Genomic DNA, 72,089 nt, shown 5'->3' on the forward strand with positions numbered 1-72,089 from the left:
CATGGTGGATCCGTCCAAAATTGAAGCTGTTCGGGATTGGCCAGCACCAAAATCACCTACAGAGGTTAGAAGTTTTCTGGGTTTGGCTGGTTATTATCGTCGGTTCATTGAGGGTTTTTCAAAGATTGTTGTACCCTTAACGGAGCTGACCCGAAAGATTCAGAAGTTTGTTTGGACTGATCGGTGTGAGAAAAGTTTTCTGTAGTTAAAGCAACGCTTGATTACTGCTCCTGTACTAACTCTTCCTTCAGATAAGGAAAAGTTTATGGTATATTGTGATGCCTCGAGACAGGGTCTCGGTTGTGTGCTTATGCAGGCTGGGAGGGTAATAGCTTATGCTTCTCGCCAATTAAAGGAGTATGAGCAGAGGTACCCTACTCACGATTTAGAACTCGCAGCAGTGATATTTGCGCTAAAGATTTGGCGGCATTACCTTTATGGCGAGAAATTTGAGATATACCCTGATCATAAAAGTCTGAAATATTTCTTCACCCAAAAAGACTTGAATATGAGATAGAGGCGTTGGCTAGAATTGGTGAAGGATTATGATTGTGAGATCCTTTATCATCCTGGTAAGGCCAATGTGGTTGCTGACGCTTTGAGTAGGAAAGGTCAGAGTCAGTTGAATTCTATGAAGCAAATCTCCCAACAGCTGGCAAATGAAATGACTCGAGCTCAGATAGAGTTGGTTGTGGGGCAATTGGCTAATATTACCCTGCAATCCACTCTTTTGGAGAGAATTAAAGAAGCACAAAAACAAGATTCGGAATTGATAAAAAACCCGAGCTAGGGTTTCGGCTGGGAAGGCTAGTGATTTCTCAGTGGATGAAATAGGAATGTTAAGATTTGGGAATCGAGTTTATGTGCCTATGGATGAGAACATAAAGAAAGAGATCATGGATGAGTCTTACACGACTCATTCAGTTCATCCAGGGTCGACAAAGATGTACCAAGACCTGAAAGCCATGTTTTGGTGGCCAGGCATGAAGAATGACATCGCTGAATATGTTGCAAAGTGTCTTACGTGTCAGCAAGTGAAAGCTGAGCACCAGCGACCTGCAGGGTTGCTGCAACCATTGAAGATACCAGAGTGGAAATGGGAAGATATAGCTATGGACTTCGTGGTAGGTATGCCTAGAACCACGGGACAATTTGACTCTGTGTGGGTCATAGTGGACAGGTTTACAAAGTCTGCTCACTTTTTACCTGTTCGGACGAATTTCTCCATTGATCAGTATGCTGAGTTGTATGTCAGAGAAATTGTTCGTCTGCATGGTGTCCAAAACTCCATTGTGTCGGATAGAGATCTGAAGTTTACATCAAGATTCTGGGAAAGTCTACATCGAGCTATGGGAACTCAGTTAAAGTTTAGCACAGCTTTTCATCCTCAGACGGATGGACAATCCAAGAGGACCATTCATATTTTAGAGGACATGCTTCGGGCATGTGTGCTTGACTTTTAAGGATCATGGGTAAAGTACCTTCCCCTGATCAAGTTTTCTTATAATAACAGCTACCAGGCAACAATCGGGATGGCTCCTTATGAACTTTTATATGGAAGAAAATGTAGATCGCCCATTCACTGGGATGAAGTGGGTGAAAGGAAGTTCTTGGGTCCCGAAGCTGTTCAGAAAATAAGTGAGGCAGTTGATAAGATTAGAGCGCGAATGCTCGCGGCTCAAAGTAGGCAGAACAGTTATGCCGATCCAAAGCGTCGAGATATTGATTTTTCAGGTCGGGGACATGGTATTTCTCCGAATATCTCCAATGAAAGGCATAAAACGCTTTGGGAAGAAAGGAAAGCTTAGACAAAGGTTCATTGGACCTTTTGAAATCCTTGAAAGGATAGGGCAACTAGCGTACATGTTGGCTATGCCCCCAACGCTAGCAGCTATACATAATGTGTTTCATGTTTCAATGCTTCGGAAGTATGTCTTAGACTCGTTACATGTTTGTTGGGTTTTATGCCCTAAATAAAACTCTATTTCAATGTAATCCATTTTATTCAACATCAATAAAGAAACAGAAGTATTTTTCATTCATTTGTGTATGTTTTGGTTAACCTTATAAATTGCTTGTCTATTTGATTTATAAATTCATCTGAAACCCTTTTCACATACTTGATCCTGTTTATTGTGTTGTCAACACTTTGGAAAGTAAACATGACTATGTGAATAAAGTTTCCTAGATTTATCAGACACAGGGTTTTACTGATATGATAATCTACAACAGAGTTTACTTGCATTTGGAGAAATGCTATGTTCTTTCCAGAACATTGGTTAAAGTAAAGCTCAGGTTGGGTGAATGGAGTATGCATCGGAAGGGACCGATATTGAACTTTGACTTATATTTATTAAACTTACCGTAATATCTATTCAAGTCAATATCGCCTAGTTGATCCTAGATCAAATGATCTCAATCCTGTTATGATTAGGCTCAATCTCAAGAGGCTATTCGTGTTCTTTGATTTGTTAGTTAAGCCTACTTTTGGGTCAGGGTGATACGTACATTTTGGGAACACGGTAGTGCAATTGAGTGGGAGTGCTAACATAAACATGGAATCTATAGCTTTTATCTGGCGAATAGTAAGTAAAGGATGATCTCCTTCGAGCTTGACCAAACGAAAATAAATGGTGGAGTACTCATTTCACATAAGCTGAAATATCATTTACACGGGGTTAAGTGTTTTAAGGATAAAATACATTGTAGGGTGTAACGGTAATCTAATCCCTTTACAGTGGAGATCATTCATATAGAGGATCATTGTGTTGGGCTTTATGCCCTAAATAAAACTCATTTCGATATAATCAGATTTACTTATTAATATAGATCAGAAATAACATTTAATGTTGCATGGTTCACATGGTTTATTTCATGATTATATGTACATAATGTATGAATTCGTCTGAAACCCTTTTTACATACTTGATCCTGTTTATTGTGCTATCAACACATTGGAAAGTAAACATGACTATGTGAATAAAGTTTTCTAGATTTATCAGACACAGGGTTTTACTGATATGATAATCTACAACAGAGTTTACTTGCATTTGGAGAAGTGCTATGTTCTTTCCAGAGCATTGGTTAAAGTAAAGCTCACGTTGGATGCATGGAGTATGCATCGGAAGGGACCGATATTGAACATTGACTTAGATTTATTAATCTTACCGTATTATCTATTCAAGTCAATATCGCCTAGTTGATCCTAGATCAAATGATCTTAATCCTGTTATGATTAGGCTCAATATCGAGAGGCTATTCATGTTCTTTGATTTGTTAGTTAAGCCTACTTTTAGGTCAGGGTGATACGTACATTTTGGGAGCACGGTAGTGCAATTGAGTGGGAGCGCTAACATAAACATGGAATCTATAGCTTCTATCTGGCGAATAGTAAGTAAAGGATGATCTCCTTCGAGCTTGACCAAACGAATATAAATGGTGGAGATCTCATTTCACATAAGCAGAAATATCATTTATACGGGGTTAAGTGTTTTAAGGATAAAATACATTGTAGGGTGTAACGGTAATCTAATCCCTTTAAAATGTAGATCATTCATATAGAGGATCATTGATCAAATTAGGATTATAACAATGGATAACTAATGATGTGTCTATATGGTGGAACATATAGAGCATTCTATATACTGAGAGTGCAATTCTAAGTTCTATGCGTGGGTTCAACAAAGAATTAATAAGTTAGTGAATTTTAATAATAAATTCTTGATCTGCTTATTGGAAGCTCAGTTATATAGACCCATGGTCCCCGCACTAGTTGAGATAATATTGCTTGTAAGACTCATATAATTGGTTTTGATTAATCAATTATAATTCTCAAATTAGACTATGTCTATTTGTGAATTTTTCACTAAGTAAGGGCGAAATTGTAAAGAAAGAGTTTATAGGGGCATATTTGTTAATTATGATACTTTGTATGGTTTAATTAATAAATATGATAAATGACAATATTATTTAATAATTATTTATAGTTATTAAATAGTTAGAATTGACATTTAAATGGTTAAATTTGAAAATTGGCGTTTTTGAGAAAATCAGATGCATAAAAGGTAAAACTGTAAAATTGCAAAAAGTGAGGCCCAAATCCACTAAGCATGGCTGGCCACTTTTGTAGGGAATTTAAACTGATATTTTCATTATTTTAATGCCAAATAATTCAGAACTAACCCTAGTGGAATACTATAAATAGATAGTGAAGGCTTCACGAAATTAACACACTTAAATTTTCTATTTTTCCTTCAGAGAAAAACCTGAGCCTTCTCTCTCCCTATCTGGACGACCACTCCCTCTCTCTTTCTTCCCTCTTGAATTTCGAAATTCTTAGTGTAAGAGTAGTGCCCACACACAGCAAGTGATACCTCAACCATAGTGAGGAAGATCGTGAAGAAAGACTTTCAGCAAGAAGGAGTTTCAGCACCAAAGAATCAGAGAAAGAGATCCAGGTTCAGATATTGATAATGCTCTGCTACAGAAAGGAATCAAGGGCTAGATATCTGAATGGAAGGAGTCATATTATTCTGTTGCACCCAATGTAAGGTTTCTCATACTTTATATGTGTTTATTTCATCGTTTTAGAAAGTTCATATTTAGGGTGTTAATCAACATACTTGTGAGTAGATCTAAGATCTTGGTAAAATAATTTCCAACACATTGATCAAATTAGGATTATAACAATGGATAACTAATGATGTGTCTATATGGTGGAACATATAGAGCATTCTATATACTGAGAGTGCAATTCTAAGTTCTATGCGTGGATTCAACGAAGAATTAATAAGACAGTGAATTTAGGTTATAAATTCTTGATCTGCTTATTGGAAGCTCTGTTATATAGACCCATGGTCCCCCCACTAGTTGAGATAATATTTCTTGTAAGACTCATATAATTGCTTTTGATTAATCAATTATAATTCTCAAATTAGACTATGTCTATTTGTGAATTTTTCACTAAGTAAGGGCGAAATTGTAAAGAAAGAGTTTTAGGGGCATATTTGTTAATTATGATACTTCGTATGGTTCAATTAATAAATATGATAAATGACAATATTATTTAATAATTATTTATAGTTATTAAATAGTTAGAATTTGCATTTAAATGGTTGAATTAGAAAATTGGCATTTTTGAGAAAATTAGATGCAAAAATGATAAAACTGCAAAATTGCAAAAAGTGAGGCCCAATTCCATATTGCCTAGGGCCGGCCACTTTTATAGCATTTATCATCTGATATTTTCATTATTTTAATGCCAAATAATTCAAACCTAACCCTAGTGGAATGCTATAAATAGATAGTGAAGGCTTCAGGAAAATTACACTTAACTTTCACACTTTTCATTCAGAGAAAAACCTGAGCCTTCTCTTTCTAAACCCTAGCCGCCCACTCTCTCTCTCTCGCTCTTCTTCCTTGAAATTTCGAAATACTTAGTGATTAGAGTAGTGCCCACACACAACAAGTGATACCTCAATCATAGTGAGGAAGATCGTGAAGAAAGACTTTCAGCAAGAAGGAGTTTCAACACTAAAGAAGGAGAGAAAGAGATCCAGGTTCAGATCTTGATAATACTCTGCGACAGAAAGGATACAAGGGTTAGAGATCTGAACGGAAGGAGTCATATTATTCCGCTGCACCCAATGTAAGGTTTCTAATATTTTATATGTGTTTATTTCATAATCGTTTTAGAATGTTCATATTTAGGGTGTTAAACAACATACTTGTGAGTAGATCTAAGATCCTGGTAAAATAATTTCCAACAACTGGCCTCAAAGCCATGGTAATTGATTTGCTTGCAAGAAATTTGGACTTAAAACGATTGTTTGATGTTTTGGATGGTATCATGTTGTTTGATGATTGATTGATGTTTGTGAATTTTCGTGAAAAATACTTGAATATCTGTTTCTGGAATTATTTTTAATGGATGGTATGGAAAAAATTAAGCAATTTTCTTTTGTACAGAACTCAATTTCGATTTAATTTGAATTAGTTATGATTTTTTGAAGTTTCAGAAAAAATCAGGGTCGTGCAACAGGGCTACGCGCGCGGACAGCACTCGTTCAGACAACTGCTTGACCGAGCGCCTGTCTGAACTGCGGTTTCTCGGCCAAGCACTCCCCTTGCGCGCGCGGACATGTATGCACAGCATATTGTCCGTACAACTCGCATTTTTTCGTCTTTCTTCGATTTTTCATGCTATTTCATGGATTTAACTTCTGATTTTTTGTGTAGTTTTGTATTTAGACATTTACTATTCCTATTTCAATTCTAAATATCATAATTAAATTAATTAATTTTTTTTTTAATTTAATTTATGATATTAGTGTAATTTGAATTTGAAAATAGTAAATATCTATCTTTTTTGCTTAATTATCTATCTTATTTTTAAATTTGATTATATCTTTTTTTAAAAAAAAATTTAAGGTCAGATATTATTTTTTTTTTAAATTAAATATTTTTTTAATTTGACCTTATTTAAATTTAAAAAAAGATAACTATAATCATGATATTTTAAATAGATGTAAGATATTTGGCTAACTTTTAAATTTTATTATTTTATTTATTTAAATTAAATCATAAAATCTGCAGAAAGATATTTATTTATCTTTTTTAATTTTTATTTAATTTTTATTTATAAAATAACATTAAATTTTTAAAAGTAGTTAGCAAATTTTGAAATGATATTTAGGTTAGTTGAAACTTAATTTTTCAAAATTTTAGGTTTAATTTTAAATATTATTTTTTAATTAATTTCGAAATATATATATTTTTTAAATTTTTCGAAATATTAAATATTTTTTTTATTATTTAATTATTTTTTCGAAATTTAATTATTTAAAATTAAATAAATCCTACATCCAACTATCCAGCTAACCTTGTTGCAGGAGTATGTGTTTTAGCTTGTTTGTAAGTTTTTAAAACCTATTATTGCTTGATTGCAAATAGCCATGGTTAACTTGTTGATAGATCCAATGATCTGATTTTAACTCATGGCTCCCTTGGTCAAGTAAATAATTTGTAACAGGTAATTTTCACAATCTTCTTTCATCTGTGTATGACCGAGCAACATGATAGGATCCATCCAAATTGTGTGCCTGTGTGAGCCCATTTAGTATGTGTTCAATTTTATTATAGATGCATATAGGTTGTTGTTGCTAAATTAAATATCATAGTTTTTGATAGATTTTATTTAGGCCCATTTAGTTTTGGGCCTATTCAATTAATAAGAGTTGTTCATTTTAAGGTTAAATTCCTCTCTTTTGGGCCTTGTGTGAGAGTTGGGAGCCATAGAAGTGGGTACGACATACTGAACCCAGCACCCCCTCACATGAACCACCCCAATTGTGAAGGCCCATTTGCTTGATTTGAATAACTATACAAGGTTAATTAAATCAGTTTAACCTAATAAAATTGATTAGCAACATAATTAATTTCATTTATTTTGAAATTAATTTAAGAAAACCATAGTTTAAAGAATTAAACTATATGTATTTTCTTGTATTTAATTAAATATAGAATTATAACCATCTAGATTCTTTCTGAAGCTTAATTTAATTTTTTCATTAAATATTCCTATTTAAGTTGATATTTAGTTATCTATAACTAATCAACTTATATCTGAATATCTTTTAGATTTAAAATTTCAAAAATTAAGTTGAGGAATTTTAGGAATTGGTTATTAAGATTCTTTAGATATTTTTTAAGTTGATATTAAGTGGTTATAACTTAATTTTAATTTAATTAAATCTAATTTGAAAGATATTTAAGTTGATTTTTTAGATTCTTCTAAAAACAACTTAAACAAGATATTTTCAAATTTGTTCCATTATTTTCGAATTTAAATAATAATTGAAATTTAATTAGAGTTGATTTTTTATTTAAACCAACTTTAATTTGTAATTTTTCAAGGAACAGATGATTAAATAAAATACATATTTTTTTAAAATAATGAGCTTTAATCAAAAGATATTCGATCTCCATTGTTGGTCTTACAATAGTTAAATTTTTTCAATATAACCTCGAGACGCTAGACTTCGTCCCCCTATGGATGGTTATTCGTTGAAAACTTTTAACACCGTAAGATTTCATTTGAAAAGTGTTTTGTGAGTTTTTGTCTCTATTAGACTCTCCCTTACGGTGACTACTTAGAGATAAACTCATAAAACATGAAACAATGGTGGAAGCTCATAAAATGAGAATAACCTTGACTCTCGCCTACCGGGACAACGTTGGATTCTCATTTTGATCGAAAAAAAGGTTGCTAAAATGTTTTATTTTAGATGAGCTGACTACTCTATTCAACTAGTGTTATCTTTGACTCTCGCCTACCGGGACACTGTATTTCATTATGTTTGAAACCTTAGAAAATATACTATGTTAGATTTAGTATTTTTATAACATATGTGATTATTTGTTATTTTTTGAACTTGTGTATGAATTTGAACCAAAACCTTACATCTGTTTTATTGATGTGTTGTAGTGCCAATAACCCTCATCCCATTCCACTCCTAGTTAATATCTTAGCAATTGAACTTGAAGTTATAAACTCCTTGTCAGAGTAATATTTCACATAGGCTCATGATGGACATTAAATTCTAGAAAGCAGGTAAGCTGGGAATTGTTCACTCTGAAGAGCAAATAGTTCATAACTCTATAAATCCTACTACTTCAAGCTTAGTTGAGAAGATAAGAGAAAGTGATTCCACTTCCTCAAGTTATACTTCACAACAAATTGAACCAGCAAGAACAACAATTAACAAACGAATAAGCAGTGATGCTTTAGTCTTCGAATCATGTGTGTTAGAGAATGATAAATCCATATGGATTCTTGATTCTGGGTCTACAAACCATGTAAGTTGTTCATTGCAATTGCTTGAGAATTGGAATTATTTGAAATCTGGAGAGTTGAAACTTAAGGTTGGTAATGGCGAAATGGTTTCGGTTAGAGCTAGAGGAAAAGCCAAACTCAAGTTTCAAAACAAAATATTGGAATTAGACAATGTCTTATACATTCCAAATTTCAGTCGAAACTTGGTTTCTGTTTCATGCTTACAATTGCAACAATACAAATTAGATTTTTCGAGTTCTGGTTCTACCATTTCTCGAAATGACATTCATATTTGTGTTGCTTCCATGGAACAGGGGCTTTATGTTCTTAGACCAGAAACATCATTTGCCCTACATAACGAACTTTTTAAAGTAGCTAAACCTAGAAACCACAAAAAGCAAAAGATCGATGATGATAATGAAACATATCCATGGCATTTACGTTTGGGTCACATTGGCTATGACAGAATAAATAGGCTAACCAAAGACGGTCCATTGAAAAATGTCGTCTTAGGTGAATTACCTGTTTGCGAGTCTTGCCTAGAAGGAAAGATGACCAAACGTTCTTTCTCTGCAAAGGGAGAGCGTGCCAAACAACCCCTAGGGTTAATGCATTCCGATGTTTGCGAACCTTTGAATGTAAAAGCCCGAGGTGGTTATGAGTACTTTGTCACTTTCATTGATGATTACTCTAGATATGGACATATTTACCTTATGCATAAGAAATCTGAAACATTTGCAAAGTTTCAGGAATTTCACGCATTGGCTCAAAACCAATTGGGTAAAACATTAAAGATCTTGCGAACTGATAGGGGTGGAGAATATATGGATATGCAGTTCAAAGATAATTTAATTGAACTTGGAATTGAATCCCAATTAACCGCCCCTAGCACTCCATAGCGAAATGGAGTTGCAGAAAGATGGAATCGCACGCTTTTGGAAATGGTTAGGTCCATGCTTAGTTACTCAACTCTACCTACGTCCTTCTGGGGATATGCAATTCAGATGGCAACCGACATTCTAAATGTTGTTCCATCTAAATCAATCCCTAAGACACCTTTAGAACTATGGAATGGTCGTACACCTAGTTTACGCCATTACAGAATCTGGGGGTGCCCTGCTCATGTCTTAAGAAAGAAAGACGGCAAACTTGAGTCACGAACTGAAGTTTGCATGTTTGTCGGAAATTCTAAAGAGACTAGGGGTGGACTATTTTATAGTCGCAACGATGATAAAGTGTTTGCTTCAACAAACGCCACTTTCCTTGAAGATGACTATATTAAGAATTTCAAACCACAAAGTAAAGTAGTGTTGGAGGAAATGCTTTCAGATATAAGTCCTTCCAATGTTCCGTCCTCTTCCACTCGAGAAGAGGACAATCCCACTCCCTCAGTCGAACCTACTGAGAAAACTACTACCAAAGTTCCTGTTCAGAAGATCACCGCTCCTCGTCGTAGTGGGAGGGTTTCAACAAAACCAGCTCGTTATGGCTTGGATGGTGAAATCAATATGGTCGTTGGTGACGGTATTGAAGACGATCCATTAACCTATAAACAGGAAATGGCTAGTCCGCAACGGAAACGATGGTCAGTCGGCATGGATTCATAAATGGATTCCATGAGAAAGAACAAAGTCTGGGAATATGTAGACGCACCTGATGACTATCATCCGATAGGATGCAAGTGGGATTACAAGAAGAAAAGAGGAGCTGGAGGCGAACTCGAAACTTTTAAAGCTAGACTTGTAGCCAAGGGTTATACCCAAAGAGAAGGCGTGGACTATGACGAAACTTTAAGTCCTGTTGCCATGCTCAAATCCATCCGAATTCTTCTCTCCATAGCTGCTGCTTTCGATTAGGAAATCTGGCAAATGGATGTCAAGACTGCCTTCCTTAATGGGGTACTTGAAGAAACCATCTATATGGAGCAACTAGAAGGCTATGTTCTTCCAGGGCAATAAAAGAAAGTTTGCAAATTAAATAGGTCTATCTATGGACTTAAGCAAGCTTCTCGCTCATGGAATAAAAGGTTTGATGAAATCATCAAGACCTACGGCTTTCTTCAGAATGAAGATGAACCTTGTGTTTACCAACTCAAGGAAGACCAAGTAGTAGTATTCCTGGTCCTTTATGTTGATGAAATTTTGATTATTGGAAACAATATCAAGAAAATGACTCACATCAAGGAATGGCTTAACACACAATTCGATATGAAAGATTTGGGTGAAGCAGCCTATGTTCTTGGTATTCAGATTATCAGAAACCGGAAGAACAGATCTCTTGCTCTCTCTCAAACAACCTACATTGACAAAGTTTTAGAGAGATTCTCCATGAACAACACCAATGGGGCAAACATGCCTTCTAGATATGGTATCCGTTTATCTAAGGAACAGTCTCCGACTGATCCCCAAGAGATAGAGGACATGGCAAAAATTCCTTATGCTTCTACAGTTGGAAGTCTAATGTATGCAATGTTATGCACTAGACCTGACATCTGCTATGCAGTTGGAATCGTGAGCAGGTATCAGTCAAATCCAGGACAACAACATTGGAATGCAGTTAAGTATATTCTAAAATACTTAAAGAGTACAAGAGATCTAGTATTAGTCTACAAGGGTGGTGCTTTAAATCCTATAGGCTATACTGATTCAGATTTCCAGGCAAGTGTTGAAGACAGGAAATCTACATCTGGGATGGTGTTTACTCTTGGGGGTGGAGCAGTGGTTTGGAGAAGTGTAAAACAAACCGCGATATCGGACTCGACGATGGAAGCTGAATACATAGATGCAGCAGAAGCTGCTAAAGAGCTTGTCTGGCTAAGAAAATTCTTCACCAGTATCGGTGTCGTGCCTGAATGGAAAAGCCTCTGGTCCTACTTTGTGATAATAATGGAGCAATAGCCAACAGTAAGAAACCTCGAAGCCACAAGAGAAGCAAACACATAGAGAGAAAGTATCACATTATTAGAGAGTATGTGGCAAGAGGAGATGTACTGGTTGAGAAAGTGGACACAGAAGACAACTTAGCTGATCCATTCACCAAAGTCTTGGCCGTGACTACATTTGAAAAGCACCGTAAGAATTTAGGATTAATTGATATGGGCTGATTAGTTTTATATTAGTGCATGTGGGAGTTTTTTGGGTTTTATGCCCTAAATAAAACTCCATTTCAATGTAATCCATTTTATTCAGCATCAATAAAGAAACAGAAGTATTTTTCATTCATTTGCGTATGTTTTGGTTCACCTTATCAATTGCTTGTCTATTTGATTTATAAATTCATCTGAAACCCTTTTCACAAACTTGATCCTATTTATTGTGTTGTCAACACTTTGGAAAGTAAACATGACTATGTGAATAAAGTTTCCTAGATTTATTAGACACAGGGTTTTACTGATATGATAATCTACAACAGAGTTTACTTGCATTTGGAGAAATGCTATGTTCTTTCCAGAACATTGGTTAAAGTAAAGCTCAGGTTGGGTGCATGGAGTATGCATCGGAAGGGACCGATATTGAACTTTGACTTAGATTTATTAAACTTACCGTAATATCTATTCAAGTCAATATCGCCTAGTTGATCCTAGATCAAATGATCTCAATCCTGTTATGATTAGGCTCAATCTCAAGAGGCTATTCGTGTTCTTTGATTTGTTAGTTAAGCCTACTTTTAGGTCAGGGTGATACGTACATTTTGGGAACATGGTAGTGCAATTGAGTGGGAGTGCTAACATAAACATGGAATCTATAGCTTCTATCTGGCGAATAGTAAGTAAAGGATGATCTCCTTCGAGCTTGACCAAACAAAAATAAATGGTTGAGTACTCATTTCACATAAGGTGAAATATTATTTATACGGGGTTAAGTGTTTTAAGGATAAAATACATTGTAGGGTGTAACGGTAATCTAATCCCTTTATAGTGTAGATCATTCATATAGAGGATCATTGATACAATTAGGATTATAACAATGGATAACTAATGATGTGTCTATATGGTGGAACATATCGAGCATTCTATATACTGAGAGTGCAATTCTAAGTTCTATGCGTGGATTCAAGGAAGAATTAATAAGTCAATGAATTTAGGTTATAAATTCTTGATCTGCTTATTGGAAGCTCGGTTATATAGACCCATGGTCCCCCCACTAGTTGAGATAATATTGCTTGTAAGACTCATATAATTGGTTTTGATTAATCAATTATAATTCTCAAATTAGACTATGTCTATTAGTGAATTTTTCACTAAGTAAGGGCGAAATTGTAAAGAAAGAGTTTTAGGGGCATATTTGTTAATTATGATACATTGTATGGTTCAATTAATAAATATGATAAATGACAATATTAATTAATACTTATTTATAGTTATTAAATAGTTAGAATTGACATTTAAATGGTTGAATTAGAAAATTGGCGTTTTTGAGAAAATCAGATGCAGAAATGATAAAACTGCAAAATTGCAAAAAGTGAGGCCCAATTCCATATTGCCTAGGGCCAGCCACTTTTATAGCATTTATCATCTGATATTTTCATTATTTTAATGCCAAATAATTCAAACATAACCCTAGTGGAATGCTATAAATAGATAGTGAAGGCTTCAGGAAAATTACACTTAACTTTCACACTTTTCATTCAGAGACAAACCTGAGCCTTCTCTTTCTAAACCCTATACTCTGCGACAGAAAGGATACAAGGGTTAGAGATCTGAACGGAAGGAGTCATATTATTCCGCTGCACCCAATGTAAGGTTTCTAATACTTTATATGTGTTTATTTCATAATCGTTTTAGAAAGTTCATATTTAGGGTGTTAAACAACATACTTGTGAGTAGATCTAAGATCCTTGTAAAATAATTTCCCACAATGTTCTGAGTTATGAAGCATTGGAACTTCAGCCGTACTTATCATACGAAGAACAACCAGTGCAGATACTTGATAGAAGAGAGAAAGTCTTGAGAAGCAAGACTGTGGCACTAGTGAAAGTACTGTGGAGGAACAGTAAAGTAGAACAGGCAACCTGGGAGCTCGAGATGGATATGCAGCAGAAATATCTGGAGTTGTTCAGGTAAATTTCGGGACGAAATTTCTATAAGGAGGGGGTAATTGTGATACCCAGAATTAAGAAAAGGATTAGCAAAATCCTAATTAGATAATTATGAATAATTGAGGAATTATATTATTATATAGTTCAATATATGTGATTTGATATGAATTTTAATATGTTAAAGACCACGTTGGTGAGCCAGGGGCATTTTAGTAATTGTGACCGAGAAGAGTAAATTGATGAAATTAATTTAATTACGTGCTTAATAGAAATATATTATAATATAGTATGCCTGTGTTGTCTTTTCAGGTGTGTTCTGACAGGTCGGCGCGGTATAGTCACAACCGGGAATTTCTGGCCGAACCGGGTTCGGGCCCGAAATGTAAATGGGATTGATTTAATTGGCATTTTATTGATGTGTGATAATCTAAAATTAATTGTGAGTTATTTATGCATGAAATGACTAAATTACCCTTGTGAGGGTGTATGTATGAAATTAAGCCATGAGGGCAAAATGGGCATTTGACCATATTTGATTTACATTAGTTAAAAGTGTTTTTTTGAGGAAAAAAGGATTAATTTTCTGGGTTATTCCTCTTTCTTACCCGATTCTCCTCTCTCTCTCTCTAGCTCTTTGAATTTTCAAGATTTCTTTGGTAAATTGCTTGGGTTAGCTTGAAATTGAAGTGAAAGTGTTGGTGAATTGTTGTGCTAGCCCTTAAAGTGATTCTTGAGGTAGTTTTTATAACTTTAATTCCTTTTATGTTGCTGAATTTTAATGTAAAAAGGCATGAATTAGTTGATATGTGTTGTTAATGCATGTGTGAAGGAATTGTGGTGTTTTTATGTGATTTAGGTGTTGATTCTTTGATCTTGTTGTGATGTTAGATCTTGAGCCCTAGATGGAATGATTAGGGTATGTTCTTATTTAATTTCAGGTTTTAAATTTAGTGATTAATGCTGGAAATTATTTGAGGAGCTTGGTTTTGAAGCTCTTGTTCTTGAGCTTGAGGTTTGCTTGGTTGAAGCATGAATTTTGTGAATTATATGCAATCTGAATTGAGGGTTTATAATTGGATTCTTAATGCATGTTTAGGTGTTTAATCTCCCCAATGTTTGCTTGTTATTGGATATTTTAAATTAGAAGTTTTGTTGATGATTTGGGGATGAAAAGATTGAGTTTGGGCTGAAATTTCGAAGAGGAGCTTGCTGGTTTCTAGGTTCTGCACCCAGATGCCCGCTCCTTTAAGTGGACCTGGGAATTCGTCCCAGGTGCCGCGGCATGGTTTGGGCATGCCGCGGCCCGCCCTCGTGTTTTTGGGCAGATTTGAGTTGATTTTCGAAAGTTCGTAACTTTTGATTCTGAACTCCAATTTGGGAGTTCTTTATATCGTTGGAAAGCTCGTTCCGAGCTCTGTATGATTATCTGAATTGTAAATGCCATGCTTGAATTTTATTGAGTTGAAAGTCAGGGGCTAACCCTAAGTGTGAATTATCCCGGGTTTGTGTGACTAGGATTACCGGCACCTGATAAGGAGCACCCGAAGGATTTGGAATCTCTTTCTATTTGCTGGAAAACAGGTAAGACAGTAGTTTGTACGTAGAGTATGCGCAGTGGCGCTTATGTTGAATATGATATATGTGAGTTATTGTAACTGGGATTAGGGTTATTACCCTAATAGGAACGGTGTGATAGCCTAGGGTTATTACCCTAGTGAAATATGTTGGAAATTATTTTACCAGGATCTAGATTTACTAACAAGTATGTTGGATTAACAACCTAATATGAATTCTAAAACAATGAAAATAAACTTATATAAAGTTAAGAAAACCTTACAGTGGGTGCAGTGGAATAATATGACTCCTTCCGTTCAGATCTCTAGCCCTTGATTCCTTTCTGTAGCAGAGCATCACCAAGATCTAAACCTGGATCTTCTTTTCTCCTTCTTTGATGCAGAAATTCCATAGTCTTACATACTATGATTGAGATACCACTTGATGTGTGTGGGCACTACTCATTCACTCAAAGTTTTGAAATTTAGAGAGAAGAAAAGAGAGAGAGGCGTGTGAGGCTTTTTCTAAGAGAAACAAAGTGATCAAAGATGTGTGTATGTTTCCTCGAGCCAACACTTTCTATTTATAGAAAACCCTCTAGGTTTGGGTTAGAATTGTATGGCATTAAAATAATGGAAACTACAAATGGAATTTCCTATGCATAGGGCCGGTCATACAAAGGGTATTGGGCCTCACTTTTGCAACTTTCCCATTTTGTTATTTTCCATTCCCATTTTCTCAAAAATGCCAATTTTCCAATTTAACCTTTTAAATGTCAATTCTAATTATTTAATAACTTAGAAATAATTATCAAATAATATTGCCATTTAATATATTTATTAATTTAGACATATAAAGTCTCTTAATCAATAAATAAACCTAAAATCTCTTTTCTTTACAATTTCGCCCTTGCTTAGTGAAAATTCATAAAGTAGACATAGTCTAACTTTTAGAATTTTAATTGATTAATTAAAATCAATTAACTGAGTCTTACAAGCAGTATGGTCTCAACTAGTATGGGGACCATGGGTCTATATAACCGAGCTTCCAATAAGTCGAACCGAATTTACCAAGTAAATTCCCTAACTTATTAATTCCTCATTGAATCCACACTTAGAACTTGGAATTGCACTCTCAGTCATATAGAAACGCTCTATATGTTCCACGATATAGACACGTCATCAGTTATCCATTGTTATAACCCTAATGTGATCAATGATCCTCTATATAGATGATTTACACTGTACAGGGATTAAATTACCGTAACACCCTACAATGTATTTTATCCTTAAAACACTTAACCCTGTATAAATGATATTTGTAAAGCCCGCTTAGTTAATTTGGAAATTAGCAGTTGGTTATGATTAATTAAGAAATTATTTATAGCTATTTAAATAATTTATTACTGTTATTTATGGAATTCAGAAATGCATGGTTATGTTATTCAGTAGTTGCATATTTTGCATTTCCGGTGCCCGGTATTTTGGAACTCGGCGTTTGGCTCAGTAGAAATCACAACTTAGTATGTTAGTAGTTTGGGGACGGGTTTTAGACATTGGGAATGTCGGGAATGGCCGGGAATTTAGAATGTCCCAAAAATACCCCTTTAGTGTGAATTATGTGGTTTTATGGTGGAGGGGCAAATTGGTCTTTTTGCCCCATTAGTGTTTTGTCTTATGTGAGTTTATTATTTGAAAAGTAAATAATTATTTATGTGTATACTTGGCTGAAATGAATAGTGTATGTGTTATATTTCATTTACTCTTTTTATTAAAAATGCTAAGTTAGAAAAATAGATTTTTTCCAAAGAAAACTCTCTCTTTTCCTCTCTTGTTCGGCCAAGCTTGGGGAGCAGCTAGGGCTGGATTTTCCTTGTTGAATTCAAGTTATTTTAGCAAGATCAAAGTGATTTTCATTGAGGTATTTCTTGGCTTTAGTTTCTTACTTGGTTTTTCTTGAAAAAAATGATGAAAATGATGATGCATGCATGATTAATTGAGGTTGTTGCTGCTGTGTTTTGTTGATGTTTTCTGTGGTTTAAAGCATGATTTTTAGTTGGTAATTAAGCTCTTGTGAAGTATGATTCCTAGGTTGAGCATGCTAGAGGTTTATTATTGCAAAAGTTTGATTTTCAACATGAATTATTGTGAATCTGTTCTGTGATGTTGCTGTTGTTTTTAATTGTTTTTCAGAGGCTTAGATAAGCTTGATTAAGTTGAATTAAGCTAGTGAAATGCATGTTTAGGTGTTTTTGCTCAAGTTTGAGTTTAGAACTCAAGCTTGAGCTCCAATGGCATTTTTCATGTTTGAGGTTTCTGGGTGGTTTTGATGCCTTGGATATGTTCTAGGGATGGTATAGAACAGGTCTGGAAAGTTTGGTACCAATTGCGGTTGAATTGGTCGAGTTATGAAAATTTGGTTTGCTGCCTGCGAGGAACCGGAATTCCGGTTGTGCATCCGGAATTCCGGATGAGGGTTCTGAATTTTCCAAAACCGGAATTCCGGTTGGGCAACCGGTCTACCGGTTGGGGAAAATTCAGGGACCCTAGTTTTCCTCGTTTTTATGTTTTTAGGGGTATTGCCATGCTTTTTATCGATAGGGAAACTTTTAGTTCCTAGTTTTAGTCCCCGGGAAGTGATTTAGCGTGTCACTTATAGCGTTGTGATTTTTATGGTTTAGGAGCCGATGTCCGCCGCTCGGCTTCGGTTCCGTCGGGTTGGCCAAGCACACCCTAATTCGGAATCCAGGTAAGATTAGTATAACAGTATGCATATGTAGATTACATGTTTAGCGAGCATGTAGGAAGCCTGTTAGATTACATTAGTTATGTATGTTGGCTTCGAACCATCCAACCCTGTCACGTCGGCACGACAGTGGAGTATGACCAAGAATGAGTATGACCGGCTTGACCGATCAGCCGACACTTGGTTGGTGGTTCCGTGCTATTGACGTATCCCGTCGGTACGAGCCGGAGTATGACCAGCGGCGGAGTATGACCGGTTCGGCCGATCGGGAGGATATAGTAACACGTCGGTACAGCCGGAGTATGACCAGGCGGAGTATGACCGGTTCGACCGATCAGGTTGTTACGTGTCAATAGTACCGTCCCTATGAACGTTCAGAACTCAGTACCATGTTGGACATGGCAGTAGTGGCTCAGTACCATGTTGGACATGGCAGTAGCGGGACTCAGTATCGTGTTGGACACGGCAGTTAGTATTATGTATGATATTATTATGCTTTTCTTACTGAGTCTGTCGACTCACAGTTTATGTTCATGTGTAGGTAAAGGCAAGGCTATAGCTGATGGACCGTGAGCGAGCTTATGAGATTGTACATGTCGGGGCGGTTAGGCCTGGAGCGTACGATCCTCGGGACAGCAAGGCTAAAATTTTTGTAACTGGTCGTTAGACGACTTTTAATTTTATGTAATAGTTAAACAGTTAAAACTTTTGTAAATGATTTTATAAATCGGGATCCCGAGTCTTTTGTAATATGGTTTTATAAGTTTAATTAAAAAGCAAAATTTTAATTAATCACGTTTTTCCATAAACCTCGTTGATTAGCAACGAGCTGCACAGTACGTTTAAAAAGCACGTAATACGCCTAAGGTAGTTAGGGTGTTACAATATTTCACCTAAGTGAAATGAGATCTCCACCATTTATCTTCGTTTGGTTAAGCTCGAAGGAAATCATCCTTTACTTCTATTTGCCAAATAGAAGCTATAGATTCCATATTTATGTTAGCGCTCCCCCACTCAATTGCATTACCGTGTTCCCAAAATGTACGTATCACCCTGATACAAAACTAGGCTTAACTAACAAATCAAAGAACACGAGTAACACTCTTGAAATTGAGCCTAACCATATCAAGATTTCGATCATGTGATCTAGGATCAACATATGATATTGAATTGAATAGATATTTACGGTAAGTTTCAAAATCTAATTCAAAGTTCAATATCGGTCCATTCCAATGCATACTCCATGCATCCGATACTGGTAAACTTTGCCAATGTCCTGGAAAGGACATAACACTTTTCTAAGGTGTAAGAATACCTATCGCTGATTATACCATGTCAGTCTAAATCCAGTGTTCTGACAAATCAGGGAATCAACTTTTGAACATATAATAAAGATTATATTCCACTGTGTTGACAACACTATAATCTTTAACCAACTCATATGTTCTGGACTTAAAAAGAATTCATACATTATATACATATAATCATGAAATAAATCATGTGAACCATGCAACATAAAATGTTATTTTTGATCTTTATTAATAAGTAAATCTGATTATATGAAATGAGTTTTATTTAGGGCATAAAACCCAACAAACTCCCACTTGCACTAATATAAAACAAAAAGTGCATTTCAAATAATCATTAACACCTTGATATACCAATCAAGTGTAATAGTAGTAAACTCCTCGTAATGGGATCTGACAGGTTGAATTAAACCCAACCTCTTCTCCACCATTACTCTTCCTTAATCACAAAATCCTTGAGAATGTGAAATTCCTCTCTATATGTCTACTCTCTTGGGATACTGGATTCTATACTTTTGGGCAACTACTTCTTGGTTATTCAGGAAGTAACCCTAGTAGTTAAGGCAAATTGGAACAGTGCCACAAATGTATAGAACTTTCCTTAGACTGAATAAGTATCTTTCCTGCAACTTTTAACATTCAGTCTCTCTCTGGTAGACCAAGTGATTTCAGATAGGTTTTTACACTTCTCCAAAATCACTACTCCACCCCCAAAGTAATCACCATCTCATCAGCAGACTTTCTAGCACACAGGCAAGTCTCGAAATCTGATGTGGTGTAGTCTAAGAGTTTCAAAACCACCCTTGTTCACTAACATATAGTTCCTCTTCTTAATCTTAAAATTTACTTGATTGTCTTCCAATGTTCTTCTCCTGGATTAATCTGATACCTACTCATTACTCCCACTCAACAGCAGGTGTCTGGTCTAAGGCATACTAAAGCATATCTGAGACCTCTCACTGTTGATTTAAGAAATTCTTTCATGGCTTTATTTTCTCTGGAATAGTTGAGACTTTTCCTTAGATAAATAAAATCTATGTCTAAGAAGTTGTGAAGCTTCTATAGATTTCCATTGGAAAGAAAATGCATCAGCACCTCATGCTTGCATTAGAGTAAGTAATTTCCAGGTATACCACAAGCCATAGGTTTAGATAAACTCAAACCTATAATACTAGGAACAGGAAGTTTTGTTAAGTCCATTGAATAGACTTATTAACGAAAATTTCCTTTCATGTCCTTGTAACAGATTACTTAAGGTTACTCCATGTGAATGGATCAAACCATAGTTCTATTGGCTTTCTTCTTAGTTTCTTATCTTGACAATCCATTACTTGTTTAAACTCACAGTGGATTTTAATCACTAGTGTCTTCCAAGTCATGAGGAGGTGAGTTCCTAGAAACTCTCCCACTACAACAAGGTACCGTGAACTATGTCTAAGAAAACTAAATGGTATTGACCTCTTCGGTTGTGTTAAGACAACAGAGGCAGTGGGATCATCTTGTAACGAATAAGATGATAGAACACTTATGGAATCAAGAAAAAAATATCTCCTTTATTTGCTACTTTATTTTCAGACTTAGTCATTTTCTTAGAAAAGTAGTATTTGTTTAAACAAATACTTTCTTATCTAATGACTATGGGATGCTCCACCCCTAATCACTTAGAATAGCTAACAAACATGCAAATCAGGGTTAGCAGTTCTAGCTTTTCTTAAGATTTCGATTAGGTCATCCATGAATCTAGTAATGATTTACATTAAGTATACAACCATTACATCATTCTGAAATTTTATTTCCATAGAAGGATTTAGGCAACGACTAGTAACTAATCATCAATATGCAACTCGAATTTCTGGGGAGGTAAGTTTGGATATTATTCAAAATCAAATTAATGATCTTTGAACTGCATATCTACTAACTTTTTCTCCACCCCTATCAGTTCGCAAGATCTTTAACCACTTACCTTCATCATTGCTAGAAATTCATGAAATTTTTCAAACATTTCAAATTTCTTTTGCGTAAGGTAAAATCTAGAGTGATCGTTTTAAGAATACAACGAAAACTCATATCCACCCCTGAATGTACATCCATCTGCGAATGAGATGAAATTACTTTCAGTGGATATAGGCAAATTAACTCTTTGCAGAGAATGATCTTGTCAAAACCACTATGAACAAGATACAAATGCCTTAGATTTATAAAATATGTGGTTGTATCTTTTGATGACTTAAGTTTAGTTACATCAAAGAGTTCTTAGAATAGTGCAAGTGGATTCTGGTCACAGAATACTAAACTCATACAGTTTAAATCCATTGATAGAAAATGGTTATGAAACACTTGTGAAAGTGTAACTGTATAATTAGTAATTCTTTCTTGGACCACCACTACTAATCTAACTCTATGATTTGCCTATACAAGTAGGAGATATCTAAGATTGAGGATTTATATCATTTAGGGATAGAATTTCGGGAATATAATCATATGCGTCATCTAATTTCTTAAGAGAAAATAAGACTTTATATGATTTATAGACCATTCATCCAATGATATGTCATTAAGCTAATTCGAAATGAATAAGCTAAGAGGAATTAGGATACTTTCGTTTTAAATAAGAATCCAACGATGCTCCGATTAGCAAGAGTCAAAGTAATCTTATTTATACAATCTTCTTGTTTCATATTGTAAAACACTAGTCTAAGGTGTCATCAATTGATGAACAGCTAGATGTTGCATATACAATATTTATCTTTCGAGATCTAACACTATTATGTTAGTCTAATGGTGAAAATCCATTAGGGATTTATCTCATTAGAAAAACAAATCAAGTTAGACCAACAATGAAGATTCGAAATTAAACTACAATTTAATAACAGAAAATAACATGGTTCAATACAAATTCATACACAATTCAGAAATTATGAAGCACATAGCAAGTAGGAATGACAAGTGAAAATACTAAAACATACAATCCTAAATAATTTCCAAGGTTTTCAACAAACTGATACCAGTGTCCCGTTTAGGCGAGAGTCAAAGCTACCATTCATTGAATAGAGTTGTCAGCTCATCTAAAATGATCAACATTCTAGCAACCTTTTATTCGATCAAGATGTGAATCCGCGTTGTCCCGTTTAGGCGAGAGTCAAGGCTATTCTATCTTATGAGCTTCCACCATTGTTTCATATTCTTGCAAGTCTTATACAGTCGCCACCATTAGGGTGAGCATAAACTATATAAAAAAAACTTACAAGATTACTTATCTTTCGAGATTAAACGGTGCTAACTTGCTAATGAACGTTCCTCCATTAGGGAGGATTACCCACTAAAACAATAGCTATGTAAAACCAACAATGGAGATCGAATATCCTTATAATAATAAAGCTCATTATTTAATGAAGGTTGTATTTTCTTCTAATATTTATTTTTAATCAATTTATTTTAAATATATATTTATTTAATTAAAATTTCCAATTTAGAATGAAAAATTCCAAATATAAATTTTAATTTAATATTTATAAATTATACTTAGATGGATAAAAAATAACGTGAATTATTTCCATCTTAGTAATAATTTCCATAAATATTTAGAAAATTATTCAATTTAAGTTGTTTCAAAATTAATTTAAATTAATTTACAACTCAAATTTAATTTTCTATAAATATATATTGCATTTCGAAAATGCTTTAAAATAAAATAAAAATAAATCCTGGAAAATTACTCTAATTTTATGTTGGCCCAAAATTAATAAAAATTAATTTTCAACAAAAAATATAATTTCCCTATTTAATTAAATATCTAAGAAAAATCTCAAATATTTAAGTATCATGATTAAAAATCAACTTAAATATTAATTTTCTATTTAATTAAATATCACTAGAAAAATACTTCAAGCAAAACAGATAATATCTATCTAGACTTTCATGGACTAATTAATCCAATTTCTAATTATAATATATTTTAGTTCATTTATTTTAATTAATCATTAAATGAAAAAGTCACTGATTTAAGTTGGTCCAAAATTAAATAAATAATTTTCAACTTTAATCTATTTTTCAAATAAAATTCAAAATTTCTGCATTAAAGAAATGCAATTTCGAAATTTTGGGAAATGATTAATAAAATAAAATAAAATATATTTTGAAAATTATTCAAACTTAAGTTATTCTGAAATAAGATTCCAAACTTAAAATAATTTTCAACTTTAATTAAATAACATGAAAATAACAATATTAAAGTATCATGATGAAAATCAACTTAGATATTGAAATTTTCAATTTAATTAAATGTATTAAATTCAAGAAATAGATAATTAAGTAAAGATGAAACTTAATTATTAATTCTAGTTTAATACTAGGAAAATATTCTAAACTTAGATTGTACCAAAATTAATTAGGAAACAATTAATTTCACAATCTATGATATTTTCCTATTTAATATTAGAAATAATAACTAGTACTAGAAATAACTGTCTAGAATATATCATTAACTAAGTGTTTTTCTAAAATTAACTTTAAAATATTACAATGAAAAATAAATTTCATATATTTTAAAAGTTAATTATGTTGCTAATTCAATTTTAATTAGGTTAGACTAATATAATTAACCTAATACAATTATTTAAATAAGGCAAATGGGCCTTCACAATTGGGGTAGTTCATGTGAGGGGGAGCTGGGTTCAGTATGTCGTACCCACTTCTATGGCCCCCAACTCTCACACAAGGCCCAAAAGAGAGGAATTTAACCTTAAAATAAACAATTGTTATTCATTGAATAAGCCCAAATCTAATTGGGCCTAAATAAATTTCCTTATGTCAAAATTTATTTTAGCAACCTAGTCCATTTACTTAGTAAAAACTTAAATGGGCTCCCTATATGTATCTAAGCCCAAAAGCAAACATATAGGCTCACACAGGTCAAATGATTTGGATGGACCCTATCATGTTACTAGGTTTACACAGATGAAAGAAGTACAAAATTTACCTGTTACAAATTATTTATAAGATCTATCGTCAATTGGACTCTGATTAATATCAGATCAATGGATCATGATCTGTCAACAAGTTAATCATAGCAATTTAGATCAGATAAATAATAGGTTCGTTAAAAAAAAAATTGAATAAACAATATAAATTTAACAAACATTGTCCATGTAACAGATGTGAATCAAGATACTAATATAATTAAATTATTATTCTTAAACTAACCAAATAAAGGAAACTAATTTTAAAATATCTAGGTTTATTTGAATTAAATTAAATTAAATATCTAATAAGATCAATGATTTAAAAGGAAAGAATCTCCAATATCACTTTCAGATCTTATAATTTAATAAAATAAACCAATTTTAAAATAGATTTGGTTAAATAATAATTACCATAATTATATGTCAAAATATCTCAAATTAAGCAATATTCAAATCTCTACAAAAATATCTATGTTATTTAAATATTTAAGATATGATTTATAAATTTCTAATAAGGAAAAAATGATATATATAGAAAAAATATCATTTTTAAACTTATAATTTATAAATAATTAAATATTTAACAAAATAACAAATTTTTGAATTTGAAAAACATTATGGTAAGTATATCTATAAAAATATCTATGTTAATTTCAAATTTATTAATTATTTAATTTGCCATATAAGATAATTTTAATATAATATTTTAAATAAAAAGACAAAGTTATCTTTTAATTTAAAATATCTTAAATATCAAAATATCTAATCTTATAATTAAATAATAAATAAATATTAAAGAACTTAACAAATTTTTAAATCTGACCATAATAGGAAATATTTAAAAATTGGAAACAATCCAAAATCGAAATATTTAAAATTGGAAAAATTCCAAATTGAAAATATTTAAAATTGGAAACATTTCAATTTAGAAATATTTAAAATTGGAAAAATAAATTTTGGGAAACTATCCCATGAAAAAATTGGATTTTTGGGGAAAAACCTCAAAAAATCGCAATTTTTGGGAAACTGCCCAGGAGGCTGCACGTGCAGCCCAGGAAGGCTGCACGCAGCCTCCTACGCGCGCGGACACAAGGCACCCAGCCGAGGTTTCTCGGCGTCAGCAGGGTGCACAGGCGGGTAACCTCGGTGCACGCAGGGGAGACACGGGCGAGGCATACGGGCGCTGGCAGGGTGCACTCGGACGTGTCACGCGCGTGCGATTGAGCACCTTGCATACCCGAAATCCTGATTTTCCAAAATTGATAACTTTTTCAATTTTTATCGGAATCGAGTTCCGTAAAAACGAAAATTGCTCAATTTTTCACAAGGAATCCAAATAAAATATTTTCAAAAATTGAAAAATTATATTTCACGGAAAAAATTCGTACAACATCAACATTCATCACATAAGCACATAAACCAACATGAAACCATCCAAATCAACACAGAAACATGCAATCATCGTTTTAATTCATATTACATGAAAGTAAATCATTAGCATGGCTCTGGTGCCAGTTGTTGGAAATTATTTTACCAGGATCTAGATTTACTAACAAGTATGTTGGATTAACAACCTAATATGAATTCTAAAACAATGAAAATAAACTTATATAAAGTTAAGAAAACCTTACAGTGGGTGCAGCGGAATAATATGACTCCTTCCGTTCAGATCTCTAGCCCTTGATTCCTTTCTGTAGCAGAGCATCACCAAGATCTGAACCTGGATCTTCTTTTCTCCTTCTTTGATGTAGAAATTCCATAGTCTTACATACTATGATTGAGATACCACTTGATGTGTGTGGGCACTACTCATTCACTCAAAGTTTTGAAATTTAGAGAGAAGAAAAGAGAGAGAGGCGTGTGAGGCTTTTTCTAAGAGAAACAAAGTGATCAAAGATGTGTGTATGTTTCCTCAAGCCAACACTTTCTATTTATAGAAAACCCTCAAGGTTTGGGTTAGAATTGTATGGCATTAAAATAATGGAAACTACAAATGGAATTTCCTATGCATAGGGCCGGTCATACAAAGGGTATTGGGCCTCACTTTTGCAACTTTCCCATTTTGTTATTTTCCATTCCTATTTTCTCAAAAATGCCAATTTTCTAATTTAACCTTTTAAATGCCAATTCTAATTATTTAATAACTTGGAAATAATTATCAAATAATATTGCCATTTAATATATTTATTAATTTAGACATATAAAGTCTCTTAATCAATAAATAAACCTAAAATCTCTTTTCTTTACAATTTCGCCCTTGCTTAGTGAAAATTCATAAAGTAGACATAGTCTAACTTTTAGAATTTTAATTGATTAATTAAAATCAATTAACTGAGTCTTACAAGCAGTATGGTCTCAACTAGTATGGGGACCATGGGTCTATATAACCGAGCTTCCAATAAGTCGAACCGAATTTACCAAGTAAATTCCCTAACTTATTAATTCCTCATTGAATCCACACTTAGAACTTGGAATTGCACTCTTAGTCATATAGAAACGCTCTATATGTTCCACGATATAGACACGTCATCAGTTATCCATTGTTATAACCCTAATGTGATCAATGATCCTCTATATAGATGATTTACACTGTACAGGGATTAAATTACCGTAACACCCTACAATGTATTTTATCCTTAAAACACTTAACCCTGTATAAATGATATTTCACCTAAGTGAAATGAGATCTCCACCATTTATCTTCGTTTGGTTAAGCTCGAAGGAAATCATCCTTTACTTCTATTTGCCAAATAGAAGCTATAGATTCCATATTTATGTTAGCGCTCCCCCACTCAATTGCATTACCGTGTTCCCAAAATGTACGTATCACCCTGATATAAAACTAGGCTTAACTAACAAATCAAAGAACACGAGTAACACTCTTGAAATTGAGCCTAACCATATCAAGATTTCGATCATGTGATCTAGGATCAACATATGATATTGAATTGAATAGATATTTACGATAAGTTTCAAAATCTAATTCAAAGTTCAATATCGGTCCATTCCAATGCATACTCCATGCATCCGATACTGGTAAACTTTGCCAATGTCCTGGAAAGGACATAACACTTTTCTAAGGTGTAAGAATACCTATCGCTGATTATACCATGTCAGTCTAAATCCAGTGTTCTGACAAATCAGGGAATCAACTTTTGAACATATAATAAAGATTATATTCCACTGTGTTGACAACACTATAATCTTTAACGAACTCATATGTTCTGGACTTAAAAAGAATTCATACATTATATACATATAATCATGAAATAAATCATGTGAACCATGCAACATAAAATGTTATTTTTTATCTTTATTAATAAGTAAATCTGATTATATGAAATGAGTTTTATTTAGGGCATAAAACCCAACAAAATATGTATATAAATGCAATGCCATGTTAATATGTATGAGATTTAGGGATTATGCACTCAAGGCATAATCAGGTTGGACTCGGTACTCATAACCGAGATGAACCACTTCTAAGGCCTTAATGTATTTAGACGTGTGAGAGCAACACGTGGGTCTATGTCACGTAGATTTAATTAGATGTGTGAGCGCAACACATAGGTCTACGTCACGCAGACATAAATGGGCATGTTGATGTAATGATCAGGTCTGTGCTATACAGACATATGTGAATGAGTATATTATATTTGTTATGATTTATACTGTCTTGCTGGGCTTGGCTCACATGTACTCTATTGTGCAGGAAAGGGTAAGGCTTTAGTCGATCAGCCATGAGTTTTAGGAGCAGGGCGAAGAATGTACATGTTCATGCCACTTCAGACCAAGCGGGTTATGGGTCTATCAGTATTGAACTTTTGTATTCTATTTTGCCGCTTAGGTCGGCCAGAATTTTTGGGATCCCAACTATTTTAAACGTTTAAATATATTACAAGTTTATTTTCATTCTGTTTAATATAAAAGTTTAAATTCTGCGCTATTTTGATTAGTAATCCCGATTAGGGGATTAGGGTTTCATAAGTATTTTTGGGTAGCGTGCCTAATTATTTAGGGCGTTACACTATAGCTTCTATCTGGCGAATAGAAAGTAAAGGATGATTTCCTTCGAGCTTAACCAAACGAAAATAAATGGTGGAGTACTCATTTCACTTAGCCGAAATATCATTTATACAGGGTTAAGTGTTTTAAGGATAAAATACATTGTAGGGTGTTACGGTAATTTAATCCCTTTACAGTGTAAATCATCTATATAGAGGATCATTGATCAAATTAGGATTATAACAATGGATAACTAATGACGTATCTATATCGTGGAACATATAGAGCGTTCTATATGACCGAGAGTGCAATTCCAAGTTCTAAGAGTGGATTCAATAAGGAATTAATAAGTTAGGGAATTTACTTGGTAAATTCGGTTCGACTTATTTGAAGCTCGGTTATATAGACCCATGGTCCCCATACTAGTTGAGACCATACTGCTTGTAAGACTCAGTTAATTGATTTTAATTAATCAATTATAATTCTAAAGTTAGACTATGTCTACTTTATGAATTTCCACTAAGCAAGGGCGAAATTGTAAAGAAAAGAGATTCTAGGTTTATTTATTAATTAAGATACTTTATATGTCTAAATTAATAAATATATTAAATGGCAATATTATTTAATAATTATTTTTAAGTTATTAAATAATTAGAGTTGGCATTTAAAATGTTAAATTGGAAAATTGGCATTTTTGAGAAAATAGAAATGAGAAATAACAAAATGGGAGTTGCAAAGTGAGGCCCAATTTCCTTATATGGGCCGCTTACTATGCATAGGCTTTTATCATTTTATTTTTCCATTATTTTAATGCCACACAATTCTAACCTAAACCTAGAGGGCATTCTATATATAGAAAGTAATGGCTTCAGGAAACAACACACAATTGCATCTCATTCTTTTCAGAGAGAATTCCTGAGCGCCACTTTCCTCTCTATTTTCTTCTCTAAATTTCGAAATCCCTTGAGTGAATGAGTAGTGCCCACACACATCAAGTGGTACCTCAATCATAGTATGTAAGACTATAGAAAATGAGCATCAAAGAAGGAGAGAAAGAGATCCAGGTTCAGATCTTGATTATGCTCTGCTACAGAAAGGAATCAAGGGCTAGAGATCTGAATGAAAGGAGTCATAATATTCTGCTGCACCCAATGTAAGGTTTTCTTAAACTCTTATGTGTTTATTTCATTGTTTTAGAATTCATATTAGGATGTTAATAAAGCATACTTAGTAGTAAATCTAGATCCTGGTAAAATATTTCCAACATTAACTGTCTTCCTATGTAACTATAAATAGAGGCAGAATACACTGAAAAAGGGACCAAAAATCCTTTAGCGAAAGAACCCTAGTTTGTATCAGAGAAATATAATAAGAAAGACTCGTGGACTATGTAGAATTTTAACTGCAAAACTACGTAAATAGCTTTGTGTTATTTCTTCTTCTTTTACTACTATTATTTCTATGCAAATCAATCACAAAATAGGCTTTAATATCGTTAACGAAAATTTGCGTTAACAACTATTAAGAAGTAAAACGATAATTTCTTTTGAGTTTGGCTAAACTTGATAAATGATAGAACGTTCATTTCAGTAATTATATTAGTTTACTGAAATATCATTTACTAGTAGCTAAGTGTTTGAAGAATAAAATGCATTGAAGGATAAAACGGTAAATTTATCCCTACTCGATGTAAACCGTCTATAGAGGATCATTGATTGTTTAGATCGGAATAATAGATGATTCCTAGTGTATCTATATTTGGTATATAAAATGTTTTATGTCTGAGTCTATAGTGGAGTCAAGAAAAATTAATATGTAAGAAAATTTACTTGTAAATTTCGTATCTACTTATTAAGAACTTGATGGCCGCGTATTATGTAGAATAATATCATCTTGTAAACTTAATTAATTAATTTATTTAATTATTTAAAATTTAAAAATTCACTTCACTGTATCAAATTTTCAAATTTTAGAGATTGACAAATTGTTGGGAGTGTCTAAGTAAAAGTTTCTCAAATTACTTAAAAGGCCCTTATCCAACTCACATCTCACGGGTACTCATAATTCATCGAACTCCGAAAGAAATATTTATCATCATCTACCGCAATTCAACCAAACCAAATTTTCCGCCACTTCACCAAATCACGCATATTGTTGCACCAGCTCTTCTCACGTGCATACCAGCCCTTCAACATTTCTACGTGTAATTACAATAACAATTATTATTTATTTTATTTCTTTGTTCTTATATAGAAAGAAGTATTAACTGAGAAAAACACTACAAGTAGACCATATCAATTCCACCACTACATCTCACCTCGCCCAACAATGCCGTCAATCTCCATAATCCTCCTCTCCATACTATTGGCTGTTGGAGTGTACAGTCTTCTCAAGAAGTTGCGAAGCAGAGGATCCTCACTCCCCCTACCTCCAGGCCCACGACCATGGCCCATCGTCGGAAACCTCCCTCACCTGGGCCCAGTTCCTCACCAGGCGATAGCGGCTCTGGCTCGGAAACACGGTCCATTAATGTATCTCCGATTGGGCTTCGTGGATGTGGTGGTGGCGGCCTCGGCCTCGGTAGCGGCCCAGTTCCTGAAGGTCCATGACGCCAATTTCTCAAACCGGCCGCCAAACTCTGGGGCCAAGTACATCGCTTATAACTACCAGGACCTAGTTTTCCGTCCGTACGGTCCACGCTGGAGGATGCTCCGCAAAATTAGTTCCGTACATCTTTTCTCCGCCAAGGCCTTAGACGATTATAGATATGTTCGCCAGGTTCGATTATTATAACTTTCTTCCTTTAAACTAATTTACATACATAAACATATATAACGCTACTTTATCTAATCTATTACTTGTTACTAATTAATTGATTATTAATTTCTTTTAGAAGCGTACTGTTTATATTAATTTTTGAGTTAGATACCTGACCCCACACGCACCCTAATTAATACCTTCTATATCGCTATATAGCCTCAATACACCACTTGAGCTATACAGAGTATCTAGGATTACCTCCTAGTTACATATATGAATCGTATTAATATAGGTCCGAGCATCTCTGTATATATATAAATCTATTTAATGATATAATTATATTGCTCAGCAGGAAAGAAAAAAAGATACCATATATTTAAATTACAAATTAAGGGTCTAATATATATTTACTTATATATATATTGTATATATATTAAAAAAAAAAGTCTTTATATATTTTGCAGGAGCATTATAGGATTATGTTTTTCTTTTTTACTAAATTAAAATATGTAAGATATCAGACCAATAAAACTATGTATATATGATTTTCTTTTTTACTAATATATTGTTTAATTGATAAAGTTTTTTCTCCGAGGTTTAAAGATACTCAATTTTAATGAACTGTTGTCTTTGAGTGAGTTAGAACCTTTTTTTTTTAAAAAAAAAAAAAAAGAGGTGACAAGTGTACTTATTAAAAATAAAATATCATTGTATAAAAATAAACCATTTTTTTTTTTGTGTCAAAAAAAAAAAAGGTTTATTTTAATACAATGATAACATTGTATTTAACTAAACGGATACTTCTATTATTTAATAAGCACCCACATTTTTTTTTTCTCTCTACACTCTGTTTCAAATAAGTTTTAAACTTTGCTTTCAAAATTTTAAAATACTTGTCAATAAAAATGTTGTAATGCAAACATTAGTATTTAGCTGCAATTTTACCAACGTTTTCTTTTTTAAGGCAATTTGTATGAAGTTTGAAAACAATGACATTTTTATTTATGAGTTGTAACTTTACTTTATTTATATAAACGCCTTTTTTAAGGGAAAAAAAAAGAGAAAATTATTACATTTTTTTTCTAATATTATCCTATTAATTAGGATATGATATTCTGTCAAAAAGATACATGCAGTTTCTTTTTTAATTAGAATTTTCGTGTACTAATTCTAGCAATTGTGAATAATGTGTGCAGGAAGAAGTAGCAATGTTAGTAAGAGCACTAGTAGAATCAAGAGACAAAGTAAATTTAGGGAAATTGCTAAATTTGTGTACAGTGAACGCCTTAGGGCGAGTGATGCTAGGGTATCGAGTTTTCGGTGATGGAAGCGGGAAGAGCGATGCAAGAGCTGATGAATTTAAGGCCATGGTGATGGAACTGATGGTACTTGCTGGAATATTTAATATAGGAGAATTTGTGCCAGCATTGGAGTGGCTTGACTTGCAAGGTGTGGCTGCTAAGATGAAGAAGCTCCATAAGAGATTTGACACTTTCTTGGGGGCCATTATTGAGGAACATAAGACCAAAATTGCTCAAAATAAACAACAAACTCATGACTTGTTGACTACTTTGATTTCCTCAAATGAAAATAGTGAAGATGAAAGTGAAAAGCTTACGGATACTGAAATCAAAGCACTTCTTTTGGTACGTATACTCTCTCTTAAATAAACATTTAATAAATGGACACACTTAAAGTATATATACACATTATTTATACATATATATGACTTTATTTCAGCGAGGTAAATGGGTGTGCGTTATACTGTCAATTTAGAAGTTAATTTTTGTGGTTTTAACTTTTATTTCGTTTAAAACCTCTCATGGATACAACTTTACAAAATCATGTAAAATAATTATTTTTATGGAATGTATTTGTTTAGTATAATTTTGTTATTGCTAGTCCTAATATTATGACCACACAAAATTTGAGACACTTTTCAACCAAGTATCTCTATTTAAGATTCAAAATGAATTATCATGCAAGTTTATGTCACATTTTGTGTGTAATTTAGTAGTTAGCAGGTATTAGAAATCTAATTACACTTTTACAAAATGATTGCAGAATATGTTCACAGCTGGTACTGACACATCTGCAAGCACGGTGGAATGGGCCATAGCGGAACTCATCAGACACCCCAACATCATGGCCCAAGTCCAAGAAGAGCTTGATCGTGTGGTGGGCCGAGATAGGCTCGTAGGTGATATGGACCTAGCCCAACTAACATATCTTCAAGCTGTTGTGAAAGAGACATTTCGTCTACACCCATCGACTCCACTGTCCCTTCCTCGGATGGCAAGCGAGGATTGCGAAATAAACGGTTACCACATTCGCAAGGGATCAACCCTTCTAGTTAATGTGTGGGCAATAGCTCGCGACCCAGAACAATGGACTAACCCATTGGAGTTTAGGCCCGAAAGATTTTTACCCAATGGTGAAAAATGTCATGTAGACATTAAAGGTAATAATTTTGAAGTCATACCATTTGGTGCTGGACGTAGAATATGTGCTGGGATGAGTTTGGGCTTGCGCATGGTCCAGCTACTCACTGCGACCCTAGTCCAGGCCTTTAACTGGAAGTTACCAAATGGGCTAGTCACTGAGAAACTGAACATGGATGAAGCTTATGGACTCACATTACAACGGGCCGCACCATTGATGGTAGAGCCCCAACCCAGGCTAGCCCAACACTTGTATGGCGCATAATTTGATATTTGGGTAGTAGATATGTTAAAAAATAAGTTATTACATTTACACCCGATTCGATGATGTATGATTTATGTTAGATAAGTTTATTTGCCTACCTTATCTAGCTTATGGTGCACTACTTAAATATCATAATAAAAGAAAGGGAAACGAGAAATTTTCGCAATATAAATACTTTTTTTTAAAAGAATTGGAGGGTCGGCCAAGAGCCAACCCTATAAGTTTGGCATATTTAGACAAAACTCTCCAAACATAAGTCCTCTTTTCCTATTCACTATTCTATTAGAATACTACTCTTAAATGTCAACTTGTACTACTAATGTGTACATAAGTGTAAACAAGACATATTTTTATTGGTCCATACAATTTTAATTATTACAATAATATAAAATAGAAAATAATTTTAAAAAAACCATTAAATTATTAAAATATTTAAAAATAAATGAAACAAATTAATATATGTTATGAATGACTACGGATAGATATGTAGTATACTCTACATGATAAACCTACAATACTCTAGAATAGTATTCAACTTGTAGCAGTAAAGTATAATAATTATATGCATATACATGCATGTATACTCTTATATATATGTATAAGTTTGATGAAGAAAGGTGAAATGAAGAAAGAGCATAAAAGAATACAAGTATTATTACTCATATTTGTCTAAATTTATAACACGTTATCAGCACGATCACTCTATCTCATCATACACATATAGGTACTCTATCTTTTATACATATATTTCAATTACTCTGTAAATATATTTTATATTAATTTAAACATCTAACACAACATTTATTATTATAATATAGAGAATATATACATTGTTAACTTCTAACATAATTATTATTATTATAACTAAATTAACTTCTAACATAATAACTAACATAACATCTAAGAGATTATTATTATTAATCTAACTTCTAATATATATTATTACTCTTTATTATTGTTAATCTAATTTTAACATATTACTGTGAATGGAAGGTAATACCTCCTAATGCTTCTATATATATAAATAAATATAACAATATATTTGTCATTATTTACTACTATTTCATTTCCAATTGTTATTTCATAAAATCAAGAGCATGATCACCATTTTTTGTTCTTCTTATTCTTACTATTCAATAACGGCTATATTTTCTCTCTAAACTGCCATTACACTATTCACCAACGGCTATTTGTTCTCCAACCTCTATTTTACTATTCATCAACGGCTATATTTTTTTCTATAAATACTCACTCAAAATTTTATAAAATCAACTCTTCATTCGTCTTCTTAGTATACAAAAAAAAAAAAAAAAAAAAAAAAAAATCTCATAATGATTAATCTTGATCTAATTTTTTATTTTGTATCTTTATTTCAGTTTATTTTATGATATACTTTGTAGAAGATGAAGTTTTTTGGTTTTTCATTTTTTTTCCTTATATTTGGTTTTTATCCTCTCTTACTTCTTGCATACCTTGTATCCACTTTGTAATTTTTTTCTCAAATATTATGTCTGTAAACGTTTGATAATAAAATCTAAGTTGTTTTTTTTTTCGGTAGTCTGTTATAGTTGCTACCAAGTAAAATCTTGTGAAGAATGAATTTGCTGCACTTGATATCATGGAAAAAAATTACATGTCTTGGATTATTGATGTTGAAATGCATCTAGAATCAATGGGCCTTATTGATACCATTAAGGAGATAAATAATGCAACATCCCAAGAAAAGGCAGAGACAATGATTTTTCTCCGTCGACATCTTGATGAAAGTTTAAAATATGAATATCTTACTATAAAAGATCCAAGTGCATTATGGAAAGATCTTAAAGAAAGATACGACCATCAAAAGGATGTTGTTCTTCCAGGCACACGTGATGAATGGAACGGTCTACGTTTCCAAGACTTTAGAAAGGTCAATGATTATAATTCAATAATGTTCAGAATCGTTTCTCAACTAAAATTCTCTGGGCAGAAAATCACAGAAGAGGAAATGTTGGATAAAATGTGTAAAGCCCGCTTAGTTAATTTGGAAATTAGCAGTTATTTATGTTAATCATGAAATTATTTATAGCTATTTAAATAATTTAGTATTGATATTTATGGAATTCAGATGTGCATGAGTATGTTATCAGTAGCTTTTATATTTCGCATTTCCGGTGTCCGGTATTTTGGAACGCGGCGTTTGGCTCAGTAGAAATCACAACTTAGTATGTTAGTATTTTGGGGACGGGTTTTAGACATTGGGAATGTCGGGAATGGCCGGGAATTTAGAATGTCCCAAAAATACCCCCCCTTTAGTATAATTTTTGTGATTTTATGGTGGAGGGGCAAAATGGTCTTTTTGCCCCATTAGTGTTTTGTCTTATATGAGTTTATTAAATAAAATAAATGTTTATTTATTTAATTGCTTTTGGCTGAAATGGGTTTAATAAAATGGCATTATTCTTCATTTCTTTCTTTTTTCCAACACTTAGTCATTTTGAAAAGAAAATTCCAAAAATAGAAAAAACTCTCTCTCTCTCTCTTTTCCTCTCTTTTCGGCTGAGCTTGGGGGTTCAAAGCTGGGAGTTTTGGTTGTGAATTCAAGTCATTTTAGCAAGAGCAAAGTGAATTTTCTTTAAGGTAATTCTTGGCTTTAATCTCTTACTTGTTTTTCTTGAAAAAAATGATGAAAATGGATGAAAATGCATGTAGTTTTGGATGTTGTTGGCTGCTGTGTTTTGTGATTATTTTGTGTGATTCAAGCATGTTAAATTGATAGGAATTAAGCTATGTTGAAGCATGTAGGTTAGATTGTTAAGCTTTTAGTTTTTATGTGAAAAAGTATGAATTTTGGAAGGAAAATGTTGTGATTATTTTCTGTGTTGTTGCTGTTGTTCTTGTTAGTTTGCAGAGGTGATATTATGCTTAGTTATGTTGAATTAAGTTGGTTTGCATGCTTGTTTAGGTGGTTTGCTCAAGCTTGAGTTTGGAACTCAAAGCTTGAGCTCCAATGGCAAATTTTGTATTTGTGGTTTCTGGGTAGGTTTGTTGCCTTGGATTTGTTCTTTAGGGTATTTAGAACAGGTCTGGAAAGTTTGGGACCAATTGGGGTCGAATTGGTCAAGTTATGAGATTTTGTGGTTGCTGCCTGCGAGGAACCGGAATTCCGGTTGAGCATCCGGAATTCCGGATGGGGGTTCAGAATTTCCCAGAACCGGAATTCCGGTTGGGCAACCGGTCTGCCGGTTGGGGATTTTTCAGAACCACTAGTTTTCCTCGTTTTTGGGTTTTTAGGGGTATTGCCATGCTTTTTATCGATAGGGAAACTTTTAGTTTCAAGTTTTAGTCCCGGGAAGTGATTTAGCGTGTCACTTATAGCGTTGTGATTTTTATGGTTTAGGAGCCGATGTCCGCCGTTCAGCTTCAGTTCCAGTCAGGTTGACCGGCACACCTGAAATCGGAATCCAGGTAAGATTAGTATAACTGTATGCATATGTAGATTACATGTTTAGCGTGCATGTAGGAAGCCTGTTAGATTACATTAGATATGTATTTAGGCTTCGAACCATCCAACCCTGTCACGTCGGTACAGGCTGGAGTATGACCGGTTCGACCGATCAGGCTGACACTGGTTGGTGGTTCAGTGCTATTGACCTATCCCGTCGGTACAGGCTGGAGTATGACCAGCAGCCGGAGTATGACCGGTTCGACCGATCAGGAGGATACTTGTCAATAGTACCGTCCCCTGAACGTTCAAAACTCAGTACCATGTTGGACATGGCAGTAGTGCTCAGTACCATGTTGGACATGGCAGTAGCGGGACTCAGTATCGTGTTGGACACGACAGTCAGTTTTATGTATGATATTATTATGCTTTTCTTGCGAGTCCGTCGACCCACGTTTACGTTCATGTGTAGGTAAAGGCAAGGCATGTAGGCGATGGACCGTGACCGAGCATATGAGATTGTACATGTCGGGGCGGTTAGGCCTGGAGCGTACGATCCTCGGGACAGCAGGGCTGAGATTTTTGTAACTGTCGTTAGACGACTTTCATTTTGATGTAAAAGTTGAACAGTTAAAACGTTTGCAAATATTTTTATAAATCGGGATCCCGAGACTTTTGTAAAATGGTTTATAAGTTAATGAAAAAGCAAAATTTTTAATTAATCACGTTTTTCCATAAACCTCGTTGATTAGCAACGAGCTGCACAGTACGTTTAAAAATCACGTAATACGCCTAAAATAGTTAGGGTGTTACAATTTGGTATCAGAGCCGCCAGGTTGTCTTCCGAAGATCGTCACGACATGTACAATCATCATCAGCAGTTAGCTCGGTTCACGGTTCAGTAAGCCTTTATTGCTTTAGTAGTTTATTTTATTCAGTTATGAAAAAGAAAAGCCTGTTAGGAAGCATGTTAGTAGCCTGATAGTAGAATAGGCGCATGTTTCATTTCTAATTTCCAAATTAAGCGGCATTAGTAAGCTCGCCTTGAATACGACCTGATATGCCAACTCTTGGTTTCGCAGGCGGTTCTAATTAGATGGACGCCAGGCGGACTACCAGGAGTCGGGGAAACTCCGTGGGGTCGAATCAGGGAGAGGGAGCTCGGTTTTCCCCACCTGCTAGGGGCCGAGGTAGAGGTCCCCGAGGCAGGGCTCGTGGTCGGGGTGTTGAGGACCCGCCACAGGCTGCCCAGGCTCCCCACCGATCGGGGAGCCGGGTGGGAGTTGTGGTTTGCGGAGATGCAAGCCCGGATCGAAGAACAAGACCTCGAGATTCGTAGGTTGAGACGAGCGGGGTGCTCCTGCGGTTCCGTGCCCGTAGTTCCGGTGGCACCCGCCCCTGCCGCCTGTGCCGAGATAGTGGTGGCGGCCCATAGATTGGAACCATTGTATGAGCGGTTCGGAAGCAAGCACCTCCGGTATTCCTGGGAGGTCCAGATGTATCGAAAGCCGAACAGTGGCTGACGGTGATCACCAGAATCTTGAACTTCATGGGTGTCACCGGTAATGACAGAGTGGTGTGCGCCACATTTCAGTTCCAGGAGGATGCCCTGGTATGGTGGGACATGGTGTCTCAGATTCACGATGTCACCACCATGTCTTGGGAAAGGTTCCAAGAACTCTTCAACGCGAAATACTATAATGAGGCGGTCAGAAGCGCCAAGAGGAAAGAGTTCGTTCACCTGACCCAGCGGGAGGACATGAGTGTCACTGAGTATACTACTCGGTTGTGGGTTGGCGAGGTTAGCCTCGGGAATTGTGCCGACCGACTTCGGCGGGAAGGAGAAGTATCCGGACGGGTTGAGTCCCAAGATCGAGCATGACCCGATGATTACCATCGACGACGGCACCACCTATGCTCGGATGGTGGAGAAGGCACCGCGAGGCGAGGGCGCAGTGGGGTGTATGTCAGAATCAGCCAGTACTCCGGTTAGTGGCGGAGCTCCTACCCCTCCTGCATCAGGCTTTAGCAGGGGGAGTAGTGGTTCGGCCATTGATCAGAGGAAGAGGGCACCCACTGCTTCCGGCGGCTCGAGTCAGAACAAGAGGTTCGGGGAACCGAACAGAGGGAGTCGTCCTGGTGGTAATGAGACCCGATTCTCCTATCCCGAGTGCCCTAGCTGCAAGAGGCACCATCGGGGTGAGTGCAAGGGACAGGGATGCTTTCATTGTGGCATGCCCGGGCACTTCAAGAGGGAATGTCCCCAGCTCCGGCCGGAGGCACCGAGAGCTCCGGCGGTACCCACTCCCGGCCCGGGGTATTCGCCATCACGCAGGCTGATGCAGATGCCAGCCCATCAGTTGTTACAGGTCAGCTTTTTATTAACAACTCGCTTTATTCAGTGCTGTTTGATTCTGGGGCTACACGTTCTTATGTGGCGGCCAGAGTCTTTAGTAAGATGGGTAGACCCTTTGATAGATATGAATCAGGGTTTGGAACCCTGTTACCTGGCGGAGAATTGGTTATCTCCAATAGGTGGATTAGGTCTATGCCGATCAGGATAGATGGTAGAGAGTTAAGCGGCGATCGATAGAGATGAGCTTAGTCGAATTTGATATTATTTTAGGAATGGATTTCCTATCTAAATATTCGGCGAGCATTGACTGTAAGAGGAAGATGGTGGTCTTCCAACCGGAAAGTGAAGAACCGTTCGTATTTGTGGGTTCGGTTCAGGGATCTCGGATCCCGGTGATCTCGGCTATGTCAGCGAGAGAATTATTGCACGGTGGGTGCTTAGGGTTTCTGGCCGTGGTGGTGGACACCACTCGGCCAGACACCATTCGGCAAGAGGACATCAGTGTGGTTCGGGAATTTTTGGATGTTTTTCCCGAAGAACTTCCAGGGTTACCACCTCATCGGGAGATTGACTTCGTGATTGACTTGGCACCAGGGGTGGATCCGGTTTCTAAAGCCCCGTATAGGATGGCTCCAGCTGAACTTAAGGAATTAAAGATTCAGCTCCAAGGGTTGCTTGACATAGGGTTCATTCAGCCCAGTGTGTCACCCTGGGGAGCCCCGGTTTTGTTCGTGAAGAAGAAGGATGGATCTATGAGGATGTGCATCGACTACAGGGAGTTGAACAAGCTGACGGTGAAGAATAAATATCCATTACCTAGGATCGATGACTTGTTCGATCAGCTTCAGGGGAAGACGGTCTTTTCTAAGATTGATCTCCGTTCGGGTTATCATCACTTGAGAATCCGAGAGGAGGACATTCCAAAGACGGCTTTCCGCACTAGGTATGGACACTACGAGTTCCTGGTTATGTCATTCGGACTAACCAATGCTCCTGCAGCATTCATGGACCTGATGAATAGAGTATTCAAGGATTTCCTCGATATCTGTGTGATTGTGTTTATCGACGACATCCTCGTGTACTCTCAATCAGAAGAGGAGCATGAGTTACATCTTCAGATGGTACTGCAACGACTTCGAGAACATAAGCTCTACGCCAAGTTCAAGAAATGTGAGTTACGTTGTCTCAGGTGTCCTTCCTAGGGCACATTGTGAGTAAAGACGGGATCAAGGTGGATCCCGGGAAGATTGAATCCGTCAGGGATTGGCCGAGACCGAAGACAGTGACAGAGATCAGAAGCTTCTTGGGATTAGCTGGGTACTACCGTAGGTTCGTGGAGGGGTTCTCCAAAATTTCAATGCCCCTAACCGAGCTTACAAAGAAGAATCAGCGATTTATCTGGTCAGATAAATGCGAAGCTAGTTTTCAGGAGCTGAAACAGAGGTTGATTACTGCTCCGGTACTAGCTTTGCCTTCGGACGAGGAGAAGTTCGTGGTCTACTGTGACGCATCCAAACAGGGTTTGGGGTGCGTATTGATGCAAGCCGATCGGGTTATCGCTTACGCCTCCCGTCAGTTAAAGGATTATGAACAGCGATACCCGACTCATGATTTAGAATTGGCCGCAGTGGTTTTTGCACTGAAGATTTGGCGGCATTACTTGTATGGTGAGAAGTGCGAGATCTATACCGACCATAAAAGTCTCAAGTATTTCTTTACTCAGAAAGATTTGAACATGAGACAAAGGCGTTGGTTGGAATTAGTGAAGGATTATGATTGTGAGATCCTTTACCATCCCGGGAAAGCCAATGTAGTGGCCGATGCCCTGAGCAGAAAGGGTCTCGGGCAAGTGGCTAGCATGGTTCAGATCTCACCTCAGCTAGCAGAGGATATGGTTAGGTCCAGCATTGAGTTTGTGGTAGGTCAGCTTCACAACTTAACGCTGCAATCTGATCTGCTAGAAAGAATAAAGGTTGCTCAGACAACAGATCCGGAGTTAGTGAAGATCCGAGATGAGGTATTGGCTGGTCAAGCCAAAGACTTTTCAGTGTCAGACAGTGGGATGCTTTTGTATAAAGCCAGGGTTTGTGTCCCGAACAGTGTGGACTTGAGAAACGAGATCTTTGAGGAGGCTCATTCTACTCCATATTCTCTGCATCCCGGCACCACCAAGATGTACCAAGACTTGAAACCGTACTTCTGGTGGAACGGTATGAAGAAGAATTTGGTAGAATTCGTATCGAGATGCCTCACGTGTCAGCAGATCAAGGCTGAACATCGGAGACCCGGCGGGGGTTGTTGCAGCCTCTAACCCTACCAGAATGGAAATGGGAGGATATTACGATGGATTTTGTGGTCGGGTTACCTAGGACCACGGGTTTGCATGATTCCATCTGGGTAGTGGTGGACCGATTTACGAAATCTGCTCATTTTCTGCCGGTCAGAACAACATTTTCTGTGGATCAGTTGGCAGAACTGTACGTCAGGGAAATAGTGAGACTTCACGGGGTACCGAAGTCTATAGTTTCGGACAGGGATCCGAAATTCACTTCCAAATTTTGGCAAAGTTTGCAACGGGCAATGGGTACGAAGCTGAAATTCAGTACAGCATTCCATCCTCAGACAGATGGTCAGTCCGAAAGGACAATTCAGATATTGGAGGATATGTTGAGAGCCTGTGTTATGGACTTTGAGGGTTCATGGAGTAAATATCTACCGTTAATAGAATTTTCATACAACAACAGTTACCAGAGTACGATAGGGATGGCACCCTACGAACTGTTGTACGGTAGGAAATGTAGACCCCATATCCACTGGGATGAGACAGGGGAGAGGAAATACCTAGGTCCAGAGTCAGTTCAGCGGACCAATGAGGCAATAGAGAAGATTAAAACTAGAATGCTTGCCTCCCAGAGCAGACAGAAGAGTTACGCAGATCCGAAACGTAGGGATGTTGAGTTCCGAGTAGGGGACCATGTGTTTTTGCGAGTATCTCCGATGAAGGGGATTAAACGTTTCGGGAAAAGAGGCAAGTTATGCCCTAGGTTTACAGGACCTTTCGAGATTCTCGAGAAGATAGGTCAAGTGGCATATCGGTTAGCATTGCCTCCAGCGTTATCAGCAGTGCACAACGTATTTCATGTCTCAATGTTGAGAAAATACGTTTCAGACCCCTCTCATATACTCAGTTATGAGAGCCTTCAGCTTCAGTCAGATATGTCTTATGAGGAACAGCCAGTGCAGATCCTGGATAGAAAGGATAAAGTCCTTCGGAATAAGACCATAGCATTGGTCAAGGTTCTCTGGAGAAACAGTAAGGTGGAAGAAGCCACCTGGGAGCTTGAGTCAGATATGCGAGCTCAATATCCAGAGTTATTCAGGTTAGATTTCGGGGACGAAATCCTTTTAAGGGGGGAATAGTTGTAAAGCCCGCTTAGTTAATTTGGAAATTAGCAGTTATTTATGTTAATCATGAAATTATTTATAGCTATTTAAATAATTTAGTATTGATATTTATGGAATTCAGATGTGCATGAGTATGTTATCAGTAGCTTTTATATTTCGCATTTCCGGTGTCCGGTATTTTGGAACGCGGCGTTTGGCTCAGTAGAAATCACAACTTAGTATGTTAGTATTTTGGGGACGGGTTTTAGACATTGGGAATGTCGGGAATGGCCGGGAATTTAGAATGTCCCAAAAATACCCCCCCTTTAGTATAATTTTTGTGATTTTATGGTGGAGGGGCAAAATGGTCTTTTTGCCCCATTAGTGTTTTGTCTTATATGAGTTTATTAAATAAAATAAATGTTTATTTATTTAATTGCTTTTGGCTGAAATGGGTTTAATAAAATGGCATTATTCTTCATTTCTTTCTTTTTTCCAACACTTAGTCATTTTGAAAAGAAAATTCCAAAAATAGAAAAAACTCTCTCTCTCTCTTTTCCTCTCTTTTCGGCTGAGCTTGGGGGTTCAAAGCTGGGAGTTTTGGTTGTGAATTCAAGTCATTTTAGCAAGAGCAAAGTGAATTTTCTTTAAGGTAATTCTTGGCTTTAATCTCTTACTTGTTTTTCTTGAAAAAAATGATGAAAATGGATGAAAATGCATGTAGTTTTGGATGTTGTTGGCTGCTGTGTTTTGTGATTATTTTGTGTGATTCAAGCATGTTAAATTGATAGGAATTAAGCTATGTTGAAGCATGTAGGTTAGATTGTTAAGCTTTTAGTTTTTATGTGAAAAAGTATGAATTTTGGAAGGAAAATGTTGTGATTATTTTCTGTGTTGTTGCTGTTGTTCTTGTTAGTTTGCAGAGGTGATATTATGCTTAGTTATGTTGAATTAAGTTGGTTTGCATGCTTGTTTAGGTGGTTTGCTCAAGCTTGAGTTTGGAACTCAAAGCTTGAGCTCCAATGGCAAATTTTGTATTTGTGGTTTCTGGGTAGGTTTGTTGCCTTGGATTTGTTCTTTAGGGTATTTAGAACAGGTCTGGAAAGTTTGGGACCAATTGGGGTCGAATTGGTCAAGTTATGAGATTTTGTGGTTGCTGCCTGCGAGGAACCGGAATTCGGTTGAGCATCCGAATTCGGATGGGGGTTCGAATTTCCCGGAACCGAATTCGGTTGGGCAACCGTCTGCGTTGGGGATTTTTCAGAACCCTAGTTTTCCTCGTTTTTGGGTTTTTAGGGGTATTGCCATGCTTTTTATCGATAGGGAAACTTTTAGTTTCAAGTTTTAGTCCCCGGGAAGTGATTTAGCGTGTCACTTATAGCGTTGTGATTTTTATGGTTTAGGAGCCGATGTCCGTTCGGCTTCGGTTCCGGTCGGGTTGACCGACACACTGAAATCGGAATCCGTAAGATTAGTATAACCGTATGCATATGTAGATTACATGTTTAGCGTGCATGTAGGAAGCCCGTTAGATTACATTAGATATGTATTTAGGCTTCGAACCATCCAACCCCGTCACGTCGGTACAGTCGGAGTATGACCGACGGCGGAGTATGACCGGTTCGGCCGATCAGTGACACTTGGTTGGTGGTTCGGTGCTATTGACCTATCCGTCGGTACAGCCGGAGTATGACCGACGGCGGAGTATGACCGGTTCGACCGATCAGGAGGATACTTGTCAATAGTACCGTCCCCTGAACGTTCAAAACTCAGTACCATGTTGGACATGGCGAGTGCTCGGTACCATGTTGGACATGGCGCATGCGGGACTCGGTATCGTGTTGGACACGGCTAGTTTTATGTATGATATTATTATGCTTTTCTTACTGAGTCTGTCGACTCACAGTTTACGTTCATGTGTAGGTAAAGGCAAGGCTCAGAAGGCGATGGACCGTGACCGAGCATATGAGATTGTACATGTCGGGGCGGTTAGGCACTGGAGCGTACGATCCTCGGGACGACGAAGTGAGATTTTTGTAACTGTCGTTAGACGACTTTCATTTTGATGTAAAAGTTGAACAGTTAAAACGTTTGCAAATATTTTTATAAATCGGGATCCCGAGACTTTTGTAAAATGGTTTATAAGTTAATGAAAAAGCAAAATTTTTAATTAATCACGTTTTTCCATAAACCTCGTTGATTAGCAACGAGCTGCACAGTACGTTTAAAAATCACGTAATACGCCTAAAATAGTTAGGGTGTTACAAAATGTATTCTACATTCCATGCATCAAATTTAACATTGCAACAACAATATAGGATGCGTAATTTTAAGAAATATTCTGAACTTATTACATGTCTCCTTGTAGCAGAGAAAAATAATGAACTATTAATGAAGATTCATCAATCACGACCTACTGGTTCAATGGCACTTCCAGAAGTAAATGCCACAAACTATAATAATTATGGACGAGGTCGTGGTTGTGGCCGAAGCCAAGGAAGAGCTCGTGGTCGTAACCAAGGACGTGGACGAAATGGTCATAATTCCTCAGAAAGAACCAAAGGAAGAGACAACATGCGAATGAGAATGTTCATGGTAACTATCCTCAAAATCCTGAAGAATCATCTTATAGATGTGGTACAAAAGGGCATTGGTCTCGTACATGTCGTACGCCGAAACACCTTTGTGATTTGTATCAAACTTTTGTAAAAGAAAAGGAGAAGGAAGTGAACTTAATTGAACAATATGATCATGTGAATGATTCAACTCATCTAGATGCTTCCGACTTCGTAGACAATTTCAATGATAATAATGAGTCTAATGGTTGTGATGCCATTTAGCATTTACAATTATATTTGATATATTATGCCTTTATCTTCAGTTTAAAATATGAATATCTTACTATAAAAGATCCAAGTGCATTATGGAAAGATCTTAAAGAAAGATACGACCATCAAAAGGATGTTGTTCTTCCACGCACACGTGATGAATGGAACGGTCTACGTTTCCACGACTTTAGAAAGGTCAATGATTATAATTCAGCAATGTTCAGAATCGTTTCTCAACTAAAATTCTCTGGGCAGAAAATCACAGAAGAGGAAATGTTGGATAAAACGTATTCTACATTTCATGCATCAAATTTAACATTGCAACAACAATATAGGATGCGTAATTTTAAGAAATATTCTGAACTTATTACATGTCTCCTTGTTGCAGAGAAAAATAATGAGCTATTAATGAAGATTCATCAATCACGACCTACTGGTTCAATGGCACTTCCAGAAGTAAATGCCACAAACTATAATAATTATGGACGAGGTCGTGGTTGTGGCCGAAGCCAAGGAAGAGCTCGTGGTCGTAACCAAGGACGTGGACGAAATGGTCATAATTCCTCAGAAAGAACCAAAGGAAGAGACAACATGCGAATGAGAATGTTCATGGTAACTATCCTCAAAATCCTGAAGATTCATGTTATAGATGTTGTACAAAAGGGCATTGGTCTCGTACATGTCGTACGCCGAAACACCTTTGTGATTTGTATCAAACTTTTGTAAAAGAAAAGGAGAAGGAAGTGAACTTAATTGAACAATATGATCATGTGAATGATTCAATTCATCTAGATGCTTCCGACTTCGTAGACAATTTCAATGATAATAATGAGTCTAATGGTTGTGATGCCATCTAGCATTTACAACTATATTTGATATATTATGCATTTATCTTCAGTTTAAAATATGAATATCTTACTATAAAAGATCCAAGTGTATTATGGAAAGATCTTAAAGAAAGATACGACAATCAAAAGGATGTTGTTCTTCCAGGCACACGTGATGAATGGAACGGTTGACGTTTCCAAGACTTTAGAAAGGTCAATGATTATAATTCAGCAATGTTCAGAATCGTTTCTCAACTAAAATTCTCGGGGCAGAAAATCACAGAAGAGGAAATGTTGGATATAACGTATTCTACATTTCATGCATCAAATTTAACATTGCGACAACAGTATAGGATGCGTAATTTTAAGAAATATTCTGAACTTATTACATGTCTCCTTGTTGCAGAGAAAAATAATGAGCTATTAATGAAGAATCATCAATCACGACCTACTGGTTCAATGGCACTTCCAGAAGTAAATGCCACAAACTATAATAATTATGGTAGAGGTCGTGGTTGTGGCAGAAGCCAAGGAAGAGCTCGTGGTCGTCACCAAGGACGTGGACGAAATGGTCAGAATTCCTCAGAAAGAACCAAAGGAAGAGACAACATGCGAATGAGAATGTTCATGGTAACTATCCTCAAAATCCTGAAGATTCATGTTATAGATGTGGTACAAAAGGGCATTGGTCTCGTACATGTCGTACGCCCAAACACCTCTGTGATTTGTATCAAATTTTTGTAAAAGAAAAGGAGAAGGAAGTGAACTTAATTGAACAATATGATCATGTGAATGATTCAACTCATCTAGATGCTTCCGACTTCGTAGACAATTTCAATGATAATAATGAGTCTAATGGTTGTGATGCCATCTAGCATTTACAACTATATTTGATATATTATGCATTTATCTTCAGTTTAAAATATGAATATCTTACTATAAAAGATCCAAGTGCATTATGGAAAGATCTTAAAGAAAGATACGACCATCAAAAGGATGTTGTTCTTCCAGGCACACGTGATGAATGGAACGGTCTACGTTTCCAAGACTTTAGAAAGGTCAATGATTATAATTCTGCAATGTTCAGAATCCTTTCTCAACTAAAATTCTCTGGGCAAAAAATCACAGAAGAGGAAATGTTGGATAAAACGTATTCTACATTCCATTCATCAAATTTAACATTGCGACAACAATATAGGATGCGTAATTTTAATAAATATTCTGAACTTATTACATGTCTCCTTGTAGCAGAGAAAAATAATGAACTATTAATGAAGAATCATCAATCACGACGTACTGGTTCAATGGCACTTCCAGAAGTAAATGCCACAAACTATAATAATTATGGACGAGGTCATGGTTATGGCCGAAGCCAAGGAAGAGCTCGTGGTCGTAACCAAGGACGTGGACGAAATGGTCATAATTCCTCAGAAAGAACCAAAGGAAGAGACAACATGCGAATGAGAATGTTCATGGTAACCATCCTCAAAATCCTGAAGATTCATGTTATAGATGTGGTACAAAAGGGCATTGGTCTGGTACATGTCGTGCGCCGAAACACCTTTGTGATTTGTACCAAACTTTTGTAAAAGAAAAGGAGAAGGAAGTGAACTTAATTGAACAATATGATCATGTGAATGATTCAACTCATCTAGATGCTTCCGACTTCGTAGACAATTTCAATGATAATAATGAGTCTAATGGTTGTGATGCCATCTAGCATTTACAACTATATTTGATATATTATGCCTTTATCTTCAGTTTAAAATATGAATATCTTACTATAAAAGATCCAAGTGCATTATGGAAAGATCTTAAAGAAAGATACGACCATCAAAAGGATGTTGTTCTTCCAGGCACACGTGATGAATGGAACGGTTGACGTTTCCAAGACTTTAGAAAGGTCAATGATTATAATTCAGCAATGTTCAGAATCATTTCTCAACTAAAATTCTCTGGGCAGAAAATCACATAAGAGGAAATGTTGGATAAAACGTATTCTACATTCCATTCATCAAATTTAACATTGCGACAACAATATAGGATGCGTAATTTTAATAAATATTCTGAACTTATTACATGTCTCCTTGTAGCAGAGAAAAATAATGAACTATTAATGAAGAATCATCAATCACGACCTACTGGTTCAACGGCACTTCCAGAAGTAAATGCGACAAACTATAATAATTATGGACGAGGTCGTGGTTGTGGCTGAAGCCAAGGAAGAGCTCGTGGTCGTAACCAAGGACGTGGATGAAATGGTCATAATTCCTCAGAAAGAACCAAAGGAAGATACAACATGCGAATGAGAATGTTCATGGTAACGATCTTCAAAATCCTGAAGATTCATGTTATAGATGTGGTACAAAAGGGTATTGGTCTCGTACATGTCGTACGCCGAAACACCTTTGTGATTTGTATCAAATTTCTGTAAAAGAAAAGGAGAAGGAAGTGAACTTAATTGAACAATATGATCCTGTGAATGATTCAATTCTTCTAGATGCTTCCGACTTCGTAGACAATTTCAATGATAATAATGAGTCTAATGGTTGTGATGCCATCTAGCATTTACAACTATATTTGATATATTATGCCTTTATCTTCAGTTTATTTCATTACTTGTGATGTTTCGTGTATTATGTATTCCTATTAATGTTTTGTCTTGTACTATTTCTATTTGATGAAATAAATATATATATATATATATATTTCTCACATCATCCTTATTGTTATCTCTTGAAGTGTTCAATGGATTGTACTCTCAATGAAGATGAACGTAAAGATCATATCAGAGATTTTTGCATACTAGATAGTGGCACAACACATACTATCCTTAGAAATAAAAAATATTTTTTTGACTTAAAACCAATAAAAGCAATTGTGAACACCATATCAGGTCCTGCAGATTTGATTGAAGGTATTGGTAAAGCAAATTTTTTATTACCAAATGGAACAAAGTTCTCTATAAACAATGCTTTATTTTCACCAAAATCTAAAAGGAATTTGTTGAGTTTTAATGATATATATCTTCATGGATATGATACTGAGTCTGCTACTGATGCTGACATGAAATATATGAACATTACTAAATGTAATGCAGGAAAAAGATACATACTAGAAAAACTACCAATGCTCCCCACTGGACTACATTATACATATATAAGTGTAATTGAGTCACATGTGGTAGTTAAAGAGAAAAGTAAAGATCTCTCAATATTAAATACTTGGCATGATCGTCTTGGTCATCCTGGTTCAATAATGATGCGAAGAATTATTGAAAGCTCACATGGTCATTCATTAAGGGGTCAAAAGATACCTCAAACAAATAAATTTACATGTGAGGCATGTTCCCTTGGAAAATTAATCACAAGGCCTTCGCCAGGAAAACTTGCAATTGAATCACCTTCATTTCTTGAACGAATTCAAGGGGATATATGTGGACCAATTCATCCACCATGTGGACAATTTAGATACTTCATGGTACTAATAGACGCATCTAGCAGATGGTCACATGTATGTTTATTGTCAAGTTGCAATATGGCATTTGCAAGATTTTTGGCTCAAATAATCAAATTGCGAGCACAATTTCCTGATTATACAATCAAGAGAGTTAGGTTTGACAATGCTGGTGAATTTACATCTCAAGCATTCAGTGATTATTGCATGTCAATTGGTGTTTCTGTTGAGCATTCTGTTGCTCATGTACATACTCAAAATGGTTTGGCTGGATCATTGATAAAACACCTACAACTTATTGCTAGACCGCTAATAATGAGGACAAAACTTCCTGTAGAAGTATGGGGTCATGCAATCTTACATGCTGCAATGTTAATTCGCATAAGACCAAGTGCATATCATAAGTATTCCCCATTACAACTTGCACTTGGTGAAGAACCTAACATTTCTCACCTAAGAATCTTTGGTTGTGTTGTATATGTTCCCATTGCTCCACCACAATGCACAAAGATGGGCCCTCAAAGGAGGCTGGGAATATACATTGGATTTGAATCTCCTTCCATTATCAAATATCTAGAACCTTTAGCAGGTGATATTTTCAATGCACGTTTTTCTGATTGTCACTTTTATGAGGAACTTTTCCCAACATTAGGGGGAGAAAAGAAAAATCTACATGAAGATATTACATGGTGTGAACCATCACTATTGTATCTTGATCCTTACACAAGGCAATGTGAATCAGAAGTTCGAAACATTGTAAATTTACAAAATATAGCTAATCAATTACCTGATGCATTTGTTGACACTAAAGGAGTAACTAAATCATATATACCGGCTGCAAATGCTCCTTCTAGAATTGAAATACCAAAAGGAAAACTTGAATATTTAGTCGCAAATGAGTCTAAGTCACGCCTGAAGCGTGGGAGACCAATTGGTTCCAAAGATAAAAATCCTTGAAAAAGAAAAGGAGCAGATAAGCATGATGACTCCAATATGGATGAAAATAACCATATAAAAATTCAAGATGAGGGAAACACTCTAGAAGAGAAAGCAAGTGAAGTAAGTCAAGAGATTTCAGTTGATTATGTCAGGACTAAAAACTCATCAAATAAAAATGATTCGAAAGTTATTGATGAGACATTTTCTTATAATGTGGCATGCAATATAGTCAATGAAATAGATGATCAAGAACCAAAATCTGTCTTTGAATGTCAAAATAGACATGATTGGGATAAATGGAAAGATACTATGCAAGTTGAGTTAGAGTCATTAAACAAAAGAAAGGTTTTTGGACCTATTGTTCTCACACCTGAGGATGTGAAACCAGTAGGATTCAAATGGGTCTTCATTCGAAAACGAAATGAGAAAAATGAAATTGTAAGATACAAAGCTAGGCTTGTTGCTCAAGGTTTTTCTCAAAAACCTGGAATTGATTATGAAGAAACATACTCTCCTGTAATGGATGCAATCACAAATCGATATTTGATCAGTCTAACAGTTTCTGAAAACTTAAAAATGCATCTTATGGATGTAGTGATAGCTTACTTATACGAATCGCTTGATAATGATATTTATATGAAAATCCCTGAAGGTTTTAAGATGCCTGAAGCACTAACCTTTAAGCCTAAAGAGATATGTTCGATAAAGTTACAGAGATCCCTTTATGGCTTAAAACAATCTGGACGCATGTGGTACAACCGTTTAAGTGAATATTTATTAAAGAAGGGATACAATAATGATCCAATTTGTCCATGTGTTTTTATTAAGAAAACAAAATCAAGATATGTAATTATTACTGTCTATGTTGATTATTTAAATATCATTGGGACTGATAAAGAGTTACATGAGGCAATGTTGTACTTGAAGAAAGAATTTGAAATGAAAGATTTGGGGAAAACCAAATATTGTCTTGGCTTGCAAATCGAACATACCCACATTGGGATAATGTTGCATCAATCAAACTACATTGAAAAGGTCTTGAAACGCTTTAATATGGATAAAGCGAACCCTGTAAGTAACCCAATGGTTGTTAGATCACTTAATGTCGAAAAAGACCCATTTCGTCCTTGTCAAAATAATAAAGAGATACTTGGTACTGAAGTACCATATCTTAATGCAATTGGAGCTCTTATGTATCTTGCTAATTGTACTCGACCTGATATTGCTTTCGCAGTAAATTTGTTATCAAGGTTTAGTTCATCACCTATCAAGAGGCATTGGAATGGAATAAAACATATATTTTTTTATTTATGGGGAACTACTAATTTAGGTCTATTTTTTCCAAAATGCTCAAACCAAGAATTAGTTGGGTTTGCAGATGCAGGTTATTTATCAGATCCACATAAAGCTAGATCTCAAACTGGATACGTGTTCACATATGGAGGCACTGCAATATCATGGTATTCTCAAAAGCAAACTCTTGTTGCTACATCTTCAAATCATGCTGAGGTTATCGCACTACATGAAGCCAGTCGAGAATGTGTATGGTTGAGATCAGTAACACAACATATTCAAGAAAGTTGTGGTCTTTTGACCCATAAAGATCCGAACATATTATATGAAGATAATGATGCATGTGTTGCTCAAATAAAAGAAGGTTACATCAAAAGCGATATAACTAAGCACATTCCTCCTAAATTTTTCTCATTTACACAAGAACTTGAGAAAAGAAATGAGCTAAATATACAATACATCAGATCCAGTGAGAATCTATCAGATCTTTTCACAAATTCACATCCTACTACAATCTTAAAAAAAATTGAGACATGGTATTGGAATCCGTCATCTACAAAATCTATGAGAAATAACTGGTAATGTTATTGTGAGGGGGAGTTTATTCAACTTTACTCTTTTTCCCTTACTATGGTCTTTTTCCCATTGGATTTTTTTACCTAGTAAGGTTTTTTTAAAGAGACAGTATTAATTATAAACAAATTATAGAGTATACTAAGGGGGAGTGTGTTGGGATTTGTGCCCTAAATAAAACCCATTTCAATATAATCAGATTTACTAGTTAATAAAGATCAGAAATAACATTTTATGTTGCATGGTTCACATGATTTATTTCATGATTATTGTTTAATGTATAAACTCTATTAAGTCCAGACATATTTATTGTACATGATTATAGTGTTGTCAGCACAGTGGAATATAATCATGATTATATGTTCGAAAGTTTAATTCCCTTATTTGTCAGTCCACTGGATTTAGACTGATATGACAATCAGCGATAGGTATTCTTACACCTTGGATAAGTGTTATGTCCTTTCTAGGGCATTGACAAAGTTTACCAGTATCAGATGTATGGAGTATACATTGGATGGGATCGATATTGAACTTTTATTAGATATGTTAAATTTACCGTAATATCTATTCAATTCAATATCACCTAGTTGATCCTAGATCAAATGATCTTAATCCTGACATGATTAGGTTCGATCTCAAGAGTATTATACATGTTCTTTGATTTGTTAGTTAAGCCTACTTTCGGGTCAGGGTGATAAGTACATTTTGGGAACATGATAGTACAATTGAGTGGGAGCGCTAATCATAGATATGGAATCTATAGCTTCTATAGGTATTTAGAAGTAAAACGATGATTTTCTTTGAGCTTGCTAAATAGAGATAAATGATAGAGCGCTCATTTTAGTGATTATATTAATTCACTATAATATCATTTATAAGGGGCAAGTGTTTTAAGGATAAAATACATTGAAAGGGTGTAACGGTAATATTATCCCTATGCAATGTAGATCATCTATAGAGGATCATTGATTATTGGGATTATAACAATGGATAATTTATAGTGTATCTATATCGTGGAACATATAGAGCGTTCTATATGACTGAGAGTGCAATTCTAAGTTCTATATGTGGATGCAACAAGGAATTAATAAGTCAGTGATTTTACTTGGTAAATTCTTGATCTGTTTATTGGAAGCTCGGTTATATAGGCCCATGGTCCCCATACTAGTTGAGACCATACTGCTTGTAAGACTCAGATAATTGATTTTAATTAATCAATTATAATTCTAAAATTAGACTATGTCTAGTTTATGAATTTTCACTAAGCAAGGGCAAAATTGTGAAGAAAAGAGATGCTAGGTTTTATTTGTTAATTAAGAGACTTTATATGTCTAATTAATAAATATATTAAATGACAGTATTATTTAATAATTAATTTTTAGTTATTAAATAATTAGAATTGGCATTTAAGTGGTTAAATTGGAAAATTGGCGTTTTTGAGAAAATGGAATGGAAAAATGACAAAATGGCAAAATTGCAAAGTGGGGCCCAATAACATCCTATGGCCGGCCACACTAAGAATTTACCATTTATTTTTCTATTATTTTAATGCCAAATAATTCTAACCTAAACCTAAGTGGTTACCTATAAATAGGTAGTGATGGCTTCAGGAAAAAGATGATGCATCTCATTCCTTCAGAGAAAATTCTAAGCCGCCACTTCCCTTCTCTTTTCTTCCTAAAATTTTCGAACCTTGAGTGAATGAGTGAGTGCCCACACACATCAAGTGGTATCTCAATTATAGTGTGGAAGATTGTGAAGAATCCAATCAACAAGAAGGAGAATCAGGCTCAAGGAAGGAGAGAAAGAGATCCAGGTTCAGATCTTGATAATGCTCTGCTACAGAAAGGAATCAAGGGCTAGAGATCTGAACCGAAGGAGTCATTATATTCTGCTGCACTCAATGTAAGGTTTCCTAAACTTTATATGTGTTTATTTCATTGTTTTAGAATTCATATTAGGATGTTAGTGAAACATACTTGTTAGAATTCATATTGAAAGTGGGTGCCGATTATGCAATGCTCATTCAGAGAACACACAACACCTATTTTTCAACTGTTCCATTGCTAAAAAGTGCTTACAAGCAGCCAAAAATTGGCTGGTGTGGGGCACGGCTGCTAATGAGCTTCCCTTGATCTTGAGATGGATTGGGAAAGCTAAAATAAGTAAGTTTAGAAAGAATGTATTGGCAGTTGTAATTGCAGGTCTGGTGTACAGCATTTGGGAGGCTAGAAACAAGCTTGAATGACAAAATGAGCAGCCGGAATGTGGAAGAGTGATGGAGGTTGTTCGGTGGAGAATCAAAACTCGGGTGACTATGTTTTTGCCTAAGAAATTGAGTTGTAAAGATAGGGATTGGTTTTATGGATTGTAATAATGTAAATACAATATTTGTATAGATTAAAAATCATCGAGGCTCTTTTTTTTGGAGTGCTCTTAGGTTGTAAAGTGATTTGTGCAATATAACTTTCTGATTCATCAAAAAAAAAAATCTAGATCCTGGTAAAATATTTCAAAACAGAGTGTTATGAATGACTACGGATAGATTTGTAGTATACTCTACATGATAAACCTACAATACTATAGAATAGTAATAAACTTGTAGCAGTAAAGTATAATAAATATATGCATATACATGCATGTATTCTCCTATATATTGTCTAAATTTATAACAATATATTTTTTTCTTCAATTTCATTTCTTCTTGTTCTTGTGTGTTCTTCATCCCAACGACTACCATTATCATAAGCATCCCCACCACCACACAACCATTATTACCACCACCACACAACCATCATTACCCCAACTACCGTCTTGTTTTCTAAATCAAAGAATATATATTATATATATTAGGGAATAAACAAAAAATTGAAATCCACCATCATAAACAATATAAAATATCTCAAACCAAATCCTGAATCCCAACTCCAAGTTAAAACATCTCTCTGTTAAGATACATTCAAACTCAAATATATATATATATATATATAAATTTGAAACAAAACAAAAATAACATCAAAATTGAGTTTAAAAATTACTCAAGGTTAGAAAATTTTGAAAAGAGAAAAAGAGCAGGAACAAAGGAGGGAGATGAAGAACCTAGGGTTTCAAAAGTCTCTGAAGCTCATGGTGAGCTCCATTTCAGTTGTTGTCCCCAAAGATGCTCGTGCAGTGGAGAGAGTTGGCGTAGAGAAAACTTTTGAGGAAAAAGATGGGCTCGAGGTTCCTAGGGTTTTCAAGGCCGACGAGGGTGTTTGGGGTCTCCATTTCGTTCCACAACTACCTCAGCTAACCCGACAAGCTAAGTCGTTGAGAGAGAGAACTAAGTAGCGCAACTGAGGTAAATCAAGGGAGCTCTGGAGATAGGGGAACAAAGATTTAGGTTTGGAAGGTTGGAAAAACTCGTGGTATGGTTCGATTGGGCCATCGGTGGCAGGAGATGGCTTCACTGGGATGGCAAGGGTGCCACAAGTAAAAATGGGAAAGAGAGAGTGAGGGAGGCGGAGGTAAGAGAAGGATTAAGGTTTCAAAAACCTTTTACATTAATTTAAAGAAAATATATAAAATTATAAGAAAATGGAAAAGAAAAGGAAAAGGAAAAAATAATGTATTGTTTATTTTTAATTTTTAATGTTTTTTTCATATTTTATAATAATGTTTAAAATATTTAAATAATTAAAATTATGTGTACCATTCAAAAGTTGTCATGTGTACAATTGTGTACACATCAACTATTCAAGTTGACCTTCAAAATTTTTTAAATGGAATATTATTTACCCAGATGCTGACCCTGGTGACACGGACATCAATGTTTGACATGTGGCAAAAAAATAAAATATCATGTAGTTGAGTAGTCTCGCGTCATAGCAGACGACCTGTGAAGGGTCCCTAGCGCTACGCCTAGGTTGACTCTAGGAACTCTGAAATGAGTGTTTAAATCCTGCCAAGTTGTTTCTGTTGGGTTTTGTGCTCAAAATAAAACCCATTTCAATATAATCAGATTTACTAATTAATAAAGATAAAAAAATTATTCTATGTTGCATGGCTCACATGATTTATTTCATGACTATTCTTAATGTATAAATTCTATTAAGTCCAGAACATATATAAATATATATATATTTATTCATGATTATAGTGTCATCAGCACAGTGGAATATAATCATGACTATATGTTCAAATGTTAATTTCCATGATTTGTCTGTTCACTGGATTTAGACTTGCATGGTAATCGGGGATAAGGTGTACTTACACCTTGGATAAGTATTATGTCAATTCCATTGCATTAGCAAAGTTTACCAGTATCAGATGTATGGAGTATACATTGGAAGGGACTGATATTGATCTTAGATAAGATATCATAAACTTACCATTATGTCTTTCTAAGTCAATATCATTGGTTGATCTTAGGTCTATGGATCTTAATCCTGATATGGTTAGATTCGACTTAGTTGTATTATTTATGTTCTTCAATTTGTTCATTAAAGTCGACCAATTTGCTAAACTTGCCCCCCGACTAGGCTTTTGGGTGCCCCTGCCCAAAGGCAGATGCCTCCTCAATGAATAGTCATCTATCATGGGATGCCCAGCTGGCGTAGGCCCAAGAGGAGGAAAAGGAGGGAGAGATGACCTCATCGCGTCACCAGAATAGGTGGTCTGGGCCACCTTGGCCCTCGGGCTACCCAAAGGCTCATCTAAAGGTCCACCAACTAAACCTCTGAATTTGGAAGACATGTCTGCAAGAAGAAAGTAACAAAGTCAGAATACAAATTACAAATATTCAATGCACGATAAGAATATAAAAGATGGTGCAATCAACTATCAAATACCATCATCCTCAGAAGAGGAATTGTCTGAATCTTCAACGGCTGCCTTGCCCTTGCCTCTATATGCAGGCAAGGGGAGAGTAGGCCCAACAGAACTTTGGCCCCAGGCCTGATCCACAGAATAACATCCTCAACGATGCCCTTACAAGCTAAGCACTGGTAGAGGGCCCTCTCTCTCTTCTCCAAATCTCAGGTTATTCAGGATTGAGGCACATCATCATCCATGTTGGGAGCATGCCCACCACTAGGGCTAACCTCCTCAGTGGCTGGGGCTCCATCTACACCACCTGATGGGCCCTCGGCCCCCACAACTCCATAAGTAGGAGGGTACAGGCCGTATTTCTGAAAGTTGTCCATGTGGGCCAACCTTATTATATTCCTCTTTGCCACGGGGAGGGACAGGATGTGGTTCACTCTATCCCTCATCTATAAAGTAGGGATGGAGCACTTGAAGGTAGGCACTCAGTGGAAGTAACGATGTTGAACCTCTTAGACATCCTAGGCAAAGAAGTAATTCCAGGCATATCCACCAACTTTTGACAAAGGCATACTGTTGGTGTCACCCAACCATTGGTGGCCAACCTGACTGAAGTAGGAGTACCCCATCTGATTCTGCTTTGGAGAAAACTTCAAACTAAAATAATATTTAATCTCATACAAAGTAGGCTAAGGCCAGCCTAGCTTTGCATAAAGAACAAACATTGTCGAGAGGTATTTAATAATTTTTAGGGTGATTAGTGTTGGACACATCCCGAAGTAGCTATTGTTGGGTTTTGTGCCCTAAATAAAACCCATTTCAATATAATCAGATTTACTTATTAATAAAGATCAGAAATAACATTTATGTTACATGGTTCACATGATTTATTTCATGATTATATAAATATAATGTATAAATTCTATTTAAGTCCAAAACATATGAATTTGTTAATGATTATAGTGTTGTTAGCACAGTGGAATATAATCTTGATTATATGTTTGAAAGTTTATGTAAAGACTGCTTAGTTTAATTTGGAAATTAGCAGTTAATCACGTTTAATTATGAAATTATTTATAGCTATTTAAATAATTTATTATACTGTTATTATTGAATTCAGAGATGCATTTTTATGTCATGTAGTAGTTTGCATAATTTTGCATTCCGGTGCCCGGTATTTTGGAACTCGGTGTTTGGCTCAGTAGAAATCACAACTTAGTATGTTAGTAGTTTGGGACGGTTTATTAGACATTGGGAATGTCGGGAATGGTCGGGAATTTAGAATTTCCCAAAAATACCCCTTTAGTGTCATTTATGTTATTTTTGAGTGGAGGGGCAAAATGGTCTTTTTGCCCCAATGATATTTTGTCTTTTAGTGATTTTATTAATTGAGAATAAATGTTTATTTAGTTAAGTGTTGGCTGAAATGGAATTGATATATGTTAAGTAGCTTTTAATTCATTTTTTCAAAAAAATCAACACTTAGTCAAAATTAGAAAAAAAATTCCAAAAACCACTCTCTCTTTTCCTCTCTCTCTCGGCTGGGTGTGTGTGTGCAAGGAGCTGGATTCTTCCTATGATTCTCAAGCCATTTCTCTTCCAATCTAAGTATTCTTCAAGTTAGGTTAGCTCCTCTTCCTTTCTTCTTTAAAAATTGTTGAATTTTGATGAATTTAGTGTAATGCATGCATGATTTTTGAGGTTGTTGCTGCTGTGTTTGTTGTTGATTTCTGAGGTTTAAAGTTTGTTTATTTGAGTTAATTTGAGATTTTGTGAAGCATGATAGTTAGGTTGAGCAAAGTTATGAATTTTTATGCTAAAACTATGGTTTTCAAAGAGAGTTGGTTATAATCTGTTGATGTGATGTTGTGGATGTTTGTAGTTGTTTTCAGAGGCTTTATTATGCATGATTTAGTAGATTCAAGCTGGTTTGATTGCATGTTAGCAAGGTTTGCTCAAGTTTGAGTTTAGAACTCAAAGCTTGAGCTTCAATGGTGATTTTTGATTATGTGCAATCTGGGTAGTTTTGTTGCCTTAGAAATGTTCTAGGGGTGATATGGAGTAGGTATTGAAGGTTTGAATTGATTTGGAGTTGATTTGAGCAAGATATGAAATTTGGAGTTTGCTGCCTGCGAGGAACCGGAATTCCGGTTGTGCATCCGGAATTCCGGATGGGGATCTGAATTTCCCAGAACCAGAATTCCGGTTGGGCAACCGGTCTACCGGTTAGGGAAAATTCAGGGACCCTAGTTTTCCTCGTTTTTATGTTTTTGGGGGTATTGCCATGCTTTTTATCGATAGGGAAACTTTTAGTTCCTAGTTTAAGTCCCCGGGAAGTGATTTAGCGTGTCACTTATAGTGTTGTGATTTTTATGGTTTAGGAGCCTGTAATCCGCCGCGCAGATAAGTTCCAGTCAGGTTGACCGGCACACCTGAATTCGGAATCCAGGTAAGATTAGTATAACAGTATGCATATGTAGATTACATGTTTAGCGTGCATGTAGGAAGCCTGTTAGATTACATTAGTTATGTATGTTGGCTTCGAACCATCCAACCCTGTCACGTCGGTACAGTAAGTATGACCAAGACGGCGGAGTATGACCGGTTCAACCGATCAGGCTGACACTTAGGTTGGTGGTTCCGTACTATTGTCGTATTCCGTCTGCATGACAGCCGGAGTATGACCAGCAGTCAGAGTATGACCGGTTCGACCGATCAGGCGGATATTGTAACACGTCGGCAGACAGCCGGAGTATGACCAAGAATGAGTATGACCGGTTCGACCGATCAGGCTGTTACTTATCAATAGTACCGTCCCTATGAACGTTCAGAACTCAGTACCGTGTTGGACACGGTAGTTAGGGGGACTCAGTATCGTGTTGGACACGGCAGTTAGGGTTATGATCAGGGGTATGGGCGTCTGATCATGACCGGGTTTTATGTATGAATATTATTATGCTTTTCTTACTGAGTCTGTCAACTCACAGATCTACGTTTATGTGTAGGTAAAGGCAAGGCTAAAGCTGATGGACCGTGAACGAGCTTATGAAGATTGTACATGTCGGGGCGGTTAGGCCTGGAGCGTACGATCCTCGGGACAGTAAGGCTATTTTTGTAACTAGTCGCTAGGCGACAATTATTTTGTATAAACAGTTAACTCTTTTGTAAATGATTTTGTAATCGGGATCCCGAGTCTTTTGTAATGTTATTTTATAAGTTTAATTAAAAAGCAAAAATTTTAATTAATCACGTTTTCCATAAACCTCGTTGATTAGCAACGAGATGCACAGCATGTTTAAAAATCACGTAATACACTTATGTTAGTTAGGGTGTTACAATTTGGTATCAGAGCCGCCAGGTTGTCTTCCGAAGATTGTCACGACATGTACAATCATCATCAGCAGTTAGCTTGTTTCACGGTTCAGTAAGCCTTTATTGCTTTAGTAGTTTATTTATTTATTTTTGAAAAAGAAAAGCCTGTTAGGAAGCATGTTAGTAGCCTGATAGTAGAGTAGGCGCATGTTTCGTTTTTAATTTCCAAATTAAGCGGCATTAGTAAGCTCTCCTTGAATACGACCTGATATGCCAACTCTTTGTTTCGCAGGCGGTTCTAACTAGATGGACGCCAGGCGGACTACCAGGAGTCAGGGCAACTCAGTGGGGTCGAATCAAGGTCAGGGAGCTCAGTTTCCCCCGCCAGTTAGGGGCCGAGGTAGAGGTCCCCGAGGCAGGGCTCGTGGTCGGGGTATTGAGAACCCGCCACAGGCTGCCCAGGCTCCCCCAGCCGATTAGGGAGCCCAGAATTGGGAGGTTCGGTTTGCTGAGATGCAAGCCCGAATAGAAGAGCAAGACCTCAAGATTCAAAGGTTGAGACAGCAGGGTGCTCCTGCAGTTCCAATGCCCGTAGTTCCAGTGGCACCTGCCCCTGCTGCCCAGGCCGAGATAGTGGTGGCGGCCAATAGATTGGAACCTTTGTATGAGCGGTTCCGGAAGCAAGCACCTCCGGTTTTTCTGGGAGGTCCAGACGTGATGAAGGCCGAACAGTGGCTGACGGTGATCACCAAGATTCTGAACTTCATGGGTGTCACCGATAATGATAGAGTGGTGTGTGCCACTTTCCAGTTCCAGGAAGACGCTCTGGTCTGGTGGGACATGGTGTCTCAGATTCACGATGTCACCACCATGACCTGGGAAAGGTTTCACGAACTCTTCAATGCCAAGTACTATAATGAGGCGGTCAGAAGCGCCAAGAGGAAAGAGTTCGCTCACCTGACCCAGCGTGAGAACATGAGCGTGACTGAGTATACTACTCAGTTTGACCGGTTGGCGAGGTTAGCCTCAGGAATTGTGCCGACCGATTTTAGCAAGAAAGAGAAGTACCTGGATGGGTTGAATGCGAAGATCAAACATGATTTGATGATCACCACGGACGACAACACCACCTATGCTCAGATGGTGGAGAAGGCACTGCGAGCTGAGGGCGCAGTTGGGTGTATGTCGGAGTCAGCTAGTACTCCACCGAGTGGCGGGGCTCCTACCCCTCCTGCATCAGGCTTTAGCAGGGGGAGTAGTGGTTCGGCCATTGATCAGAGAAAGAGAGCACCCACTGCATCCGGTGGCTCGAGCCAGAACAAGAGGTTCCGGGGGAACCAGAATAGAGGTAGTCGTCCTGGTGGTACCGAGACCCGATTCTCCTATCACGAGTGCCCTAGCTGCAAAAGGCACCATCGGGGTGAGTGCAAAGGTCAGGGATGCTTTCACTGTGGCATGCCCGGACACTTCAAGAGGGACTGTCCCTAGCTCCGCTCAGAGGCACCGAGAGCTTCGGCGATACCCACTCCAGCCAGGGTGTTCGCCATCACACAGGCTGATGCAGATGCCAGCCCATCAGTTGTGACAGGTCAGCTTTCTATTAATAACTCGCTTTACTCAGTGCTGTTTTATTCTCGGGCTACACATTCTTATGTGGCAGCCAGAGTCTTTGGTAAATTGGATAGACCGTACGATAGTTATGAATCAGGGTTTGGAACCCTATTACCTGGCAGAGAGTTGGTTATCTCCAACAGGTGGACTAGGTCTATGCCGATCAGGATAAATGGTAGAGAGTTAAGTGCTGACTTGATTGCGATGAGTTTAGTAGAGTTTGATATTATTTTAGGAATGGATTTCCTATCTAAATATTCGGCGAGCATTGATTGCAAAAGGAAGATGGTGATCTTCCAACCGGAAAGTGAAGAACCATTTGTGTATGTTGGTTCAGTTCAGGGATCTCGGATCCCGATGATTTCGGCCATGTCAGCTAGAGAATTGTTACACAGCGGATGCTTAGGGTTTCTGGCCGTGGTGGTGGACACCACTCGGCCAGATACCATTCGGCCAGAGGACATCAAGGTGGTTCAGGAATTTTTAGATGTTTTTCCCGAAGAACTTCTAGGGTTACCACCTCAGCGGGAGATTGACTTCGTGATAGATTTGGCACCAGGGGTGGAACCGGTTTCCAAAGCCACGTATAGAATGGCTCCAGCTGAACTTAAGGAATTAAAGATTCAGCTCCAAGGATTGCTTGACACAGGGTTTATTCGGCCCAGTGTGTCACCCTGGGGAGTCCCGGTTTTATTCGTCAAGAAGAAAGATGGATCTATGAGGATGTGCATCGACTACAGAGAATTGAACAAGCTGACGGTGAAGAATAAATATCCATTACCTAGGATCGATGATTTGTTCGATCAGCTTCAGGGAAAGACGGTCTTTTCTAAGATTAATCTCCGTTCGGGTTATCATCAGTTGAGAATCCGAGAGGAGGACATTCCGAAGACGGCTTTCCGCACTAGGTATGGACATTACGAATTTCTGGTTATGTCGTTCGGACTAACCAATGCTCCTGCAGCATTCATGGACTTGATGAATAGAGCATTTAAGGATTTCCTCGATATCTGTGTGATTGTGTTTATCGACGACATCCTCGTGTACTCTCAATCAGAAGAGGAGCATGAATTACATCTTCAGATGGTACTGCAACGGCTTCGAGAACACAAGCTTTATGCCAAGTTCAAGAAATGTGAATTCTGGCTATCTCAGGTGTCCTTCCTAGGGCACATTGTGAGCAAAGATGGGATCAAGGTGGATCCCGGGAAGATTGAATCCGGCAGGGATTGGCCGAGACCAAAGACAGTGACAGAGATCAAAAGCTTCTTGGGTTTAGCTGGGTACTACCGTAGGTTCGTGGAAGGGTTCTCTAAAATTTCAATGCCCTTAACCGAACTTACAAAGAAGAATCAGCGATTTATTTGGTCAGACAAGTGCGAAGCTAGTTTTCAGGAGCTGAAGCAGAGGTTGATTACCGCTCCAGTGCTAGCTTTGCCTTCAGACAATGAAAAGTTTGTAGTTTGCTGTGATGCATCCAGACAGGGTCTGGGGTGTGTGTTGATGCAAGCCGATCGGGTTATCGCTTATGCCTCCCGTCAGTTAAAGGATTATGAATAGCGATACCCGACTCATGACCTAGAGTTGGCCGCAGTGGTTTTCGCATTGAAGATTTGGCGGCATTACCTTTACGGGGAAAAGTGTGAGATCTATACCGACCATAAAAGTCTCAAGTATTTCTTTACTCAGAAGGATTTGAATATGAGACAAAGGCGTTGGTTGGAATTAGTGAAAGATTACGACTGTGAGATCCTCTATCACCCCGGAAAGGCCAATGTAGTGGTCGATGCCCTGAGCAGAAAGGGTCCCGGGCAAGTAGCTAGTATGGTTCAGATCTCACCTCAGCTAGCAGAGGATATGGTTAGATCCAGCATTGAGTTTGTGGTAGGCCAGCTTCACAACTTAACGCTGCAATCTGATCTGTTGGAAAGAATAAAAGTCGCTCAGATGACGGATCCAGAGTTAGTAAAGATCAGAGATGAGGTGTTCGCTGGTCAAGCCAAGGACTTTTCAGTGTCAGACAGCGGGATGCTTTTGTATAAAGCTAGGGTTTGTGTTCCGAATAGTGTGGAACTTAGGAATGAGATCTTTGAGGAGGCTCATTCTACCCCGTATTCTCTGCATCCCGGCACCACTAAGATGTACCAAGATTTGAAACCGTAGTTCTGGTGGAGCGGTATGAAGAAGAATTTGGTAGAATTCGTATCGAGATGCCTCACTTGTCAGCAGATTAAGGCTGAACATCAGAGACCAGCAGGGTTGTTGCAGCCTCTAACCCTACCAGAGTGGAAGTGGGAGGATATCACGATCGATTTTGTGGTCGGGTTACCTAGGACCACGAGTTTGTTTGATTCCATCTGGGTAGTGGTGGATCAATTCACGAAATCTGCTCATTTTCTGCCGGTTAGAACAACATTTACAGTGGATCAGTTGGCAGAGTTATATGTCAGAGAGATCGTAAGACTTCACGGGGTACCGAAGTCTATAGTTTCGGACAGGGATCCAAAGTTCACCTCCAAATTTTGGCAAAGTTTGCAACGAGCAATGGGTACAAAGCTGAAATTCAGTACAGCATTCCATCCTCAGACAGATGGTCAGTCCGAAAGGACAATTCAGATATTGGAGGACATGTTGCGAGCCTGTGTTATGGATTTTGAAGGCTCATGGAATAAGTATCTACCGTTGATAGAATTTTCTTACAACAACAGTTATCAGAGTACGATAGGGATGGCTCCCTATGAACTGTTATACAGTAGGAAGTGTAGATCTCCCATCCACTGGGATGAGACAGGGGAGAGGAAATACCTAGGTCCAGAGTCAGTGCAGCGGACCAATGAGGCAATAGAGAAGATAAAAGCTAGACTGCTTGCCTCACAGAGTAGACAGAAGAGTTACGCAGATCTGACACGCAGAGAGGTTGTGTTCCAAGTAGGGGACCATGTGTTTTTACGGGTATCTCCGATGAAGAGGATCAAACGTTTCGGGAAAAGAGGCAAGTTATGCCCTAGATTTACAGGACATTTCGAGATTCTTGAGAAGATAGGTCAAGTGGCATACCGGTTAGCATTGCCTCCAGCTTTATCAGCAGTTCACAACGTATTCCATGTCTCGATGTTGAGAAAATACGTTTTGGATCCCTCTCATATACTCAGTTATGAGAGCCTTGAGCTGCAGCCAGACATGACTTATGAAGAACAGCCAGTGCAGATCCTGGATAGAAAGGATAAAGTCGGAATAAGACCATAGCATTGGTCAAGGTTCTCTGGAGAAACAACAAGGTGGAGGAAGCCACCTGGGAGCTAGAGTCAGATATGAGAGCTCAATATCTAGAGTTATTCAGGTTAGATTTCGGGGACGAAATCCTTTTAAGGGGGGGATAGTTGTAAAGACCGCTTAGTTTAATTTGGAAATTAGCAGTTAATCACGTTTAATTATGAAATTATTTATAGCTATTTAAATAATTTATTATACTGTTATTATTGAATTCAGAGATGCATTTTTATGTCATGTAGTAGTTTGCATAATTTTGCATTCCGGTGCCCGGTATTTTGGAACTCGGTGTTTGGCTCAGTAGAAATCACAACTTAGTATGTTAGTAGTTTGGGACGGTTTATTAGACATTGGGAATGTCGGGAATGGTCGGGAATTTAGAATTTCCCAAAAATACCCCTTTAGTGTCATTTATGTTATTTTTGAGTGGAGGGGCAAAATGGTCTTTTTGCCCCAATGATATTTTGTCTTTTAGTGATTTTATTAATTTAAAATAAATGTTTATTTAGTTAAGTGTTGGCTGAAATGGAATTGATATATGTTAAGTAGCTTTTAATTCATTTTTTCAAAAAAATCAACACTTAGTCAAAAATAGAAAAAAATTTCCAAAAACCACTCTCTTTTCCTCTCTCTCTCGGTTGGGTGTGTGTGTGCAAGGAGCTGGATTCTTCCTTTGATTTTCAAGCCATTTCTCTTCCAATCTAAGTATTCTTCAAGCTAGGTTAGCTCCTCTTCCTTTCTTCTTTAAAAATTGTTGAATTTTGATGAATTTAGTGTAATGCATGCATGATTTTTGAGGTTGTTGCTGCTGTGTTTGTTGTTGATTTCTGAGGTTTGAAGTTTGTTTATTTGAGTTAATTTGAGATGTTGTGAAGCATGATAGTTAGGTTGAGCAAAGTTATGAATTTTTATGCTAAAACTATGGTTTTCAAAGAGAGTTGGTTATAATCTGTTGCTGTGATGTTGTGGATGTTTGTAGTTGTTTTCAGATGCTTTATTATGCATGATTTAGTAGATTCAAGCTGGTTTGATTGCATGTTAGCTAGGTTTGCTCAAGTTTGAGTTTAGAACTCAAAGCTTGAGCTTCAATGGTGATTTTTGATTATGTGCAATCTTGGTAGTTTTGTTGCTTTAGAAATGTTCTAGGGGTTATATGGAGTAGGTCTAGAAGGTTTGAATTGATTTGGAGTTGATTTGAGCAAGATATGAAATTTGGAGTTTGCTGCCTGCAAGGAACCGGAATTCCGGTTGTGCATCTGGAATTCCGGATGGGGTTCTGAATTTCCCAGAACCAAAATTCTGGTTGGGCAACCGGTCTACCGGTTGGGGAAAATTCAGGGACCCTAGTTTTCCTCGTTTTTATGTTTTTGGGGGTATTGCCATGCTTTTTATCAATAGGGAAACTTTTAGTTCCTAGTTTAAGTCCCCGGGAAGTGATTTAGCGTGTCAGTTATAGTGTTGTGATTTTTATGGTTTAGGAGCCTGTAATCCGCCGCGCAGATAAGTTCCAGTCAGGTTGACCGGCACACCTGAATTCGGAATCCATGTAAGATTAGTATAACAGTATGCATATGTAGATTACATGTTTAGCGTGCATGTAGGAAGCCTGTTAGATTACATTAGTTATGTATGTTGGCTTCGAACCATCCAACCCTGTCACGTCGGTACAGGCTGGAGTATGACCAGCAGTCGGAGTATGACCGGTTCGACCGATCAGGCTGACACTTAGGTTGGTTGTTCCGTACTATTGACGTATTCCTTCGGTAAAGACTGGAGTATGACCAGCAGCCGGAGTATGACCGGTTCGACCGATCAGGCGAATATTGTAACACGTCGGTACAGGCTGGAGTATGACCAGCAGCCGGAGTATGACCGGTTCGACCGATCAGGCTGTTACTTGTCAATAGTACCATCCCTATGAACGTTCAGAACTCAGTACCGTGTTGGACACGGCAGTTAGGGAGACTCAGTATCGTGTTGGACACGACAGTTAGGGTTATGATCAAGGGTATGGGCGTCTGATCATGACCGGGTTTTATGTATGAATATTATTATGCTTTTCTTACTGAGTCTGTCGACTCACAGATCTACGTTTATGTGTAGGTAAAGGCAAGGCTAAAGTTGATGGACCGTGAACGAGCTTATGAAGATTGTACATGTCGAGGCGGTTAGGCCTGGAGCGTACGATCCTCGGGACAGCAAGGCTATTTTTGTAACTAGTCGCTAGGCGACAATTATTTTGTATAAACAGTTAACTCTTTTGTAAATGATTTTGTAATCGGGATCCCGAGTCTTTTGTAATGTTATTTTATAAGTTTAATTAAAAAGCAAAAATTTTAATTAATCACGTTTTCCATAAACCTCGTTGATTAGCAACGAGCTGCACAGCATGTTTAAAAATCACGTAATACGCCTATGTTAGTTAGGGTGTTACAGTTTATTCCCTGATTTGTCAGTTCACTGGATTTAGACTGGCATGATAATCAGCGATAGGTATTCTTACACCTTGGATAAGTGGTATGTCCTTTCCAAGGCATTGGCAAAGTTTACCAGTATCGGATGTATGGAGTATACATCAGATGGGACCGATATTGAACTTTGATTAGATATGTTAAAGTTTACCGTAATATCTATTCAATTCAATATCACATGTTGATCCTAGATCAAATGATCTTAATCCTGATATGGTTAGGTTCGATCTCAAGAGTATTATACATGTTCTTTGATTTGTTAGTTAAGCCTACTTTTGGGTCAGGGCGATACGTACATTTTTGGAACATGATAGTATAATTGAGTGGGAGCGCTAACATAAATACGGAATCTATAACTTTTATAGGAATTTAGAAGTGAAACGATGATACCTTTCGAGCTTGGCTAAACATAGATAAATGGTTGAGATCTCATTTCACTTCGCTGAAATATCATTTATACGGAGCTAAGTGTTTTAAGGATAAAATACATTGAAGGTGTAACGGTAATTTAGTCCCTATTCAATGTAGATCATCTATTAGAGGGTCATTGATCAAATTAGGATTATAACAATGGATAATTAATAGCGTATCTATATCGTGGAACGTATAGAGCGTTTTATATGACTGAGAGTGCAATTCCAAGTTCTAAGAGTGGATTCAATAAGGAATTAATAAGTTAGGGAATTTACTTGGTAAATTCGATTCGGCTTATTGGAAGCTCGGTTATATAGGCCCATGTTCCCCATACTAGTTGAGACCATACTGCTTGTAAGACTAAGTTAATTGATTTTGATTAATCAATTATAATTCTAAAGTTAGACTATGTCTAGTTTATAAATTTTCACTAAGCAAGGACAAAATTGTGAAGAAAAGAGATTCTAGGTTTTATTTATTAATTAAGAGACTTTGATTAGTCTAATTAATAAATATATTAAATGACATTATTATTTAATAATTAATTTTTAGTTATTAAATAATTGGAATTGGCATTGAAATGGTTAAATTGAAAAATTGGCGTTTTTGAGAAAATGAGATGCAGAAATGATAAAACAGCAAATTGCAAAAGTGGGGCCCATTATCCACTAATATGGCCGGCCACTCTTATAGGCTTTTATCATTTATTTTTTCATTAATTTAATGCCAAATAATTCCAACCTAAACCTAGGTGGTTACCTATAAATAGATAGTGATGGCTCACATTCACACTTAACTCTGTCAGATGAAAGTTGAGCCTCCTATTCTATACCATAGCCGCCACCCTCTTCTTCTCTTTTCTTCTCTAAATTTTCAAACGTTGAGTGAATGAGTGAGTTCCCACACACATCAAGTGGTATCTCAATCATAGTGTGGAAGATTGTGAAGAATCCAATCAACAAGAAGGAGAATCAGCATCAAGGAAGGAGAGAAAGAGATCTAGGTTCAGATCTTAGTGATGTTGTTCTACAGAAAGGAATCAAGGGCTAGAGATCTGAACGGAAGGAGTCATTATATTCTGCTGCACCCAATTTAAGGTTTCCTAAACTTTATATGTGTTTATTTCATTGTTTTAGAATTCATATTAGGATGTTAATGAAACGTACATGGTAGTAAATCTAGATCCTGGTAAAATATTTTCAACAGCTATGTCTCTGAAATAGGGGTGCAAAGGCAGCACCGCCTCCTACTGGATGTGGTGCTCCGACCATGCCATCCAACTGAAGGTCAGTCGGTGTGCTCTCTGATCCCTTGAGGGAACCTCACAGTGGATGCCTCTAGTCCACTCGTTAATATCCTATCGAAATCCTCGACATTGATAACAAATGGAGGAAAGACCCATCGGTCTCCCTATGACCCGACATTAAGAACCTAAGGCTTTGAAGACTGTACAAAGACATGGTCCGAACCTATCACGGAGGGCTGACCAAGTCTGTTCAATGGTTTTATGTCAACATCATATAAGCTCAGAGGGCAGTGAGAAGACAGCATAAGTCTTGTACATCCTCCTCCTAGCAGGCACAGCCTCCTCCACTTCGAACTTGGTGTCCGGGCTCTCAGCGCACTGGTCAACCACAGGCACCTCTGCCTGGCCAGCCTCTGGATCTCTATCATCAAGAGGTTGTGCAGCCTCCTCTAATATGCCAACTCTGCCCATCGTTGCCACCCTAGCAACATGAGGATTAGATGGTGGTGCACTATGATATGACCGCTTAGTTCTGGCCATAGTGTATCACTATTAGTCCAGAGATCACTCAGAAGGTGGCAAGAGGATAGATTGGATGCTATCTCTCAAAATTAAGACTGATTGGACCTATGACAAAGCAGTTGTCACCTTCCCAGATCAACACTCAAAATCACATGCATAGAATAGACAAGGGGAGGTGAGCAACCTGACAAAGCTACAAGATACAGACAAAGTTCTGGTCAAGCGTACCTAAGGGTACTCGCCAGATAAATGACATTGTACAAGGCTGGGTATCAGCGAAGTACCGTCTCAAGTATGCCTACTTAGACAAATGGTGAGTCCTAAGTTGTAAATTTAACTATAATAGATTCACTACCAAATCTCATATAAAGTTTCCAAGGGAACCATGTATAAGATCACAGTTGTATATGCCTTCAAATTTGTCACGAGACCCTTTTCGAGGTCAAAAAAGGACAAATCCTTGGCCGTCCGCTTGGAACCTTGGCCTTGGCCGGCCAGGATTCCCAAGCTGAGAGAGGACTAGCCAGGTCCCATGATCCAGCCAAGGGATGGCTAGGGACCCTACGCCCAAGCATGGGCCGATTAGATTTTGGAGTACCCCCAATGGCCGACCAAACCCCATGATGAAGACCCATGGCTGGCCAGGTCTTGAACAAGACCCCTATGACCGGCCAGGGTGCATGTCGAATCTAAACGTGTGTTTTTTAAGAACTCCAACATGTTTTTTGTGTTCTTCGTGACTTAAAGAGCTAAGAATAACAATGAAGGTAAAAATCTGATTTTTTTCGTCAATAAATCACACATTATACATCCTAAGAGTATCATGCTGATCAAAATACCAAAAAAATTACAATCTAACGTGAGAATCAGAAAATATTCAAAGCAAAGAAAACCTTGTGCAACCATGGAAAAATCAACTAAATCAAGTAAATAGCGCGAATAAAAAGCTTACCCAGTACAAGAAAAATTTGGTGAAGGGAATGGGGAGCTTGGATCATCAAAATGGCGCAAAAATCTTGGGAGTTGAAGCAATGTGGGGCGTCAACCTCTAGTGAAAAGGAGGAGCTTTCAAAAGTTGCTTTTTCTAGAGAGAGAATGAAATGTGGAAAGTGAAGAGTGGATTCCCCTCATAAGCTTATATAGCTTCCATGAGACTTCCTTTATACTTGCCATGCAGTGTTCAACTAAAAAGCATGCAAAAGAGCAATCCAGTTAACTTACTACAGCAAGTGAGATCAGCCAGTCAAGAGCAATTATTTCAAAGGCTATATATGCTACAAGATTTACCCAGTTAAGACTGTTGGAATTTTATGCCCTAAATAAAATCCATTTCAATCTGATCTGATTTGTTATCAATAAAATATTAGAAGTCATTTATGTTTACATGTAGTTTTCAAGTTTATGGTTTAATGTGCACAAAATCTGTTAAGTCCAGAAAATATAGTATTTCAC

The 72,089-nt window shown here is 36.7% G+C and overlaps 1 protein-coding gene and 2 long non-coding RNA genes across 3 annotated transcripts; 2 read left to right on the forward strand and 1 right to left on the reverse strand.

Moving 5' to 3' along the window:
- Positions 1-30,315: 30,315 nt before the first annotated feature.
- On the reverse strand, positions 30,316-30,893 carry LOC133035837 (uncharacterized). The gene is made up of 2 exons (XR_009686957.1): positions 30,760-30,893; positions 30,316-30,639 (listed from the first exon to the last, which is right to left on the reverse strand). It is a non-coding gene; the product is annotated as an uncharacterized LOC133035837 (long non-coding RNA).
- On the forward strand, positions 30,493-34,074 carry LOC115709933 (flavonoid 3'-monooxygenase). The gene is made up of 3 exons (XM_030638196.2): positions 30,493-31,220; positions 32,399-32,848; positions 33,267-34,074. Exons 1-3 carry the CDS (start codon positions 30,771-30,773, stop codon positions 33,906-33,908), a joined length of 1,542 nt encoding a protein of 513 aa, XP_030494056.2. The 5' UTR covers positions 30,493-30,770; the 3' UTR covers positions 33,909-34,074.
- A 316-nt stretch (positions 34,075-34,390) lies between these two features.
- Positions 34,391-36,354, forward strand: LOC115710558 (uncharacterized). Its single transcript, XR_009686696.1, has 2 exons — positions 34,391-34,632; positions 35,467-36,354. It is a non-coding gene; the product is annotated as an uncharacterized LOC115710558 (long non-coding RNA).
- The last annotated feature ends 35,735 nt before the right edge of the window (positions 36,355-72,089 follow it).

The sequence above is a fragment of the Cannabis sativa genome, chromosome 3 (genome assembly GCF_029168945.1).
Source record: "Cannabis sativa cultivar Pink pepper isolate KNU-18-1 chromosome 3, ASM2916894v1, whole genome shotgun sequence".
Lineage (NCBI taxonomy): Eukaryota > Viridiplantae > Streptophyta > Magnoliopsida > Rosales > Cannabaceae > Cannabis > Cannabis sativa.

Bases quoted from the DNA above. Each gene is read 5' to 3' on its own strand.
- LOC115709933 (XM_030638196.2), top strand. From the start codon at position 30,771: ATGCCGTCAATCTCCATAATCCTCCTCTCCATACTATTGGCTGTTGGA. The intron at 31,221-32,398 runs GTTCGATTATTA...TAATGTGTGCAG, and splicing joins ATTATAGATATGTTCGCCAG to GAAGAAGTAGCAATGTTAGT. The intron at 32,849-33,266 runs GTACGTATACTC...AAATGATTGCAG, and splicing joins AAATCAAAGCACTTCTTTTG to AATATGTTCACAGCTGGTAC.